The following is a 72,089-nucleotide window of genomic DNA, read 5'->3' as shown; positions in this document are numbered from 1 at the left end:
ATTAAAAAATGTTTTGTTATGTTTATTCGAGATGTTATGAAAACACTGTAGACTGTTTTCAGCAAGTTACAACATTGAAATGCAGAAATAAGCACTTTTCCATAAACAAGCTCTAAATCATGTTTGATGCACTCTGGATATCCAATTTTGCTGTGCTGTGTCTAGGCTTGAGATGAAATGAACGCCGTGGACAGTTTTCAGCAAGTTGCAACATTGAAATGCAGAAATAAGCACTTTTCCATAAACAAGCTCTAAATCATGTTGAATGCACTCTGGATATCCAATTTTTGCTGTGCTGTGTCTAGGTGAGATTTAAATGCACGCACGTGACAGTTTTCAGCAAGTTGCAACATTGAAATGCAGAAATAAGCACTTTTCCATAAACAAGCTCTAAATCATGTTTGAAGCACTCTGGATAAAAACTGTTTTTGTTATGTTTATCGAGATGTTATGAAATACACTGTTAGACTGTTTCAGCAAGTTACAACATTGAAATGCAGAAATAAGCACTTTTCCATAAACAAGCTCTAAATCATGTTTGATGCACTCTGGATATCCAATTTTTGCTGTGCTGTGTCTAGGTTGAGATGAAATGAACGCCGTGGACAGTTTTCAGCAAGTTGCAACATTGAAATGCAGAAATAGCACTTTTCCATAAACAAGCTCTAAATCATGTTTGAAGCACTCTGGATAAAAAATGTTTTTGTTATGTTTATTCGAGATGTTATGAAAACACTGTAGACTGTTTTCAGCAAGTTACAACATTGAAATGCAGAAATAAGCACTTTTCCATAAACAAGCTCTAAATCATGTTTGATGCACTCTGGATATCCAATTTTTGCTGTGCTGTGTCTAGGTTGAGATGAAATGAACGCCGTGGACAGTTTTCAGCAAGTTGCAACATTGAAATGCAGAAATAAGCACTTTTCCATAAACAAGCTCTAAATCATGTTTGATGCACTCTGGATATCCAATTTTTGCTGTGCTGTGTCTAGGTTGAGATGAAATGAACGCCGTGGACAGTTTTCAGCAAGTTGCAACATTGAAATGCAGAAATAAGCACTTTTCCATAAACAAGCTCTAAATCATGTTTGAAGCACTCTGGATAAAAAATGTTTTTGTTATGTTTATTCGAGATGTTATGAAAACACTGTAGACTGTTTTCAGCAAGTTACAACATTGAAATGCAGAAATAAGCACTTTTCCATAAACAAGCTCTAAATCATGTTTGATGCACTCTGGATATCCAATTTTTGCTGTGCTGTGTCTAGGTTGAGATGAAATGAACGCCGTGGACAGTTTTCAGCAAGTTGCAACATTGAAATGCAAGAAATAAGCACTTTTCCATAAACAAGCTCTAAATCATGTTTGAAGCACTCTGGATAAAAAATGTTTTGTTATGTTTATTCGAGATGTTATGAAAACACTGTAGACTGTTTTCAGCAAGTTACAACATTGAAATGCAGAAATAAGCACTTTTCCATAAACAAGCTCTAAATCATGTTTGATGCACTCTGGATATCCAATTTTTGCTGTGCTGTGTCTAGGTTGAGATGAAATGAACGCCGTGGACAGTTTTCAGCACGTTGCAACATTGAATGCAGAACTAAGCACTTTTCATAAACAAGCTCTAAATCATGTTTGAAGCACTCTGGATAAAAAAATGTTTTTTGTTATGTTTATTCGAGATGTTATGAAACACTGTAGACTGTTTTCAGCAAGTTACAACATTGAAATGCAGAAAGAATAAGCACTTTTCCATAAACAAGCTCTAAATCATGTTTGATGCACTCTGGATATCCAATTTTTGCTGTGCTGTGTCTAGGTTGAGATGAAATGAACGCCGTGGACAGTTTTCAGCAAGTTGCAACATTGAAATGCAAAATAAGCAACTTTTCCATCAACAAGCTCTAAATCATGTTTGATGCACTCTGGATATCCAATTTTTGCTGTGCTGCTGTGTCTAGGTTGAGATGAAATGAACGCCGTGGACAGTTTTCAGCAAGTTGCAACATGAAATGCAGAAATAAGCACTTTTCCATAAACAAGCTCTAAATCATGTTTGAAGCACTCTGGATAAAAAATGTTTTTGTTATGTTTATTCGAGATGTTATGAAACACTGTAGACTGTTTTCAGCAAGTTACAACATTGAAATGCAGAAATAAGCACTTTTCCATAAACAAGCTCTAAATCACGTTTTGATGCACTCTGGATATCCAATTTTTGCTGTGCTGTGTCTAGGCTTGAGATGAAATGAACGCCGTGGACAGTTTTCAGCAAGTTGCAACATTGAAATGCAGAAATAAGCACTTTTCCATAAACAAGCTCTAAATCATGTTTGAAGCACTCTGGATAAAAAAATGTTTTTGTTATGTTTATTCGAGATGTTATGAAAACACTGTTAGACTGTTTTCAGCAAGTTACAACATTGAAATGCAGAAATAAGCACTTTCCATAAACAAGCTCTAAATCATGTTTTGATGCACTCTGGATATCCAATTTTTGCTGTGCTGTGTCTAGCTTGAGATGAAATGAACGCCGTGGACAGTTTTCAGCAAGTTGCAACATTGAAATGCAGAAATAAGCACTTTTACATAAACAAGCTCTAAATCATGTTTGAAGCACTCTGGATAAAAAATGTTTTTGTTATGTTTATTCGAGATGTTATGAAACACTGTAGACGTTTTCAGCAAGTTACAACATTGAAATGCAGAAATAAGCACTTTTCCATAAACAAGCTCTAAATCATGTTTTGATGCACTCTGGATATCCAATTTTTGCTGTGCTGTGTCTAGCTTGAGATGAAATGAACGCCGTGGACAGTTTTCAGCAAGTTGCAACATTGAAATGCAGAAATAAGCACTTTTACATAAACAAGCTCTAAATCATGTTTGAAGCACTCTGGATATCCAATTTTTGCTGTGCTGTGTCTAGGTTGAGATGAAATGAACACCGTGGACAGTTTTCAGCAAGTTGCAACATTGAAATGCAGAAATAAGCACTTTTCCATAAACAAGCTCTAAATCATGTTTGAAGCACTCTGGATAAAAAATGTTTTTGTTATGTTTATTCGAGATGTTATGAAAACACTGTAGACTGTTTTCAGCAAGTTACAACATTGAAATGCAGAAATAAGCACTTTTCCATAAACAAGCTCTAAATCATGTTTTGATGCACTCTGGATATCCAATTTTTGCTGTGGTGTGTCTAGCTTGAGATGAAATGAACGCCGTGGACAGTTTTCAGCAAGTTGCAACATTGAAATGCAGAAATAAGCACTTTTACATAAACAAGCTCTAAATCATGTTTTGATGCACTCTGGATATCCAATTTTGCTGTGCTGTGTCTAGCTTGAGATGAAATGAACACCGTGGACAGTTTTCAGCAAGTTGCAACATTGAAATGCAGAAATAAGCACTTTTCCATAAACAAGCTCTAAATCATGTTTGAAGCACTCTGGATAAAAAATGTTTTTGTTATGTTTATTCGAGATGTTATGAAAACACTGTAGACTGTTTTTCAGCAAGTTACAACATTGAAATGCAGAAATAAGCACTTTTCCATAAACAAGCTCTAAATCACGTTTTGATGCACTCTGGATATCCAATTTTTGCTGTGCTGTGTCTAGCTTGAGATGAAATGAACGCCGTGGACAGTTTTCAGCAAGTTGCAACATTGAAATGCAGAATAAGCACTTTTCCATAACAAGCTCTAAATCATGTTTGAAGCACTCTGGATAAAAAAATGTTTTTGTTATGTTTATTCGAGATGTTATGAAAACACTGTTAGACTGTTTTCAGCAAGTTACAACATTGAAATGCAGAAATAAGCACTTTTCCATAAACAAGCTCTAAATCATGTTTTGATGCACTCTGGATATCCAATTTTTGCGTGCTGTGTGGATGCTTGAGATGAAATGAACGCGTGGAAAGTTTTCAGCAAGTTATGCAACATTGAAAAAGTGCAAGAAATAAGCACTTTTCCATAAACAAGCTCTAAATCATGTTTGAAGCACTCTGGATAAAAAAATGTTTTTGTTATGTTTATTCGAGATGTTATGTGAAAACACTGCTAGACTGTTTTCAGCAAGTTACAACATTGAAATGCAGAAATAAGCACTTTTCCATAAACAAGCTCTAAATCATGTTTTGATGCACTCTGGATATCCAATTTGTGCTGTGCTGTGTCTAGCGTGAGATGAAAGAAGCATCCGTGTGACAGTTTCAGCAAGTTGCAACATGAAATTGCCGAAATAAGAGCACTTTTCCATAAACAAGCTCAAAAAAGTCTCCTCACAATGTGGGCAGTGGTGAGACCTCTTAGCTCTGTGATCTTCCTGCTGTTGCTCTCTGGATGTAGAGAATGTCTCAACATGGTCTCCTGTGTGAACAACATCAGAAGAACCAGTCAGTTGGTGTGATATACATGTCAATCAAATGTATATTATGAAGCCCTTTTTACATCATCAGTTGTCACAAAGTGCTTTATAGAAACCCAGACTAAAACCCCTAAAGAGCAAGCAATGCAGATGTAGCAGATAAGATGCACAGTGGTCCCTAGAAAGCAGGAACCTTGGAAAGAAACAGGCCCAAAGGGCGTGGCCAGTCCTCTCTGTTGTACCCGGGTAACATATGTTATTCATATCAGTAGGCTGTACAACACAGGGGAATTAAAACTATTCTAAAAGTGGGTAAGAGATTAAAGATAAAAAGGGGTCGTGTCATCCTCTACTCACTATACAAGGGTTAGTAACGACACAGACTCATTTCATAAAACTTTAAAACACTGGCAGCTTGTCAACCTCCCTTATTCAGTCTCCTCTCTGAACACTCCAGACAGCCCGGTGAATAAAACAAATGCTGGAAATACTGGTGTCAAACCATGCAAGTGTCAGTAGCATGAAATAACATCTACCTTCTCATTGAAACAGTTCTACTGCAACTTTTCATACACAGTGGAAAGTTGGAACCAACAACAAACTTAGTTAGATAGAACCTGCTCTTACCATGAGAAACAGATTTCCCAATCTTCTCCTCCTCTTCTTCATCTTTAATGTTGACATTCAGCTCCAGTGTTTGACTGCAGTCTTCCAGCTTCACTGATGCCATCTCTGGATCCTGCAGTGCAAACTGGGCTCCACTGTCACAATCAGGACCCAGTGACTGTAGGTTCTGACTCAGTGTGGAAGGAGAGAGGCAGGCTGGGTTTGTCCTCACTGTTGATGTTACCGGCTTCAGACTTAATTCTAGTCGTCCTGTAGTAACAACGAGTAACAGACAAAAAAGGTTTGTCTATATTATTATTTCTTCTTGATCAATGATCTATTTCAGTGCTTAACTTGGACTGAAATAGGTGCCGGTACTGTTTATACTTAGATGCAGGAGCTCCACAATACTGTTGAGGTAATATTCTATAAGAGGAACATGAGCTCAAGCAGTAGAAATTTGAGGTGACGGTAATCAGCTCCTGTCCATCTAATTTCAATAGATGAGGTAGGTAAGCAGTGACAACAAAACATGAATTCATTCAAATTAGACAAAGTACACGCTTTAAAATTAGCTACGCTACACAACGTAAGTGAACTTAATCAAAAGTAGATTTCCCAAATGCATAAATGACAAAAACATTTAGGACAAGGTTAGTTTGTTTTAACCTTGTTTTCACTTCACACCATAGTAACATTTACAGATAAATCTGTTGACGCAGACAGAGTGGGCCCAGCCATGTTAACAGCTTGTGAAAATCACACAAAACCAATAACATGCCAAAAAAACTAAATGTCAAATAAATAGGTTTTTATTAAAATGACCTTGAAGAAAATGATGTACATCCATTCAGACAAACCCAAATATTCTAGCTGTGACTTTTAAAATAGTTTATCACGTTCACTTGGATTGACACAAAAAATAACAAACCTTTACCAAAAGTGAAAATCCTTTAATGGATGTTACCTAACATGGTATGACATGTTCTTTTGATATTAGATAGCACGTTTAAACTATTAAATACCTTTAGTAACAAATAGAAACAGACACAAGGTTATCTTTTTAACATCACATTTCTGGCGCTTTCTTTACTCTGAATATTCAGGATCATTGCTACTCGAACTTCCGCGATGCATTCAAAGCCCTGCCTTCGGCAAATCTGACCATGAATCAATGTTGTTGTTCCCAGCCTATAGACAGAAACTAAAACAGGAAACGTCCATGCTCAGGTCAATACAACGCTGGTCTGGCCAATCAGATTGCTTCTATCATGTGGACTGGGATATGTTCCGGATAGCCTCAGACAACATTGATGTATACGCTGACTCAGTGAGCGAGTTTATTAGCAAGTGCATCGGAGATGTCGTACCCGCTGTGACGATTAAAACCTTCCCAAACCAGAAACCGTGGATTAATGGCAGCATTGGCGTAAAACTGAAAGCGCGAACCACCGCTTTTAATCATGGCAAGGCAACCGGGAACATGACCGAATACAAACAGTGCAGCTATTCCCTCCACAAGGAAATCAAAACAACAAAAGCGTCAGTATAGAGAAAAAGTTGAGTCACAATTCAAACACGAGACGTATGTGGCAGGGTCTACAGTCAATCACGGATTACGAAAAGAAAACCAGCCCTGTCGCAGACGTCTTGCTCCCAGACAAACTAAACAACCTCTTTGTTCGATTTGAGGACAATACAGTGCAACTGACACGGCCCGTTACCAAACCTGTGGGCTCTCCTCCGTGGCCAACGTGAGTAAAACATTTAAACGTGTTAACCCTCGCAAGGCTGCCGGTCCAGTCGGCATCCATCAGAGCATGCGCAGACCAGCTGGCTGGTGTGTTTACAGACATATTCAACCAATCCCTATCCCAGTCTGTTGTCCCCACGTGCTTCAAGATGTTCACCATTGTTCCTGTTCCCAAGAAAGCCTAGGTAACTGAACTAAATGACTATTGCCCCATTGCACTCACTTCTGTCATCATGAAGTGCTTTGAGAGACGAGTCAAGGATCCTATCACCTCCACCCTACCTGATACCCTAGACCCACTCCAATTTGCTTACCTCCCCAATAGGTCCACAGACGATGCAATCGCCATCACACTACACACTGACTGTCCTAACCCATCCGGACAAGAGGAATAGCTATGTAAGAATGCTGTTCATTGACTACAGCTCAGCATTTAACATCATAGTACCCTCCAAACTCATTATTAAGCTCGAAACCCTGGATCTCAACCCCGCCCTGTGCAACTGGGTCCTGGGCTTTCTGACGGGCCGCCCCCAGGTGGTGAAGGTAGGGTAGGAAACAACAGCTCCACCCCGCTGATCCTCAACACTGGAGCCCCACAAGGGTGCGTTCTCAGCCCTCTCCTGTACTCCCTGCTCCCTGACTGCGTGGCCATGCATGCTTCCAACTCAATCATCAAGTTTGCAGACGACACTACAGTGGTAGGCCTGATTATCAAAAATGATGAGACGGCCTATAGGGAGGAGGTGAAGGCCCTCGGAGTGTGGTGTCAGGAAAACAACCTCTCACTCAAAGTCAACAAAACAAAAGGAGATGATCGTGAACTACAGGAAACAGCTGTTATGAACAGAGTGGACCAAGTTTTGTAGACTTTACCCTTTGCAAAAAAATATACACTGCTCAAAAAAATAAAGGGAACACTTAAACAACACAATGTAACTCCAAGCCAATCACACTTCTGTGAAATCAAACTGTCCACTTAGGAAGCAACACTGATTAACAATACATTTCACATGCTGTTGTGCAAATGGAATAGACAACAGGTGGAAATTATAGGCAATTAGCAAGACACCCCCAATAAAGGAGTGGTTCTGCAGGTGGGGACCACAGACCACTTCTCAGTTCCTATGCTTCCTGGCTGATGTTTTGGTCACTTTTGAATGCTGGCGGTGCTTTCACTCTAGTGGTAGCATGAGACGGAGTCTACAACCCACACAAGTGGCTCAGGTAGTGCAGCTCATCCAGGATGGCACATCAATGTGAGCTGTGGCAAGAAGGTTTGCTGTGTCTGTCAGCGTAGTGTCCAGAGCATGGAGGCGCTACCAGGAGACAGGCCAGTACATCAGGAGACGTGGAGGAGGCCATAGGAGGGCAATAACCCAGCAGCAGGACCGCTACCTCCGCCTTTGTGCAAGGAGGAGCAGGAGGAGCACTGCCAGAGCCCTGCAAAATGACCTCCAGCAGGCCACAAATGTGCATGTGTCTGCTCAAACGGTCAGAAACAGACTCCATGAGGGTGGTATGAGGGCCCGACGTCCACAGCCCAACACCGTGCAGAACGTTTAACATTTGCCATGGATTACCAAGATTGGCTAATTCTGTGCTCTTCACAGCAGGTTCGCACTGAGCACATGTGACAGACGTGACAGTCTAGAGACGCCGTGGAGAATGTTATGCTGCCTGCAACATCCTCCAGCATGACCGGTTTGGCGGTGGGTCAGTCATGGTGTGGGGTGGCATTTCTTTGGGGGGCCGCACAGCCCTCCATGTGCTCGCCAGAGGTAGCCTGACTGCCATTAGGTACCGAGATGAGATCCTCAGACCCCTTGTGAGATCATATGCTGGTGCGGTTGGCCCTGGGTTCCTCCTAATGCAAGACAATGCTAGACCTCATGTGGCTGGAGTGTGTCAGCAGTTCCTGCAAGAGGAAGGCATTGATGCTATGGACTGTCCCGCCCATTCCCCAGACCTGGATCCAATTGAGCACATCTGGGACATCATGTCTCGCTCCATCCACCAGACTGTCCAGGAGTTGGCGGATGCTTTAGTCCAGGTCTGGGAGGAGATCCCTCAGGAGACCATCCGCCACCTCATCAGGAGCATGCCCAGGCATTGTAGGGAGGTCATACAGGCATGTGGAGGCCACACACACTACTGAGCCTAATTTTGACTTGTTTTAAGGACATTACATCAAAGTTGGATCAGCCTGTAGTGTGGTTTTCCACTTTAATTTTGAGTGTGACTCCAAACCCAGACCTCCACACATCAGGAAATGAGTTTATAGTTAAATGTACCTTGGTCACTTATATGTATGTATGTATATATATATTGTTGTTTTATATATGTTGTCGGCACATTCAACTATGTAAAGAAAAAAGTATTTAATAAGAATATTTCATTCATTCAGATCTAGGATGTGTTATTTTTGTGTTCCCTTTATTTTTTTGAGCAGTGTATATAATTGCGTTATTTATAAGGAACGTAAAGGTGAATTGAGTTATTGCACACAAGCGCTTCACAGAGGAGGCGTTCCCGAACAGAAATATGCAGATGTGTTGTAGAACACACCAATAGGTTCTTGCTGACTCGTGCTTGGCTCTGCCCAGGATGACTCATCTGTTCCCATTGGAAACGACCAGCTGGTGGTCTGTCTTGGTTTAGTTATAAAAAGTGCAATCGTCCGTGCATTCAGGGATCCTTGGGATAGACCTACCTCATTATATGAGAAGGGCGGTGCTTAATTTGAGCCAGATCCTCCGGCACCTCTCAGTTTTGTAGTCTTTCGTTCCGAAACCCATTCACAAAGATCAGGTAGCCTACCTTGCGACGCAAAAAAATATTTCCACTGTTTGCAATGCAAAAAATCCTCATAAAAGCAAATCAGAGTAATCACATTTGGATTCCTCTGTAATTATCAGCCCCATAAAAAACACAATGTGAAAACGTGCCTGATATTCTAAGAATGTATTAATGTTGGGCCGTACTAGGTTTATGGTTTATGCAACATTGTAGCCTATTTAGACCAAGGCGTGGCCATTGCTGTGGTGAGAGAGAAGTATGCCTGTATCTCTCACAGAACTAAAATGAGATTCACTCTCTATGATCCCTCTCCCTCTCTGTGTTGTTATAGACATGAGCCTGCAACTCTCATCTCTCCTAACAGGCCTTTCACAATATTTTTAATACAAATTGCAGGAAAACAGGTTGTAAAGCAAATGGATCCTGCTGAAAAGAAATTACCAATCTGTCTTTGTTACCAAGTTATCTTTCAAATAGGCCCATTGAGCGAACAGCATTGTTTTACAAAGTAAAGCAAGAGAGAGAAGCGTTTGTCTGGTGAGTGAGCTGCACATCATTGTCTGGTGAGTGAGCTGCACATCATTGTCTGGTGAGTGAGCTGCACATCATTGTCTGGTGAGTGAGCTGAACATCATTGGGTGAGTCAGTGAAACTGGAAAGCTTTGTTTAGGACTATAACTTCCTATAACTTCCTATAACTTCCATATTGTACAATGTGTTTCTCCTCACACCTGGCCTAGGCTATTGATGGATTAGAGACAAGGTTGTTTTTATTGATCTCAGATTCTCAGTTTGTCAGTGTCAAAGTAGCCTGTCAATTGTGAGGTATTTAAAAAACATTGTGCGAAAGTCTCCAGTCATCTAAAATGATGTATAATTGCATGAAATCTGTCTATAAAAGGCCAACTTCTGCAGGTGTCTCCACAGCACTGCCAGTACCCAAACTTGGATAGACAGAACCTGCTCTTACCATGACTAACAGATTCCCCAATCTTCTCCTCCTCTTCTTCATCTTTAATGTTGGCATTCAGCTCCAGTGTTGGACTGCAGTCTTCCAGCTTCACTGATGCCATCTCTGGATCCTGCAGTGCAAACTGGGCTCACTGTCACAATCAGGACCCAGTGACTGTAGGTTTTGACTCAGTGTGGAAGGAGAGAGGCAGGCTGGGTTTGTCCTCACTGTTGATGTTACCGGCCTCAGACTTAATCGGAGTCAGCCTGTAGTAATAAAGAGAAACGGACACTTAAATTAGTCTTGACAGTTCTGGCACTTTATTCTCTAAAAATATGGTTTATATTTAGGTTCACTGATCTCATTTCAATAGATCTGGTAGCTAAGCATTGACAACAAAACATGAATAAGTTCACATTAGACAAAGTTAACACTTTATATTAGGCTACACAACTTAAATGCACTTAATCTATAGTAGATTTCCTGAATTCACATGAATGCATAAATTACTCAAAAACATTTAGTACATGTAGTATGTTTCAGGCAGCACTATGTACTATTTTCCTGAATAACCTTGTCTCCACTGTATTATTCCAATCAAAAAACAATAGCATTTTCCTTCACACCATAGTAACATGTATAGATAGACAGAAACAACAGAATGTCTCTGAATATTAGTACACATGTAGAAAACTGATTACATTAATAATTTAGCGCAACCGTAAAATGGTCTCTCTCTGCTGTAACCTCACTGCCTGCACTGAAGTGCGTTGATGCAGACCGAGTGGGATCCGCCATTTTACCAGCTCGTGAATTTTGTACAAAACCAAAAACGACATGTAAAACGAACCCAGAAAGCTACAACAAATTGATCGTTAATGAAATGACCTTAACGAAATGATATACATCCACTCAGACTAACCCACAGTCTCGAACTGTGACTTGTAAAAACGTCATCACGTTCACTCACGCGGTTGGACACAAAAATAACACATAAAACCTTTATCAAACGTGATAATACCTTGACGTATTTGTTACCTAGCATGTTATGACATGTTCTTTCGATATTATAACGTGCTATTACATACCAGTAATCATACATTTGAAACGGACACAGAAATAGTCGTCTCGACTGCACAATTCTGACGTTTCCTTTATTGTGAAGAATGATGTGCGCCTGCGCGGAACTTCCTGTTCCCCCACTACCAGTTTCTAAACCCAGAGACGTAACAACGCGAGACTTCAGAGAAGGCTTGCGAAGCAGACCAAGCCGGGGTTTGAGAAGTCAATGAGAGAAGTGTACAATTCTGATACTTTTGCAGCGGCTAATGGGGATCCTAATAAATACCAAAAAGATTCTGTCGTCACACAGGTGATACATGGCCATTCTTTTATCAATTTCATAACTGCAGTGGCTTATTCACAACAGCTCTCACTGCATATGAAATATCCTAGCATCACAGGTAGCCTAGTGGTTATTGCGTTGGGTTGCTGGATCGAAACCCCGAGCTGACAAGATAAAAATCTGTCGTTCTGCTCCTGAACAAGTCAGTTAATCCACTGTTCCTTTAGTAGGCCGTCATTGTAAATAAATGTTTTTTAACTGACTTGCCTAGTTTCAATAAAGTTTTTTTTTATCACATGTGTTGGTTTTATATTCAGACATTCATTCGCAAAAAACCCATTTAAATTGCAAAAATCAATAACTAATTCATTAATTGTCACAGAAACAAAAATATTCTATAAAAGTCTAGCATAAAATCTATCAAATATCATTTAAAACTGTTTAAATCAAGAACTAATTCACCGTTTGTCACAGAAACATCAAAATGTGTATGATTCATTCTATTAATGTCTAGTATACTTTTACAACCTTTGCTTTGAGTAGAAATTCCAGTTTTGATTTGATAGAAATACATAAAATATCAAGTATTGCATTTAAAGACGAAGAAATCAATAACTCATTCAGTGATTGTCTCAGAAAAAAGTGAGAATATGCATATAAAATAACTTTAAATAAATGTTAATTTCAAGTGCAATTTGTTCTATATGAAGTTAGACAATGTTTACCATCTTAAACTGTATGTCAAATCAATGTTTACCATCTTAAATTGTATGTCAAATCGATGTTTACCATCTTAAATTGTATGTCAAATCGATGTTTACCATCTTAAACTGTATGTCAAATCAATGTTTACCATCTTAAATTGTATATCAAATCAATGTTTACCATCTTAAACTATATGTCAAATCAATGTTTACAATCTTAAACTATATGTCAAATCAATATTTTCATTTTTAATGCAACAGTTCCACATGTTAAAGTAGTTACAAAGCACAACAGTCATTTATTTATACGTCTCTAATTTAACAGCAAAGCTGATATGGAGTGGGAGGATGAGGGCCTAGTATGTGAATGGTCTGTAGTGGAAAGACATAGGAAGAACAGAGATAATGATACTGGAAGCAGTGGCGCATGTGGTATAGAAACTCTAAAGAGGCCCCTGGTAGGGAGCTAGAGTAATAACATGTCACAGTGGAAAGTTGGGATGGTGTTTGAGGAGACCACAGGGCCTCATTTACACTCTGATGTAAGGTTAACCAAGGCCATAAAAAGAGAGGTGAAGTTAAACTGGGCTTCACCCGTGTAAATGAGAACTTGTTCTCAACTAGCCTACCTGGTTTAAAGGTGAAATAAAAAATTGGAAATGGTAGATTGTTAATATATTGTGCTGGTCAGTTTCAGCAAGGGAAGATTCTTCAAATAGAAAATCATAATGGAATGAAGCTCAGAAGCCATGACCCTGGAGCTGATGCTAAATTGAAAGGAGTAATAATCTCTGAGGTCCCAATATCTATGTCCATGGATGATATTGTTAAAGAACATGTGAAGGGAGACAGTGGTTGAAGCCTAAAGGTTGATCAGTAGGAAAGAGGGTTAAAGAAGTGAAAGCTTATCAGTGATGTTGAGGTGTTAGAAGGTTTTGATGGAGTTTACATGGTTGGTCCCGTAGTAAGAGGACCTACTGACAGACTGATGGAGCTTACATGGTTGGTCCCGTAGTAAGAGGATCTACTGTCAGACTGATGGAGCTTCCATGGCTGGTCCCGTAGTAAGAGGACCTACTGTCAGACTGATGGAGCTTCCATGGCTGGTCCTGTAGTAAGAGGACCTACTGTCAGACTGATGGAGCTTCCATTGCTGGTCCCGTAGTAAGAGGACCTACTGTCAGACTGATGGAGCTTCCATGGCTGGTCCCATAGTAAGAGGACCTACTGTCAGACTGATGGAGCTTCCATGGCTGGTCCTGTAGTAAGAGGACCTACTGTCAGACTGATGGAGCTTCCATGGCTGGTCCCGTAGTAAGAGGACCTACTGTCAGAATTGTCTTTCTACTAGTCCTGACATGGTTTCGAGGCCTGTTCAGAAATCTTGCGTCCATAAATGCACTGTGACAAAGGATACTTTAATAGTGAATTAAATGTACTTCATAGCTTTCATTGGTAAGGTTATCAACAACTTGGATTGTATAAAGCAGAAATACCAGGTTTAAAGTATCTTGTAAACTGCAGCAGAGTTTTTGGGGGTAACAGATGTTACTGTCGGTATGGTTTTTGATCATCTGGATAACCTAAGGGTGGATTGTCTCAGCATCATATAGACCCCAATGTTTGCAAACGCAGAAAGGGATCTATTGATATAGTTTATTGGGGGGTGTGGGAGGGGTTTTGGGGAAGGGGAGGGTGTGGTAGAAGTTAATAGGGATTTCTTGGTTTATTTTCTTAGTACAGAGTTAGACAGACATGGACCTTAAATGTTTGTTTGTGGACCTCCATGATACCATAGGAGTTCTGCATCAACAGACTTCAGTGCAGGTAGTGCCTCAGAGAGAGAACATTTCAGTTGCTCTACAGTTTTGAAGCTGAATGTAATGATTATCAGTTCTTTACATGTGTACTAATATTCAGACACATTCAGTTGTTTCTATATTTATCTATAATTCAGGGTTTTCACATGGGGCTTAAAGTAAATAAATATAAGTGCTTGAAAAAGTACTTAAGTCCTTGAATTTGACTTGCCACTGTACGAACCCTGTGAGGTTTTCTGTCTATGCTCTATAATCCACTACTGTATCACGCAAGATTGAATTGTTTGAACAGCAGTTGTGTGTGTGTGTGTGTGTGTGTGTGTGTGTGTGTGTGTGTGTGTGTCAAGGACCGAGCAACATGCTGAGACTGCTGCATGTTGCAAAACTGTAGATAACAGCCCAGCAGATGCTTTGTCCTTGTGTTTGTATGTGACAATATTGAGCACATGGTGTGACTTGCTGTATCTTACAAAGTTGTGGTTAATCAGGTATAGGGAGGAGTGGTCATCACGCGGAGGTATAACTGAGATGGAAAAATACTGAACAACACAATAGCAGGAACTGAGCAACTGTTATAACTAGGGTGTGATACCAGAACATTAAGAATCTATACATCAACGGAGGGTGGACTCCAAGAAGCGCCAAGAGATTAGGACTAGTCTGAGCGCCTGCGATAGGCTGAGCAAGTCTAAAACCACGCTCAGCCTCTACTGTGATAGGCCAACAGACGGGTTGGAACTGTGTCTATCACAGTATAAGAACAACTGTTTACGTACATCCTGTCAGTTCTCTGTTTGCCCTGCGAGGTGGGACAGAGAGCCCGTATATGCGAAAATTGCATTTAGCATGTATTGCTTGAATTTAATTAAAGATAATTAACGACAGATTCTGACTTTTATTCTTCCTGTTACCGGAACTCTAACAAGGTGACCCCGACATGATCCGGTTAAAGGCCCCCACTGGACATTGGTGTGCCAGCCGATTGGCCAATACTGTCGTCGGACGGTGTTTCTCACAAAAAGACCAGTCTACTAAAAAGGTAAGCAGATACCTATTGTAATAACTGAAATTCTGCATATTGGCATTTTAAGTAAGTAACCAAATTATAACAAATTTACATTGATAAAAACAAGTCACTGGAGATACGCAGTGGTAAATGCAATGTTGACTGGCCAGATATTCTATGACATAACGAACGAATGTAATGTACTAGGTGAGATGCCAAGTGTGAATGTTTAAAGGGCGAGATGCCCTATTTTTAAGGTATGACTGAGGGTGGGAATTGATGTAACAGTGAATGAAGTGTATTAAGTTTATATGGTGTAAGTTGAAGTTTACTGGCGTGAATGAAGATTTGTGAGACTCAAATCGTGTGCATGAAATACGCTTGATATTCAGTCGGGGACTAATATCGGTATGAATGAGGTCGGGGACCTTCAGATGAGATGTCTGAGTTGTATTAATTTGAGCCTGCCAAGCTAGTGTGGTACATTAGGTATTTCAGTTGGAGCTGGTACCGGTGAGAATGTTGAAAAAGTTGCGGACTTGCAGATGAGATGTTTGCACAGAGTTATATCATAGAATATTGAGGGGGTGTGCATGACTATTGGAAAAAGTGTTAAACTCTATTAACGTAAAATTCTGTGTGTAGATTTATATTATGAGGTTTGAACCATACTAATATTGTAGAATTACATAATCAACATCTGAACATACGTTAAACATTAATTGAGCCACTGAGTAATAGATAAGACATACACTAGGTACGGAGACGAGGCGACGGGTGTGGTCGACGTAAGACGGGAGGGGTGTTCTAACCAAGTCAAGCGAATAAACGTATAGCAAATAACAAACCGACAACACCCCACCATGGAATGCTTAACTATTGAAAAAGTATCGAAAACATTGAAATCCACCTTGAAAGTGAATGGTGGTAAAGAAGGCAAGGAATGGAAGCAGCGGGGTGAAACGATGTATAAAGAATGGATTGAGGAAGGCCATATCATCTCCCCCACCGGGCTCCCTGCAGAGGGCGAGCCGGGGCGCATCCTAGACTCGCTCAAACGGAAAGTGCATAAGACAAGCACCGAATGGAAGCAGGGGGGGAACCAAATAAAGGGAAGATAAGAGATGCAATGGAAATGCAATGGAAAAGGCCAAACTGAAGGAGAAAATTGGGTTGGCAATGCTGGAGAAGCTGCGGGAAATGTGCAGCGAGTCTACACCATCCACACCCAAGCCCAGCTCCACGGGGAGATTATATCCCCAACTACCCACAGCCCCTGAGCCCCCATCTTATGAAGTGTCGGAGTTGATGGCCCCAGTACTGGATGTAGCAGCAACTGTCAATTATAACAAGAGACCAGAAGGGCATCACGACCAAGCTTGGGTCCCTTTGGCTCAAGACCGAGGGCCGGAAATTGATGCGCTACTAACAGCATCCCGCTCCCTGAGAGATGGGATAAGGGAGCTGAGCAGAATACAGAGAGAGGAAAAAGGGAGGGAGTGCACAAGCGAACAACACAGTATGGAGGGCAGCCATGGGAATGGATGCTCGGGAAGCGCAGAGATGGACAGAGAAAGTGTAAACGACAGGGGTCAGGTATGGACAGAAGACAGCCTGACCCAGAGAAAGAGAGAGAACGAAGGAGAGTATGGGAGGAGCTACAGCTGAGGCGCATGAAGCAAACTCTAGATAGAATGGAAGAGGAACATAGACTGAATGAGGAAGTGAGAAAGCAGCAAGGAGGAACAGGTGACAATGGGGACACTTCATACAACATTATATTATTATTATGATGTGTGTCAGATATGGAGGAAATGGCCACTATGCCAGGAACTGTGGACCACCCCCGCATATCAACAAGGCCTAACAAGGGGCAGGGGATATTCTGGGCCCCCACGGGGACGCAGTAACTGGACACCACGTGGGCGGGGAAATTGGGGCGGATATGGAGGTGGTCACCAGCCTCAACAGCCATACTACCAGCAGCAGCCATCTGGTCCCGGTATGCCTGCTGGGGCAACAACTTCCTAATCCAAGCTTGATCCCAAGTATGGCCTGGCTAGGCCAAGAAACCGGACCTCACCAATGAAGCTGCCCAGAGACCCCAGTTAACGTAAATAACACCACCAACTACACATTTCCGCCTAGTGAGGAACCAGTAGTTAAAATTGCATGATTGGGGGTAAACAGCAGAGTATGTTGATTGACACAGGATGCACGTGGTCTTCTGTGCAAGCATCATACCGAGACATGACCGAGAGACGACCTATTGTACATAGCAGTCACTTATATGTGCTCAGAGGGCGTGGCAACAAGCTGCATTACTACAGTGCACAACTGGACAACATTGAAGACGCAAGCTTTCTCAGGGGTCTTGGGAAATATTATGAGAAAGCCATTTACCGTGCCACTGGATGTCTACTGGGATGACCTGAAAGTCACTCATCAATTCCTATATCAAATCAAATCAAATTTATTTATATAGCCCTTCGTACATCAGCTGATATCTCAAAGTGCTGTACAGAAACCCGGCCTAAAACCCCAAACAGCAAGCAATGCAGGTGGAGAAGCACGGTGGCTAGGAAAAACTCCCTAGAAAGGCCAATACCTAGGAAGAAACCTAGAGAGGAACCAGGCTATGTGGGGTGGCCAGTCCTCTTCTGGCTGTGCCGGGTGGAGATTATAACAGAACATGGTCAAGATGTTCAATGTTCATAAATGACCAGCATGGTCGAATAATAATAAGGCAGAACAGTTGAAACTAGAGCAGCAGCACAGTCAGGTGGAAGTTGAAACTGGAGCAGCAGCATGGCCAGGTAGACTGGGGACAGCAAGGAGTCATCATGTCAGGTAGTCCTGGGGCATGGTCCTAGGGCTCAGGTCAGTTGAAACTGGAACAGCAGCATGGCCAGGTGGACTGGGGACAGCAAGGAGTCATCATGTCAGGTAGTCCTGGGGCATGGTCCTAGGGCTCAGGTCCTCCGAGAGAGAGAAAGAAAGAGAGAAGGAGAGAATTAGAGAACGCACACTTAGATTCACACAGGACACCGAATAGGACAGGAGAAGTACTCCAGATATAACAAACTGACCCCAGCCCCCCGACACATAAACTACTGCAGCATAAATACTGGAGGCTGAGACAGGAGGGGTCAGGAGACACTGTGGCCCCATCCGAGGACACCCCCGGACAGGGCCAAACAGGAAGGATATAACCCCACCCACTTTGCCAAAGCACAGCCCCCACACCACTAGAGGGATATCTTCAACCACCAACTTACCATCCTGAGACAAGGCTGAGTATAGCCCACAAAGATCTCCGCCACGGCACAACCCAAGGGGGGGGGGGGGCGCCAACCCAGACAAGATGACCACAACAGTGAATCAACCCACTCAGGTGACGCACCCCCTCCAGGGACGGCATGAGAGAGCCCCAGCAAGCCAGTGACTCAGCCCCTGTAATAGGGTTAGAGGCAGAGAATCCCAGTGGAAAGAGGGGAACCGGCCAGGCAGAGACAGCAAGGGCGGTTCGTTGCTCCAGAGCCTTTCCGTTCACCTTCCCACTCCTGGGCCAGACTACACTCAATCATATGACCCACTGAAGAGATGAGTCTTCAGTAAAGACTTAAAGGTTGAGACCGAGTTTGCGTCTCTGACATGGGTAGGCAGACCGTTCCATAAAAATGGAGCTCTATAGGAGAAAGCCCTGCCTCCAGCTGTTTGCTTAGAAATTCTAGGGACAATTAGGAGGCCTGCGTCTTGTGACCGTAGCGTACGTGTAGGTATGTACGGCAGGACCAAATCAGAGAGATAGGCAGGAGCAAGCCCATGTAATGCTTTGTAGGTTAGCAGTAAAACCTTGAAATCAGCCCTTGCTTTGACAGGAAGCCAGTGTAGAGAGGCTAGCACTGGAGTAATATGATCAAATTTTTTGGTTCTAGTCAGGATTCTAGCAGCCGTATTTAGCACTAACTGAAGTTTATTTAGTGCTTTATCCGGGTAGCCGGAAAATAGAGCATTGCAGTAGTCTAACCTAGAAGTGACAAAAGCATGGATTAATTTTTCTGCATCATTTTTGGACAGAAAGTTTCTGATTTTTGCAATGTTACGTAGATGGAAAAAAGCTGTCCTCGAAATAGTCTTGATATGTTCTTCAAAAGAGAGATCAGGGTCCAGAGTAACGCCGAGGTCCTTCACAGTTTTATTTGAGACGACTGTACAACCATTAAGATTAATTGTCAGATTCAACAGAAGATCTCTTTGTTTCTTGGGACCTAGAACAAGCATCTCTGTTTTGTCCGAGTTTAATAGTAGAACGTTTGCAGCCATCCACTTCCTTATGTCTGAAACACATGCTTCTAGCGAGGGCAATTTTGGGGCTTCACCATGTTTCATTGAAATGTACAGCTGTGTGTCATCCGCATAGCAGTGAAAGTTTACATTATGTTTTCGAATAACATCCCCAAGAGGTAAAATATATAGTGAAAACAATAGTGGTCCTAAAACGGAACCTTGAGGAACACCGAAATTTACAGTTGATTTGTCAGAGGACAAACCATTCACAGAGACAAACTGATATCTTTCCGACAGATAAGATCTAAACCAGGCCAGAACATGTCCGTGTAGACCAATTTGGGTTTCCAATCTCTCCAAAAGAATGTGGTGATCGATGGTATCAAAAGCAGCACTAAGGTCTAGGAGCACGAGGACAGATGCAGAGCCTCGGTCCGATGCCATTAAAATGTCATTTACCACCTTCACAAGTGCCGTCTCAGTGCTATGATGGGGTCTAAAACCAGACTGAAGCATTTCGTATACATTGTTTGTCTTCAGGAAGGCAGTGAGTTGCTGCGCAACAGCCTTCTCTAAAATTTTTGAGAGGAATGGAAGATTCGATATAGGCCGATAGTTTTTTATATTTTCTGGGTCAAGGTTTGGCTTTTTCAAGAGAGGCTTTATTACTGCCACTTTTAGTGAGTTTGGTACACATCCAGTGGATAGAGAGCCGTTTATTATGTTCAACATAGGAGGGCCAAGCACAGGAAGCAGCTCTTTCAGTAGTTTAGTTGGAATAGGGTCCAGTATGAAGCTTGAAGGTTTACAGGCCATGCTTATTTTCATCATTGTGTCAAGAGTACTAAAACACTTGAGCGTCTCTCTTGATCCTAGGTCCTGGCAGAGTTGTGCAGACTCAGGACAACTGAGGTTTGGAGGAATACGCAGGTTTAAAGAGGAGTCCGTAATTTGCTTTCTAATAATCATAATCTTTTCCTCAAAGAAGTTCATGAATTTATCACTGCTAAAGTGAAAGTCATCCTCTCTTGGGGAATGCTGCTTTTTAGTTAGCTTTGCGACAGTATTAAAAAGGAATTTCGGATTGTTCTTATTTTCCTCAATTAAGTTAGAAAAATAAGATGATCGAGCAGCAGTAAGGGCTCTACGGTACTGCACGGTACCGTCCTTCCAAGCTAGTCGGAAGACTTCCAGTTTGGTGTGGCGCCATTTCCGTTCCAATTTTCTGGAAGCTTGCTTCAGAGCTCGGGTATTTTCTGTGTACCAGGGAGCTAGTTTCTTATGAGACATTTTTTTTGTTTTTAGGGGTGCAACTGCATCTAGGGTATTGCGCAGGGTTAGATTGAGATCCTCAGTTAGGTGGTTAACTGATTTTTGTCCTCTGGCGTCCTTGGGTAGGCAGAGGGAGTCTGGAAGGGCATCAAGGAATCTTTGTGTTGTCTGTGAATTTATAGCACGACTTTTGATGTTCCTTGGTTGGGGTCTAAGCAGATTATTTGTTGCAATTGCAAACGTAATAAAATGGTGGTCCGATAGTCCAGGATTATGAGGAAAAACATTAAGATCCACCACATTTATTCCATGGGACAAAACTAGGTCCAGCGTATGACTGTGACAGTGAGTGGGTCCAGAGACATGTTGGACAAAACCCACTGAGTCGATGATGGCTCTGAAAGCCTTTTGGAGTGGGTCTGTGGACTTTTCCATGTGAATATTAAAGTCACCAAAGATTAGAATATTATCTGCTATGACTACAAGGTCCGATAGGAATTCAGGGAACTCAGTGAGAAACGCTGTATATGGCCCAGGAGGCCTGTAAACAGTAGCTATAAAAAGTGATTGAGTAGGCTGCATAGATTTCATGACTAGAAGCTCAAAAGACGAAAATGTCATATTTTTTTTTGTAAATTGAAATTTGCTATCGTAAATGTTAGCAACACCTCCGCCTTTGCGGGATGCACGGGGGATATGGTCACTAGTGTAGCCAGGAGGTGAGGCCTCATTTAAAACAGTAAATTCATCAGGCTTAAGCCATGTTTCAGTCAGGCCAATCACATCAAGATTATGATCAGTGATTAGTTCATTGACTATAATTGCCTTTGAAGTAAGGGATCTAACATTAAGTAGCCCTATTTTGAGATGTGAGGTATCATGATCTCTTTCAGTAATGACAGGAATGGAGGTGGTCTTTATCCTAGTGAGATTGCTAAGGCGAACACCGCCATGTTTAGTTTTGCCCAACCTAGGTCGAGGCACAGACACGGTCTCAATGGTGATAGCTGAGCTGACTACACTGACTGTGCTAATGGCAGACTCCACTATGCTGGCAGGCTGGCTAACAGCCTGCTGCCTGGCCTGCACCCTATTTCATTGTGGAGCTAGAGCCCTGTCTATGTTGGTAGATAAGATGAGAGCACCCCTCCAGCTAGGATGGAGTCCGTCACTCCTCAGCAGGTCAGGCTTGGTCCTGTTTGTGGGTGAGTCCCAGAAAGAGGGCCAATTATCTACAAATTCTAACTTTTGGGAGGGGCAGAAAACAGTTTTCAACCAGCGATTGAGTTGTGAGACTCTGCTGTAGAGCTCATCACTCCCCCTAACTGGGAGGGGGCCAGAGACAATTACTCGATGCCGACATCTTTCTAGCTGATATGCACGCAGAAGCTATGTTGCGCTTAGTGATTTCTGACTGTTTCATCCTAACATCGTTGGTGCCGACGTGGATAACAATATCTCTATACTCTCTACACTCGCCAGTTTTAGCTTTAGCCAGCACCATCTTCAGATTAGCCTTAACGTCGGTAGCCCTGCCCCCGGGTAAACAGTGTATGATCGCTGGATGATTCGCTTTAAGTCTAATACTGCGGGTAATGGAGTCGCCAATGACTAGAGTTTTCAATTTGTCAGAGCTAATGGTGGGAAGCTTCGGCGTCTCAGACCCCGTAACGGGAGGAGTAGAGACCAGAGAAGAATCGGCCTCTGACTCCGACCCGCTGCTTAATGGGGAAAACCGGTTGAAAGTTTCTGTCGGCTGAATGAGCGACACCGGTTGAGCGTTCCTACAGCATTTCCTTCCAGAAACCGTGAGAAAGTTGTCCGGCTGCGGGGACTGTGCCAGGGGATTTACACTACTATCTGTACTTACTGGTGCCACAGACGCTATTTCATCCTTTCCTACACTGAAATTACCCTTGCCTAACGATTGCGTCTGAAGCTGGGCTTGCAGCACAGCTATCCTCGCCGTAAGCCGAGTACAGCGGCTGCAATTAGAAGTCATCATGTTAATGTTACTACTTAGCTTCGGCTGTTGGAGGTCCTGACGAATCGTGTCCAGATAAAGCGTCCGGAGTGAAAAAGTTGAGGAAAAAATAAATAAATATATGAACGGTAATTAAAAAGTGAAAACCGTAAAGTTGTCAGGTAGCAAAACAGGTTAGCAACAAAACGCACAGCAACTCGAAAACAAGCCTGCAAATTGTGACAAGCCTATACAACTCGGAATGTTCCATCGGTTTGATGGGAAGGGACCTACTCTCTAAACTTGGCTGTAGCATATACGGCAATGGACAGGGTATGCATGTAACAAACATTCCTCCAGCCGAACTAATGCCAATGCTGATGACCGAAAAGCTTGACCCTCCCCAAATGTTGTATTTGGGGGATACAGAAGAACCGGAAGAGAAATCACATGTATACTGGCTCAGGCTCCTGGATTGTGACCCAGACACTCCACGTGTCTGTCGTACTTTCCAGAGGTGGAAACCATGGATACAAACACTGAATGCTTACTACCCACCGGACGACCCACCACATGTTACAATGAACTACTCCAAGGAAAAGGACGAGATATATGAAGAAGCATGGTATGAAGACATGACAGAGAGACAACCTATTGTACATAGCAGTCCCTTATATGTGCTCAGAGGGCGTGGCAACAAGCTGCATTACTACAGTGCACAACTGGACAACATTGAATGTGGCCAAACTGATTGCGCGAGACACATTGCTGCCCTGTCTAAGGCAATAGGGAAAACAGCTCATATCGTTATGAGACATCCTCTGGAAATCAACACAGATCGCGGGGTGACCGCCTTTATTGGCTCCAAACTGTTCACCCTATGGAGCAAGAGGAAGTCGAACATCACAAAAAACGATCACGGCCAAACACATCACCTATGTGACAGAAGTAACCAACATGACGGATGGGATGGGAAACGGAGAACCGCACATTTGTGAAGACAGGGCAGCAAAACAAGTAAAGGTCAGGATGGACCTCGAATGTCCCGTTGGAAGGAACAGCAGAGACTCTGTTTACGGACGGTTGTTGTTACAGGTCACAGGCACCAGGAGAAGGTAACATAGCATCCTATGCAGTGGTGAAGCAAGGAGGAGGGACAGGAACACACGAGGTGGTAGAAGCAAAGAGATTGGACCCATCTGAGGCCTCAGCCCAGCAGGCTGAACTCCGAGCACGAAGAAGAGCTCTGGAACTGAGCAAAGGGAAAAGAGTGAACATCTACACAGATTCTGCATAAGCACATGGCATTGCACATATAGATGGTCCACAATGGATGAGGAGGGGCTACCTGACCAGCTCAAACGAACCCATAAAACACAAACAGGAAGTGCATCGACTAATTGAAGCGATACAGCTGCCAAGAAATGTGGACATCATGAAATGTAAAGGGCACAGTAAAGAGGGCACCAGTGTGAGACGAGGCAACGACAGGGCAGACCAAGAAGCTGGAGGTTACACGGCACAACAGATGGTGCAGAGAACTGGAGAAACGCAAGATGAACTAACTATGGACACAGTCAGGCAGCTGCAAGAGGCCCCGGATGTATATGAGCAGACTGTTTGGAACAGGCATGGAGCCAGAAGAGACCATCAAGGGAGTTTATAGCTCTTGGACATAATTATAGTTTGGAGAAAGTGGAATTGAGGCAGGACAGATTATGGGGAGCGGGGGAACAAACTCGAGTGAGGAAGAAGGTCAGGTTCAGGATTCCGCTTTAAATATTGGCTGTGAAAGTTTCGAATTGGCTACTTTTGATTGAGATGTCCTTATATAGGTTAATTAAGGTTTTTAGAAATTGCCACCATAGACATGTTACCCGTTACAACCATCAAATATGTTAACCCTGCTTTCCCGCATTACTATCTAGCTAGCAAATAAGTTAGTGTTAACGTTAGCTAGCTAGCATGCAGGTATCCAACCAGAGTTTCGCATGTTAGCCTAGAGAAAATAATAGTTTGCGACATTAATGGAAACTGATCATTAATATAACAACCTTATCAAATTAGAAATGTTGATGCTTACAATTATCATTGTGTCGTTGTGTTACCGTCTTGAGGAACAAATGTCGGGTGAATGACATGCTCTTTCTGCTTCTCCCAGTTTTGAGACATGACGGTTATAAATTGTAATCAATTCCATTGTGATATTGTAAACTAATGATTTGAAATTACAGGTCATTTTCAGTCATTCTGTCTATATCAGAACATCTAACAAGATATTAGATTTTTTAAATGTATTTTAAATCAATATATTTCATGATATTGTGTATATAAAAAAGATCATCAAACTTATACTATATGCAATATTGTATAGTTGTATTCGTGTATCTAATGCATTTCAATGAGTACAAGCTGATCAGCCTGACCTTCAGATATATTTGGATCAAAACAGACGGACAATTTTGGGCTAAATAAAGTCAATGATGGATGGACCTGATAGAGCCGAAATTCGCTGTCCATGGACGTCGCCACTGATGCTATGGCAAAGCCACGGTGAAATCCCCCTTTAACCTGAAGTTTTGGGCTTTTTTCAATGCAGGATTCAATGCGGGGTGTGTCTGGTTTTGGGGAGGGAAATATGGCGAAGCGGAAGTGCTGTTCAAGTCTGATATCTCCCATTTGAGTAAAATTGGTCAGAAGGAATGGAAGACGGAGACAACGAAAAATGGAGCAAACAGACCAAAAGTTGTAAACGAACATTGGTTTCTTTTGGAGTGCGATTCATCAACAATTATGTATTTTGGGGTGATCATTTGATGTCAGGAAGATGGTAAAGGAGGCATGAGGAAAGGTAGAGTCAGTCAGAGTGACCAGTAATGGTTTTGTTTTGATTATCATGCGTCTCAGAAGAGTAGGAGAGAGCATTGTTTTTCGGAGCAGGGCACCGATAAAATGTGTTATATCTGGAGTTTCGTTGAAAGAGTGAAGAATGTTTGCCTACTCATGTGACGCTGCAATATGTAAGATACGCGAATAAACCACTGCAGTTATGAAATTGATAAAAGAATGGTCATATTTCAAGTGTGTCGACTGAATATTTTTGGTATTTATTAGGATCCCCATTAGCCGCTGCAAATGTATCAGAATTGTTCACTTCTCTCATTGACTTGTCAAACCCAGGCTTGGTCTACGACAAGCCTTCTCTGAAGTCTCGCGTTGTTACGTCTCTGGGTTTAGAAACTGGTAGTGGGGGGAACAGGAAGTTCCGCGCAGGCGCACATCATTCTTCAGAATAAAGGATACGTCAGAATTGTGCCGCCGAGACGACAACTTCTGTGTCGCTTTCAAATGTATTACTACTGGTATGTAATAGCACGTTATAATATCGAAAGAACATGTAATAACATGCTAGGTAACAAATACGTCAAGGTATTATCACGTTTGATAAAGGTTTTATGTGCTATTTTTATGTCAAAACGCGTGAGTGAACGTGATCACTTTTTTTTACAAATCACATAGTGACTTTGGGTTAGTCTGAGTGGATGTATATCATTTTGTCAAGGTAAATTCATTAAGGATCAATTTATTTGAGATTTCGGGGTTCGTTTTACATGTCGTTTTTGGTTTTGTGTAAAATTCACGAAATGGTAAAATGGCGGTTCCCCCTCGGTCTGCATCAACGCACTTCGGTGCAGCAGAGATGGACCATTTTACGGTTGCACTACTGTTTTGGAGCTGAATGTAATGATTATCAGTTTTCTACATGTGTACTAATATTCAGAGACATTCAGTTGTTTCTGTCTATCTGTAAATGTTACTATGGTGTGAATGGAAATACTATTGGTTTTTGATATGAATAATACAGTGAAGACCAGGTTATTCAGGAAAATAGTACATAGTGCTGCCTAAAACATACTGCAACCTTGTACTAAATGGTTTTTGAGGCATTTATGTGAATTCAGGAAAACTACTATAGATTAAGTGAATTTAAGTTGTGTAGCCTAATTTAAAGTGTATACTTTGTCTAATGTGAATTAATTAATGTTTTGTTGCCAATGCTTAGTTACCAGATCTATTGAAATGAGATCAGTGCTAGACTTGGACTGGAGCTGAGGACCAGCACCTCAAATTTCTACTGTTTGAGCTCATGTTCCTCTTATAGAATATTAGCTCAACAGTATTGTGTAGCTCCTGCACCTAAAATAAACCATATTTTTTGAGAATAAAGTAAGTCTTGACAGTTCTGGCCCTAACTTTTGTGTCCGTTTCTCTTTATTACTACTGGCCGCCTCAGATTAAGTCTGAGGCCGGTAACATCAACAGTGAGGACAAACCCAACCTGCCTCTTTCCTTCCACACTGAGTCCAAACCTACAGTCACTTGGTCCTGATTGTGACAGTGGAGCCCAGTTTGCACTGCAGGATCCAGAGATGGCATCAGTGAAGCTGGAAGACTGCAGTCAAACACTGGAGCTGAATGTCAACATTAAAGATGAAGAAGAGGAGGAGAAGATTGGGACATCTGTTTCTCATGGTAAGAGCAGGTTCTGTCTAACTAAGTTGGTGTTTTTCATTCCAACTTCCCACTGTGCATTAAAAGTTGCTGTAGAACTGTTTAATTTTATTTCACCTTTATTTAACCAGGTAGTCCAGATGAGAACAAGTTCTCATTTACAACTGTGACCTGGCCAAGATAAAGCAAAGTAGTGCGACACAAACACAGAGTTACACATGCGATAAACAAACGTACAGTCAATAACACAATAGAAACATATATATGCGGTGTGTGAAAATGTAGTAAGATTAGGGAGGTAAGGAAATAAATAGGCCGTAGTGGTGAAATATTTACAATTTAGTATTAACACTGGAGTGATAGATGTGCAAGTAGAGATACTGGGGTGCAAAAGAGCCAAAATAAATAACAATATGGGGATGAGGTAGTTGGGTGGGCTATTTACAGATGGGCTGTGTCGGGTGCAGTGATCGGGAAGCTGCTCTGACAGCTGATGCTTAAAGTTAGTGAGGGAGATATGTCTCCAGCTAAAGCGATTTTTGCCATTTGTTCCAGTCATTTGCAGCAGAGAACTGGAAGAACATGTGGCCAAATGAGGACTTGGCTTTGGGGATGACCAGTGAAATATACCTGCTGGATCGCTTGCTACGGGTGGGTGTTGCTATGGTGACCAGTGAGCTGAGATAAGGCGGGGCTTTACCTAGCAAAGACGTATTGATGACCTGGAGCCAGTGGGTTTTGTGACCAATATGAAGCAAGGGCCCAGCCAACAAGAGCGTACAGGTGGCAGTGGTGGGTAGTATATGGGTCTTTGGTGACAAAACAGACGAGACTGTGATAGACTACATCCAATTTGCTGAGTAGAGTGTTGGAGGCTATTTTGTAAATTACGTCGCCAAAGTCAAGGATCGGTAGGATAGTCAGTTTTACAACGGTATGTTCGGCAGCATGAATGAAGGAGGCTTTGTTGCGAAATAGGAAGCCGATTCTAGATTTAATTTTGGTTTGGAGATGCTTAATGTGAGTCTGGAAGGAGAGTTTACAGTCTAACCAGACACCTAGGTATTTGTAGGTATAGAGTAGTGATGCTAGTCGGGCGGGCGGGTGCGGTCAGCGATTGGTTGTAGAGCATGGATCTAGTTTTACTAGCATTTAAGAGCAGTTGGAGGCCTTGGAAGGAGTGTTGTATGGCATTGAAGCTTGTCTGGAGGTTTGTTAACACAGTGTCCAAAGTATACAGAATGGTGTCGTCTTGCGTAGAGGTGGATTAGAGAATCACCAGCAGCAAGAGCTACATCATTGATATATACAGAGAAAAGAGTCGGCCCGAGAATTGAACCCTGTGGCACCCTCATAGAGACTGCCAGAGGTCCAGACAACAGGCCCTCCAATTTGACACACTGAACTCTATCTGAGAAGTAGTTGGTGAACCAGGCAAGGCAGTCATTTGAGAAACCAAGGCTGTTGAGTCTGCCGATAAGAATACGGTGATTGACAGTCGAAAGCCTTGGCCAGATCGATGAAGATGGCTGCACAGTACTGTCTGTTATCGATGGCGGTTATGATATCGTTCAGGACTTTGAGTGTGGCTGAGGTGCACCCGTGACCAGCTCGGAAACCAGATTGCATCGCAGAGAAGGTACGGTGGGATTCGAAATGGTCGGTGATCTGTTTGTTAACTTGGCTTTTGAATACTTTAGAAAGGCAGGGCAGGATTTCATGATGAACTGTTTTAATGAGAAGGTAGATGTTATGTCATGCTACTGAGACTTGGTGGTTTGACACCAGTATTGCCAGCATTTGTTTTATTCACTGGGCTGTCTGGAGTGATCAGAGAGTAGACTAAAGAGGTGAAGTAGACAAACTGCCAGTGTTTTAAAGTTCTATGAAATGAGTCTGTGTAGTTACTAACCCTTGTGATAGTGAGTGGAGGATGATATAGCTCATCATTTTCATGACTTATGAGATAGTTTTAGAATAGTTTTATTCCCCTTTTGTATTGCACAGCCTACTGATATGAATACGTACAGTACCAGCCTACTCATATGTATGCATACAGTGCATTCGGAAAGTATTCAGACCCCTTGACTTTTTCCACATTTCTTTACATTACAGCTTTGTTCTAAAATGGATTAAATGAAAAATGTCCCTCATCAATCTACCCACAATACCCCATAATGACAAAGCAAACGCAGGGTTTTAGAAATGTTTAAACATTTATAAAAAAAAACGTAAAACAAATGCCTTATTTACATAAGTATTCAGACCCTTTGCTATGAGACTCGACATTGAGCATCTTGTTTCCATTGATCATCCTTGAGATATTTCTTCAACTTGATTGTTGTCAACCTGTGGTAAATTCAGTTGATTGGACATGATTTGGAAAGACACACACCTGGCTATATAAGGTCCCACAGTTTACAGTGCATGTCAGAGCAAAAACTAAGTCATGAGGTCGAAGGAATTGTCCGTAGAGCTCCATGAATGGAAAAATTCACAAGCTGGTTAAATGGCGGCGCCCAGTCAGTCTGCGTCAACTGACTTCAGTGCAGGCAGTGTGGATGCAGCAGAGAGTCCATTTTACGGTTGCACTACTGTTTTGAAACCAAATGTAGTGATTGTGTTTTCTACATGTGTAATAATATTGACACATTCAGTTTGTGTTCATCTATAAACGTTACTATGGTGTGAACAGGAAATACAATTGTTTTTTGAAGTAAAACAATGAATAAAGGCTATTAACGAAAATATTAAAGTGTCTAAGATGTCTAAAGATGTCTAAAACAAACAGTAACCTTGTACTAAATGGTTTTTGAGTCATTTATGCATTTATCTACTACAGGTTAAGTTTTAGCTCAAAAGTATTGTGGAGCTCCTGCACCTACAGTGAGGAGAACAAGTATTTGATACAATACATTACCAAACAAAGTCTTTAATCCCAGCCTTCAGCCACTCTCAGCCCATCCCACCGAACACCATAGACTGTCCTTGTTTGGTTTCCATGTGCCGTATATTTTTCAATTGTGTTGTGATGTTTTACAAACTGTTTGAATCTTTCTAATCGTATATTATCCACAGATTGCGAGCTAAAGATGAAAACCTTTCCTACGAGTATTATTGTATTATTGATTGATTGGCTATGGCTTTCCAGATCGCCCAACACTGCTATTTGTAATGTTCATTTTAAGTGCATGTTGTGATTTTTTTAACCATTCCTGAAGGGGCAATACATAGGGGCAATACAAGAATAAGTGATCTATTGATTCTGTCTCTTCGCAACAAAATCTACAGAGCTGAGATTGTTGTATGCCCCATATACAGTGGGGAGAACAAGTATTTGATACACTGCCGATTTTGCAGGCTTTCCTACTTACAAAGCATGTAGAGGTCTGTAATTTTTATCATAGGTACACTTCAACTGTGAGAGACGGAATCTGAAACAAAAATCCATTAAATCACACTATGATTTTTAAGTAATTATTTAGCATTTTATTGCATGACATAAGTATTTGATCACCTACCAACCAGTAAGAATTCCGGCTCTCACAACAGACCTGTTAGTTTTTCTTTAAGAAGCCCTCCTGTTCTCCACTCATTACCTGTATTAACTGCACCTGTTTGAACTCGTTACCTGTATAAAAGACACCTGTCCACATACTCAATCAAACAGACCCCAACCTCTCCACAATGGCCAAGACCAGAGAGCTGTGTAAGGACATCAGGGATCAAATTGTAGACCTGCACAGGGCTGGGATGGGCTACAGGACAATAGGCAAGCAGCTTGGTGAGAAGGCAACAACTGTTGGCGCAATTATTAGAAAATGGAAGAAGTTCAAGATGACGGTCAATCACCCTCGGTCTGGGGCTCCATGCAAGATCTCACCTCGTGGGGCATCAATGATCATGAGGAAGGTGAGGGATCAGCCCAGAACTACACGGCAGGACCTGGTCAATGACCTGAAGAGAGCTGGGACCACAGTCTCAAAGAAAACCATTAGTAACACACTACGCCGTCATGGATTAAAATCCTGCAGCGCACGCAAGGTCCCCCTGCTCAAGCCAGCGCATCTCCAGGCCCATCTGAAGTTTACCAATGACCATCTGGATGATCCAGAGGAGGAATGGGATAAGGTCATGTGGTGTGATGAGACAAAAATAGAGCTCTTTGGTCTAAACTCCACTCGCCGTGTTTGGAGGAAGAAGAAGGATGAGTACAACCCAAAGAACACCATCCCAACCGTGAAGCATGGAGGTGGAAACATCATTCTTTGGGGATACTTTTCTGCAAAGGGGACAGGACGACTGCACCGTATTGAGGGAAGGATGGATGGGGCCATGTATCGCAAGATCTTGGCCAACAACCTCCTTCCCTCAGTAAGAGCATTGAAGATGGGTCGTGGCTGGGTCTTCCAGCATGACAACGACCCGAAACACACAGCCAGGGCAACTAAGGAGTGGCTCCGTAAGAAGCATCTCAAGGTCCTGGAGTGGCCTAGCCAGTCTCCAGACCTGAACCCAATAGACAATCTTTGGAGGGAGCTGAAAGTCCGTATTGCCCAGTGACAGCCCCGAAACCTGAAGGATCTGGAGAAGGTCTGTATGGAGGAGTGGGCCAAAATCCCTGCTGCAGTGTGTGCAAACCTGGTCAAGAACTACAGGAAACGTATGATCTCTGTAATTGCAAACAAATGTTTCTGTACCAAATATTAAGTTCTGCTTTTCTGATGTATCAAATACTTATGTCATGCAATAAAATGCAAATGAATTACTTAAAAATCATACAATGTGATTTTCTGGATTTTTGTTTTAGATTCCGTCTCACAGTTGAAGTGTACCTATGATAAAAAAATTACAGACCTCTACATGCTTTGTAAGTAGGAAAACCTGCAAAATCGGCAGTGTATCAAATACTTGTTCTCCCCACTGTAAATATAAACTGTACCGGCACCCAAAATGAGTATCGGCAACTATTTCAGTCCAAGTGAATTGAATTAGATAATTGAACAAGAAAAAATATAATATATTTAATAGAGAATAAAGAAAGTGTCAGTTCTGTCAAGAAAATAACTTTTTTGTCTGCATCTCTTATACTACTTGCTGACTCAGGTATGAGGCCGGTAACATCAACACTGAAGACAAACCCAGCCTGCCTCTCTCCTTACAAACTGAGTCCAAACCTACAGTCACTGGGTCCTGATTGTGACAGTGGAGCCCAGTTTGCTCTGCAGGATCCAGAGATGGCATCAGTGAAGCTGGAAGACTGCAGTCAAACACTGGAGCTGAATGTCAACATTAAAGATGAAGAAGAGGAGGAGGAGATTGGGACATCTGTTAATCATGGTAAAAGCATGTTCTATCTAATATTTTTGTTCGTTACAACTTCCCACTGTGTATGAAAAGTTGCTGTAGAACTGTTTCATGATGAACTGTTTCAATGAGAAGGCGCCGACAGAGATGGCCGCCTCGCTTCGCGTTCCTAGGAAACTATGCAGTTTTTTGGTTTTTTACGTGTTATTTCTTACATTGGTACCCCAGGTCATTTTAGGTTTCATTACATACAGTCGAGAAGAACTACTGAATATAAGATCAGCGTCAACTCACCATCAGTACATCCAAGAATATGATTTTCACAAAGCGGATCCTGTGTTCTGCCTTTCAACCAGGACAACGGAGTGGATCCTCTGCGGCGACCCAAAAAGGAGACGGTCTCCTGGTCAGACTCCGGAGACGGGCACATCGTGCACCACTCCCTAGCATTCTTCTCGCCAATGTCCAGTCTCTTGACAACAAGGTTGATGAAATCCGAGCAAGGGTAGCATTCCAGAGGGACATCAGAGACTGTAACGTTCTTTGCTTCACGGAAACATGGCTCACTGGAGAGACGCTATCGGAGGCGTTGCAGCCAGCGGGTTTCTCCACGCATCGCGCCGACAGAAACAAACATCTTTCTGGTAAGAAGAGGGGCAGGGGCGTATGCCTTATGGCTAACGAGACATGGTGTGATGAAAGAAACATACAGGAACTCAAATCCTTCTGTTCACCTGATTTTAGAATTCCTCACAATCAAATGTCGACCACATTATCTACCAAGAGAATTCTCTTCGATTATAATCACAGCCGTATATATCCCCCCCCCCCCAAACAGACACATCTATGGCTCTGAACGAACTTTATTTGACTCTTTGCAAACTGGAATCCATTTATCCGGAGGCTGCATTCATTGTAGCTGGGGATTTTAACAAGGCTAATCTGAAAACAAGACTCCCTAAATTTTATCAGCATATCGATTGCGCAACCAGGGGTGGAAAAACCTTGGATCATTGTTACTCTAACTTCCGCGACGCATATAAGGCCCTGCCCCGCCCTCCTTTCGGAAAAGCTGACCACGACTCCATTTTGTTGATCCCTGCCTACAGACAGAAACTAAAAAAAGAAGCTCCCACGCTGAGATCTGGTCTGACCAAGCTGACTCCACACTCCAAGACTGCTTCCATCACGTGGACTGGGAGATGTTTTGTATTGCGTCAGATAACAACATTGACGAATACGCTGATTCGGTGTGCGAGTTCATTAGAACGTGCGTTGAAGATGTCGTTCCCATAGCAACGATTAAAATATTCCCTAACCAGAAACCGTGGATTGATGGCAGCATTCGCGTGAAACTGAAAGCGCGAACCACTGCTTTTAATCAGGGCAAGGTGACTGGTAACATGACCGAATACAAACAGTGCAGCTATTCCCTCCGCAAGGCTATCAAACAAGCTAAGCGCCAGTACAGAGACAAAGTAGAATCTCAATTCAACGGCTCAGACACAAGAGGTATGTGGCAGGGTCTACAGTCAATCACGGACTACAAGAAGGAAACCAGCCCAGTCACGGACCAGGATGTCTTCCTCCCAGGCAGACTAAATAACTTTTTTGCCCGCTTTGAGGACAATACAGTGCCACTGACACGGCCTGCAACGAAAACATGCGAACTCTCCTTCACTGCAGCCGAGGTGAGTAAGACATTTAAACGTGTTAACCCTCGCAAGGCTGCAGGCCCAGATGGCATCCCCAGCCGCGCCATTAGAGCATGCGCAGACCAGCTGGCCGGTGTGTTTACGGACATATTCAATCAATCCCTATACCAGTCTGCTGTTCCCACATGCTTCAAGAGGGCCACCATTGTTCCTGTTCCCAAGAAAGCTAAGGTAACTGAGCTAAACGACTACCGCCCCGTAGCACTCACTTTCGGCATCATGAAGTGCTTTGAGAGACTAGTCAAGGACCATATAACCTCCACCCTACCTGACACCCTAGACCCACTCCAATTTGCTTACCGCCCAAATAGGTCCACAGACGATGCAATCTCAACCACACTGCACACTGCCCTAACCCATCTGGACAAGAGGAATACCTATGTGAGAATGCTGTTCATCGACTACAGCTCGGCATTCAACACCATAGTACCCTCCAAGCTCATCATCAAGCTCGAGACCCTGGGTCTCGACCCCGCCCTGTGCAACTGGGTACTGGACTTCCTGACGGGCCGCCCCCAGGTGGTGAGGGTAGGCAACAACATCTCCACCCCACTGTTCCTCAACACTGGGGCCCCACAAGGGTGCGTTCTGAGCCCTCTCCTGTACTCCCTGTTCACCCACGACTGCGTGGCCACGCACGCCTCCAACTCAATCATCAAGTTTGCGGACGACACAACAGTGGTAGGCTTGATTACCAACAACGACGAGACGGCCTACAGGGAGGAGGTGAGGGCCCTCGGAGTGTGGTGTCAGGAAAATAACCTCACACTCAACGTCAACAAAACTAAGGAGATGATTGTGGACTTCAGGAAACAGCAGAGGGAACACCCCCCTATCCACATCGATGGAACAGTAGTGGAGAGGGTAGCAAGTTTTAAGTTCCTTGGCATACACATCACAGACAAACTGAATTGGTCCACTCACACAGACAGCATCGTGAAGAAGGCGCAGCAGCGCCTCTTTAACCTCAGGAGGCTGAAGAAATTCGGCTTGTCACCAAAAGCACTCACAAACTTCTACAGATGCACAATCGAGAGCATCCTGGCGGGCTGCATCACCGCCTGGTACGGCAACTGCTTCTATCTCAAGGCCATCAGACTGTTAAACAGCCACCACTAACATTGAGTGGCTGCTGCCAACACACTGACACTGACACTGACTCAACTCCAGCCACTTTAATAATGGGAATTGATGGGAAATGATGTAAAATATATCACTAGCCACTTTAAACAATGCTACCTAATATAATGTTACATACCCTACATTATTCATCTCATATGCATACGTATATACTGTACTCTATATCATCTACTGCATCCTTATGTAATACATGTATCACTAGCCACTTTAACTATGCCACTTTGTTTACATACTCATCTCATATGTATATACTGTACTCGATACCATCTACTGTATCTTGCCTATGCTGCTCTGTACCATCACTCATTCATATATCTTTATGTACATATTCTTTATCCCCTTACACTGTGTATAAGACGTTAGTTTTGAAATTGTTAGTTAGATTACTTGTTGGTTATTACTGCATTGTCGGAACTAGAAGCACAAGCATTTCGCTACACTCACATTAACATCTGCTAACCATGTGTATGTGACAAATAAAATTTGATTTGAAGAAGAAAAATATATATATTTTTTAGATGTTATTTCATGGTACTCAGACTTGCATGGTTTGACACCAGTATTGTCAGCATTTGTTTTATTCACTGAGCTATCTGGAGTGATCAGAGAGTAGACTAAAGAAGTGAAGTAGACAAACTGCCAGTTTTAAAGTTCTATGAAATGAGTCTGTGTAGTTACTAACCCTTGTGATAGTGAGTAGAGGATGACACGCCCCTTTTAAGCTTTCATCTCTTACCCACTTTTAGAATAGTTTTATTCCCCTTTTGTATTGTACAGCCTACTGATATAAATACATACACTACCAGCCTACTGATATGAATACATACACTACCAGCCTACTGATATGAATACATACACTACCAGCCTACTGATATGAATACATACACTACCAGCCTACTGATATGAATACATACACTACCAGCCTACTGATATAAATACATACACTACCAGCCTACTGATATGAATACATACACTACCAGCCTACTGATATGAATACATACACTACCAGCCTACTGATATAAATACATACACTACCAGCCTACTGATATGAATACATACACTACCAGCCTACTGATATGAATACATACACTACCAGCCTACTGATATGAATACATACACTACCAGCCTACTGATATGAATACATACACTACCAGCCTACTGATATGGATACATACACTACCAGCCTACTGATATGAATACATACACTACCAGCCTACTGATATGAATACATACACTACCAGCCTACTGATATGAATACATACACTACCAGCCTACTGATATGAATACATACACTACCAGCCTACGTTAATGAATACATACACTACCAGCCTACTGATATGAATACATACACTACCAGCCTACTGATATGAATACATACACTACCAGCCTACTGATATGAATACATACACTACCAGCCTACTGATATGAATACATACAGTACCAGCCAACAGTTTGGACACACCCACTCATTCAAGGGTTTTTCTTTATTTTTACTATTTTCTACATTGTAGAATAATAGTGTTGTCATCAAAACATATGAAATACACATACGCAATAATGTATTAACCAAAAAAAGTGTTAAACAAATAAAAATATATTTTATATTTGAGATTCTTCAAAGTAGCCACCCTTTGCCTTGATGACAGCTTTGCACACTCTTGGCATTCTCTCAACCAGCTTCAAGAGGTAGTCAGTCACCTGTAATGCATTTCAATTAACGTGTGTGAATTAGTGGAATTTCTTTCCCTCTTAATGTGTTTGAGCCAATCAGTTGTGTTGTGACAAGGTAGGGCTGGTATAGAGAATATAGGCCTATTTGGTAAAATACCAAGTCCATAATGTGACAAGAACAGCTCAAATAAACCATTTGTTACAGAATTTTAGTTAGTCCAGCATAATGTTAGAGCTAATTAAGTTTGTTCATTCCAACTTCCCACTGTGCATGAAAAGTTGCAGTAGAACTGTTTCAATGAGAAGGTAGATGTTATGTCATGCTACTGAGACTTGGTGGTTTGACACTGGTATTGCCAGCCATTGTTTTATTCACTGGACTATCTGGAGTGATCAGAGAGTAGACTAAAGAGGTGAAGTAGACAAACTGACAGTGTTTTAAAGTTCTATGAAATGAGTCTGTGTAGTTACTAACCCTTGTGATAGTGAGTGGAGGATGATATGAAATGAGTCTGTGTAGTTACTAACCCTTGTGATAGTGAGTGGAGGATGATATGAAATGAGTCTGTGTAGTTACTAACCCTTGTGATAGTGAGTGGAGGATGATATGAAATGAGTCTGTGTAGTTACTAACCCTTGTGATAGTGAGAGGAGGATGATATGAAATGAGTCTGTAGTTACTAACCCTTGTGATAGTGAGTGGAGGATGATATGAAATGAGTCTGTAGTTACTAACCCTTGTGATAGTGAGTGGAGGATGATATGAAATGAGTCTGTAGTTACTAACCCTTGTGATAGTGAGTGGAGGATGATATGAAATGAGTCTGTAGTTACTAACTCTTGTGATAGTGAGTGGAGGATGATATGAAATGAGTCTGTAGTTACTAACCCTTGTGATAGTGAGTGGAGGATGATATGAAATGAGTCTGTAGTTACTAACCCTTGTGATAGTGAGTGGAGGATGATATGAAATGAGTCTGTAGTTACTAACCCTTGTGATAGTGAGTGGAGGATGATATGAAATGAGTCTGTGTAGTTACTAACCCTTGTGATAGTGAGAGGAGGATGATATGAAATGAGTCTGTGTAGTTACTAACCCTTGTGATAGTGAGAGGAGGATGATATGAAATGAGTCTGTGTAGTTACTAACCCTTGTGATAGTGAGTGGAGGATGATATGAAATGAGTCTGTGTAGTTACTAACTCTTGTGATAGTGAGTGGAGGATGATATGAAATGAGTCTGTGTAGTTACTAACCCTTGTGATAGTGAGTGGAGGATGATATGGCTGAGATAGTTTTAGATTAGTTTTATTCCCCTTTTGTATTGCGCAGCCTACTGATATGAATTACGTACAGGTAGCCTAGTGGTTGGAGAGATGGGCCAGTAATCGAAAGGTTGCTGGATCGAATCCCTGAGCTGACATGGTAAAAATAAACTCGGCAAAAAAATAGACGTCCTCTTACTGTCAACTGCGTTTATTTTCAGCAAACTTCATGTGTAAATATTTGTATGTAAAATAACAAGATTCAACAACTGAGACAAAAACTTAAGAAGTTCCACAGACATGTGACAAACAGAAATGGAATAATGTGTCCCTGAACAAAGGGGGGTCAAAATCAAAAGTAACAGTCAGTATCTGTTATGGCCACCAGCTGCATTAAGTACTACAGTGCATCTCCTCCTCATGGACTGTATCAGATTTGCCAGTTCTTGCTGTGAGATGTTACCCCGCTCTTCGACCAAGGCACCTGCAAGATCCCGGACATTTCCTGGGGGAATGGTCCTATCCCTCACCCTCCGATCCTACAGGTCCCAGACCTGCTCAATGGGATTGAGATCCGGGCTCTTCGCTGGCCATGGCAAAACACTGACATTCCTGTCTAGCAGGTGTGATGTTCGGATGTATCGATCCTGTTCAGGTGTTGTGGTCTATTCCAAAGGCCAAAATCAACATCCTCACGAATTCTACCGATTTCATGCAGTTCTACATCATTTTAGATGACTGGAGACGTTCGCAGAATCACTTTTAATACCTCACAGATGACCAAAATGACAGACTACTTTGACACGGATAAACTGAGAATCTGAGATCAATAGAAACAACCTTGTCTATAATCCATCAATTTATTTGTTTAATTTTTATTTCAACTTTATTTAACCAGGTCGGCTAGTTGAGAACAAGTTCTCATTTACAACTGCGACCTGGCCAAGATAAAGCATAGCAGTGCAACAGAAACAACACAGTCAATAACACAATAGAAAACAAAGTCTATATACAGTGTGTGCAAATGGCATGAGGAGGTATGGCAATAAATAGGCCATAGTAGCAAAGTGATTACAATTTAGCAGATGAACACTGGGGTGATAGATGAGTAGATGATGAGCAGATGAGGACAAACCCAGCCTGCTTCTCTCCTTCCACAGTGAGTCCAAACCTACAGTCACTGGGTCCTGATTGTGACAGTGAAGCCCAGTTTGCACTGCAGGATCCAGAGATGGCATCAGTGAAGCTGGAAGACTGCAGTCAAACACGGGAGTTGAATGTCAATATTAAAGATGAAGAGGAGGAGGAGGAGATTGGGAAATCTTTTTCTCATGGTAAGACCAGGTTCTATCTAAATTTGTTGTTCCTTTCAACTTCCCACTGTGTATGAAAAGTTGTAGTAGAACTGTTTCATGATGAACTGTTTCAATGAGAAGGTAGATGTTATTTCATGCTACTCAGACTTGCATACCAGTATTGCCAGCATGTGTTTAATTCACTGGGCTGATCCTGAGTGATCAGAGAGTAGACTAAAGAAGTGAAGTAGACAAACTGCCCGTGTTTTAAAGTTCTACAAAATTAGTATTTAAAAAACAAAATAAAAATATTTTACCTTTTATCTAGGCAAGTCAGTTAAGAACAAATTATTATTTACATTGACGGCCTACCTCCCGGGCCAAACCCGGACGATGCTGGTCCAATTGATCGCCACCCTATGGGACTCCTAATCACGGTCGGATGTGATACAGCCTGGTTACTAACCCTTAGATAGTGAGTGGAGGATGATATGGCTTTTACCCACTTTTAGAATAGTTTTATTCCCCTTTTCTATTTTACAGCCTACTGATATGAATACATATGTTACCAGCCTACTGATATGAATACATATGTTACCAGCCTACTGATATGAATACATATGTTACCAGCCTACTGATATGAATACATATGTTACCAGCCTACTGATATGAATACATATGTTACCAGCCTACTGATATGAATACATATGTTACCAGCCTACTGATATGAATACATATGTTACCAGCCTACTGATATGAATACATATGTTACCAGCCTACTGATATGAATACATATGTCACCCGGTACGGCCAGAAGAGGACTGGCCACCCATTTGAGCCTGGTTCCTCTTTACGTTTCTTCCTTGGTTCCTTCTTGCTGTGGAGTTTTTCGTGGCCACTGTGCTGCTACATCTACATTGCTTGCTCTTAGGGGATTTTAGGCCGGGTTTCAATAAAGCACTTTGACAACTGCTGATGTAAAAAGGGCTTCATAATATACATTTGATTGACATGTATATCACACCAACTGACTGGTTCTTCTGATGTTGTTCACACAGGAGACCACGTTGAGACATTCTCTACATCCAGAGAGCAACAGCAGAAAGATCACAGAGCTAAGAGGTCTCACCCCTGCCCACATTGTGAGGAAATATTCCCATTTCTATCAAAGCTAAAAGTACACCTAAAAATACACAGAGGAGAGAATCAATATTCCTATACTGACGGTGAGATGAATTTCACAACATCCAAGACTGTGACAGTTCATCAGAGAGTGCATACAGGAGAGAAGCTGTTCTCCTGCTCTGACTGTGTAAAATGCTTCACAACATCAGCTAGGCTAAAAGTTCATCAGAGAACACACACAGGAGAGAAGCCTTACTCCTGCTCTGACTGTGCGGCGAGTTTCTCTCTACTGTGCAACTTAAAACGTCATGAACGTATACACACAGGAGAGAAGCTTTACTCCTGCTCTGACTGTGCATCAAGTTTCTCTCTACTGTGCAACTTAAAACGACATGAACGTATACACACAGGAGAGAAGCCTTACTCCTGCTCTGATTGTGGAAACAGTTATTCTCTACTGGGCCACTTAAAAAGACACCAACATATACATACAGGAGAGAAGCCTTACTCCTGCTCTGACTGTGGAAAGAGTTTCTCTCGACTGGGCCACTTAAAAACACATAAACATATACATACAGGAGAGAAGCCTTACTCCTGCTCTGACTGTGTAAAATGCTTCATAACATCAACTGAGCTAAAAGTTCATAAGAGAACACACACAGGAGAGAAGCCTTACTCCTGCTCTTATTGTGTAAAATGCTTCACAACATCAACTAGGCTAAAAGTTCATAAGAGAACACACACAGGAGAGAAGCCTTACATCTGCTCTAACTGTGCGGCAAGTTTCTCTCTACTGTGCCACTTAAAACGACATGAAAGTATACACACAGGGGTGAAGCCTTACTCCTGCTCTGACTGTGCGGCGTGTTTCTCTCTACTGTGCAACTTAAAACGACATGAACGAATACACACAGGAGAGAAGCCTTATCACTGCACTGACTGTGAGAAGAGATTCTACAGATTGGGCCATTTAAAAAGACACCAATGTGTACATAAAGGAGAGAAGCCTCATCAGCTCTCTCAGACCAGCTAAGATTAGACACTCCACTTAATTCTCATCTCATAAAATAATTGGCAACGTTGAATTGGATCAAATACATCCTGTGGTGGAAAAAGTACCTAACTGTCAGACTGAGTGAAAGTAATGAAACCTTAATAGAAAATTACTCAATTAAAAGTGAGTCACCCAGTAAAATACTACTTGAGTAAAAGTATTTGGTTGTAAATATACTTAAGTATTAAAAGTAAAAGTATTAATAATTTCAAATTCCTTAAAATTAAGCAAACCAGATGGAACAATTGTCTTGTTTTAAAAAAATATTACAGACAGCCAGGGGCAGACTCCAACACTCAGACATAATTTACAAACGAAGCATTTGTGTTTAGTGAGTCTGCCAGATCAGAGGCAGTAGGGAGGACCAGGGATGTTTTCTTGATAAGTGTGTGAATTGGACCATTTTCTGTCATGCTAATCATAAAAATGTAAGGGGTACTTTTGGGTGTCAGGGAAAATGTATGGAGTAAAAATAAAATGATTTTCTTTAGGAATGTAGTGAAGTAAAAGTTGTCAACAATATAAATAGTAAAGTACAGATACCCCCAAAAACTTCTAAATTATTTTAAATAATTTTTACTTAAGTACTTTACACCCCTTCATGCCTCCATGCTGTGTGTCAGCATTGCAGGCTGGTGGTGTGATGGTTGGGGTGTGTTTTCAGGGCACACATTGGGCCACTTGATAAAAGATGAACAACATTTGAATGCCACAGGATATCTAAATAATTACTGCCAATCAGGTGCCTCCCTTCATGGCAGCAGTGTATCCATCTGCAAATAGATTTCTTCAGCAGGATTATGCCCCAAGACTTGTCTTGGAAGGAAGGAGCTATTCGGAGTAGAGATCCACTCCCAGCCAACTTGACACAATTGTGGGAAGCATTGGAGTCAACATGGGCCAGCATCCCTGTAGAACACCTTCAACACCTTGGACAGTCAATGCCCTGATGAACTGAGGCTGTTCTGAGGACAAAGGGGGGTGCAACTCAATATTAGGAATGTGTTCCTAATGTTTGTGCACTCAGTGTATATCAGATAAAGATGGTGTGATCAGTTCTCAGCATTATTTTCGGTGTATTATTTTATTACTAAGCTTTTGTTTAATGATAAACAGGGAATCAACTGTTTATTAAATTGTATCTTAATACTAGATTCATTATTTTAGTCATTGATGATGAATGTATTTGAATAACTGTGTTGAAGTTGATTGATCTGGTGGCAGGTAGCCTAGCGGTTAAGAGTGTTGGACCAGTAACTGAAAGGTCGCTGGTTTGAATCCCGAGCCGACTAGGTGTAAAAATCTGTCAAGGCAATTAACCCTTATTTGTCCTGTACGTCGCTCTGGATAAGAACATCTGATAAATGACAAGAATGTAATGAAAAATTATATTTGCACATACATGTTTTCTCTCTTCTGTATAATTCAATGAAATAAACTCTTTAAAAACAGCCGGAAGAGTTTGTGCATATATTATGACGACATTTTGTGAAGTTTTTGTTTTCCTTTTGGACTTTGTGTAAGGGTTTTTTCACACATTTTTTCTTGGAGGCAAGTCGGTAGCCGAAGTTTAAGCCCGTTAATTTGTGATTGGTCAACAGCACTCAACATTAATGACAGGTTTTAGTTATCTATTTTGAGGAAGTGGCGATAGACCCTTTTTCAGTACTCAATACACTGACGTCACTCACAGATGTGTGCGACTCTTGGCAGCAGTCGTCTAGATGTACGTTTTTATTACTTCCAAACAAAATATCTTTGAGTTTATATACGCTTACAATGTTTTGATTCTTGCTTGAACAGTCGCTAAGATTACAGAACGCTTTCGTTCATTGATATAGGCTATAGCGAAAGCCATTTTACTGGTTAAAGTGTTGTTGTTTTTTTAAGTATAATGCAGTTGATTTGTGATGATGACACACACATATGAAGTAGGACATTCATACAAGCCTTAAAATACCATTTTAATTTGTAAACAGAGAAAGGGTTCTATGGCGTGTCAAAATGGACAAACAGTGCTACTGACACTTTTTTTCTCGTTTTTCAAGCAAAGGTCTTTTAAGGGAGTATGAGAGCACAATCGTTAGGTTCGCCTAGCCTTTTTAAGAGATGACAAAAGCAGTTTTCTTTATTAAATAAATTAATATTTATAACACATGCTGAGAGCAAATGCCCCTCTAACTAAATGTAGCTCCAAAGGAACTCTAATTAAAGGAATAGTTCAATCAAATTACAAATGTCCACCTTGGTTTCATCACCCTGTAAACAATCCAAATAATGTGCACTTCAGCAGTGAAGTTCTCAAGATGGAGGACTTTCAGTACAGCAGTGTTCCCCAATCCTGGTCCCAAAGGGGTGTACATGTGTGTTTTTGCCCTCACACTCACATACCTTATTCAATTCAAAGGCTTGAGTTGTTTAGTTGAATCCAGTGTGTGAGTGTTAGGGGCAAAAACAAACAAGCTCACCTCTATGGATCCCCAGGACCAGGATTGGAAAACAATGTAGCACATACCAAAAGCTGTGATAATGCAAATGATATGCAATTATCATTTTGCTCATTTGTTTGCATATAATTTGCATAAGCATCCCACTTTTTTCTCTGTACTGAAAGTGCTTTATCTTGAAAACTTGACTGCTAACATGCAACATGCAACCTTTTTGGCATTGTATTAACAGTGGACTAATGAACAAAACACGACGAGGACGTTTGTTGTTGTTGTTAAAACATCCCTTTCATAAAGCTCCATTAAAGGAGTAGTTCACTATTTTACAACTTGAAGTCCTGTATGTAAGATTACTTGGTTTGTATTCAGGGGACTAGGTGTGTACTCAATATTTGTGGTGTTTACTCAGGAGATTAATCTCTGATTTTAGCAGCGCCATTCTTACACCTTCGCAGCATTGCACTGTGGTTCTTCAGTGTTTTCCTGCCGCTGTTCGAACAGATCAAACATTTGTTGATCTTTACAAAATGTCTCCTGTTTCTGTCGTTTCCATCCACGTTGCAATGATTGTTTTGCTAAATGTTTTTGTTGTAGACTTGGCCCAATGGAGACCTGTCCAGTGATGCCATCTCTAGATCCTGCAGTGCAACAAGTCTTCACTGTCAATCAGGACCCAGTGACTGTAGGTTTAGAATCTGTTTTGAAGGCAGTGTGAAAGGAGAGAGGCAGGCTGGGTTTGTCCTCACTGTTAATCTGTCAACTCTGTCTGAGATCAACCTCCTGGTCCTCCTCTGTGCAGGCCACACCCCCTCCCATTGTTACTGTGTGTATGAACACATTTTGAATGGCTTCCTAAAATTCTGTGGTGCTTACTAACCCAATAGGAAAGGTTCTGGTAGATGTGGGACATTACATGTGAGGTCACAGCTCTTTCACTCTGAACATTCATATCAATGACTCACCCTGAAATGGGCCATCAATACCAGAGCTCTACAATACTATTTACATAATCAACTAGGCATTTTAACAGTCTGACCCTCTATATAGTCTTGGGTATATATTGAGCTCTAACAATGGGGCGTGGAAAAGTTCTGTTGAAATGAATACTGTAGTGATGTGAGAAAGGTAACACAAGCTTCCTCTCTGGTTCCATTCCCCCAATACTAACTGGGTCATTACATTACGATATAATGCTAACATATGGAATTGTTTTAAGAAGGTCATACCATGGATTGTTTAGATAATTTATTTAGAATTTTAAATATATATATTGAATTTGGCCTTTACTACTATATCCCATAGAAACACATTGAATGACACCTTCATTAAAAAATGAATGGTGAAAACTGATCAACACATCATCAATATCTGATACATTTAGTATTTTATTAGGATCCCCAGCGGCTACTCTTCCTGGGGTCAAACAGGAAACACAAAAAATACACAGTGGGACAAAAAAGTATTTAGTCAGCCACCAATTGTGCAAGTTCTCCCACTTAAAAAGATGAGGCCTGTAATTTTCATCATAGGTAAACTTCAACTATGACAGACAAAATGAGAGAAAAAAAAATCCAGAAAATCACATTGTAGGATTTTTATTTAAAACTATACACAAGAGAAGATGTTGCCCAGAACAAATGAATGTACAAACATATCAATTAACATCAACAGTTATTAAAATATATTCATCAATGACTAAAACAATGAATCTAGCATTAAAAGGCCATTTAATAAACACTAGTCAATTCATAGCCTGTTTATCATTGGTAATATAAAAAAAGAATCCACCGAAACTAATGCAGAAAACTGATCATCGGTATCTGATACAGTAAATTCATAAAGTATTCAAACTGCTTGACTTTTTCCACCTTTTTTTGTTACATTACAGCATTATTATAAAATGCATCAATCTACACACAACACTCCAAAATTACAACAAAAATCAGGTTTTTCAAAATCTTCGCAAACATTGTCTTAGCTGTGTGCTTAGGGTCATTGTGTGAGGCCCTGAGCACTCTGGAGCAGGTTTTCATCAAACCTGACTACCAAAGTCCATTTGATGTCACAAAGCTGGCCAGTACTTTAAAAAGATATCCTGTTGTCCTGGTTACCAGTAGTTTGTAGAAGAGGATGTCTTCCTTAATTGACCCTCCAAAAACAACGGACATATACCAGGAGCTGTGCCAGGCCACGTCTGTTGACTCATCCAGCTGTAACGGACATATACCAGGAGCTGTGCCAGGCCACGTCTGTTGACTCATCCAGCTGTAACGGACATATACCAGGAGCTGTGCCAGGCCCGCCACGTCTGTTGACTCATCCAGCTGTAACGGACATATACCAGGAGCTGTGCCAGGCCCGCCACGTCTGTTGACTCATCCAGCTGTAACGGACATATACCAGGAGCTGTGCCAGGCCACGTCTGTTGACTCATCCAACTGTAACGGACATATACCAGGAGCTGTGCCAGGCCACGTCTGTTGACTCATCCAGCTGTAACGGACATATACCAGGAGCTGTGCCAGGCCCGCCATGTCTGTTGACTCATCCAGCTGTAACGGACATATACCAGGAGCTGTGCCAGGCCCGCCACGTCTGTTGACTCATCCAGCTGTAACGGACATATACCAGGAGCTGTGCCAGGCCCGCCACGTCTGTTGACTCATCCAGCTGTAACGGACATATACCAGGAGCTGTGCCAGGCCCGCCACGTCTGTTGACTCATCCAGCTGTAACGGACATATACCAGGAGCTGTGCCAGGCCCGCCACGTCTGTTGACTCATCCAGCTGTAACGGACATATACCAGGAGCTGTGCCAGGCCCGCCACGTCTGTTGACTCATCCAGCTGTAACGGACATATACCAGGAGCTGTGCCAGGCCCGCCACGTCTGTTGACTCATCCAGCTGTAACGGACATATACCAGGAGCTGTGCCAGGCCCGCCACGTCTGTTGCTTTTATACATGTCTTAGTACTCGAAAGTAGTCTCAACTCTCGCTGAAAAAACTCCTGTGGCTTATTTTTCAAATTGGCATGTTTTGTTTCTAAATGTCTGCGCAAGAGTGAAGGTTTCATCGAGTTGTGAGATAAACACTGTGGCTGAGGAAAGGCACATCCCTGTCTGTTGTTTGGTGTTTTGCCGGATAAGGAGGCAGTAGCTCTGACAGTTGTGATTCTGATGCAGCCCAGTGTCCATGCTAGCTGGGCTAACAACAAATGGAGAATTACTGATGCTAGCATTGGATGTGCTTATGGAAGCAGAACAACTTGTGTCGTTGACAGGTGCAGTACTGCTGGTAGTACCAGTACTACCAGTAGAGCTGGGATGTGTCTATGGACGGAAGCAAAAAAAAAAAAAAACACAGCAACAAACTGACAAGATGCACAATGATCAGTAAAGAGAGACTAACATTCTATGATGCTCCCTTTCCTCTTCATTGTTCTCTCACAGTGAGAAACAATAGGATTACAATAGTGTTCTACACTTTCTTCATTTGATCCAATTCAACGTTGCCATTTATTTTATGAGATGAGAATTAAGAGGAGTGTCTAATCTTAGCTGGTCTGAGAGAACTGATAAGGTTTCTCGCAAGTGTGTAGCCGTTGGTGTGTTTTACATTGCCCAAATCGGGAGAAACTGTTGCCACAGTAAGAGCAGAAGAAAGGCTTCTCTCCTGTGTGTGATCTCTGATGACTGTTTAGCTCAGCTGATGATTTAAATCATTTTCCACAGTCAGAGCAAGAGTAAGGCTACTCTCCATGATGTATACCTTGGTGTCTTTTTAACTGGCCCATTTGAGAGAAACTCTTCTTACAGTCAGAGCAGGACTAAGGATTCTCTCCTCTATGTATACCTTGGTGACTTTTTAAGTGGCTCGATTGAGATAAATTAGCCCCACAGTCAGAGCAAGAGTAAGGCTTTTCTCCTGTGTGTATACGTTCATGTTTTTTTAGGTGGCTCAGTTGAGAGAAACTCACCCTACAGTCAGAGCAGAGGGCTTTTCTCCAGTGTGTGTTCTCCGGTGAACTTTTAGAATAGTGGCTGTTGAGAAGCATTTTCCACAATCAGAGCAAGAGTAAGGCTTTTCTCCTGTGTGTATACGTTCATGTTGTTTTAGGTGGCTCCGTTGAGAGAAACTCGCGCTACAGTCAGAGCAGAAGTATTGCTTTTCTCCAGTGTGTGTTCTCTGGTGAACTTTTAGAATAGCTGATGTTCTGAAGCATTTTCCACAGTCAGAGCAGAAGTAAGGCTTCTCTCCTGTGTGTATACGTTCATGTTGTTTTTGGTGGCTCGATTGAGAGAAACTCGCCCCACAGTCAGAGCAGGAGTAAGGCTTCTCTCCTGTGTGTATACGTTCATGCGTTTTAAAGTTGCTCCGTCGAGAGAAACTATTTCCACAGTCAGAGCAGGAGTAAGGCTTCTCTCCAGTGTGTGTTCTTTGATGAACTTTTAGCTCAGATGATTGTTTGAAGCATTTTCCACAGTCCGAGCAGGAGAAAGGCTTCTCTCCTGTGTGTATACGTTCATGCGTTTTAAAGTTGCTCCGTCGAGAGAAACTATTTCCACAGTCAGAGCAGGAGTAAGGCTTCTCTCCGGTGTGTGTTCTTTGATGAAGTTTTAGCTCAGATGATTGTGTGAAACATTTTCCACAGTCAGAGCAGGAGTAAGGCTTCTCTCCTGTGTGTATACGTTCATGTTGTTTTAGGTGGCTCAGTTGAGAGAAACTCTTTCCACAGTCAGAGCAGAAGTAAGGCCTTTCTCCAGTGTGTGTTCTCCAGTGAACTTTTAGAACAGCTGATGTTATGAAGCATTTTCCACAGTCAGAGCAAAAGTAAGGCTTCTCTCCTTTGTGTATACGTTCATGTTGTTTTAGATAGCTCGATTGAGAGAAACTCTTTTCACAATCAGAACAGGAGTAAGGCTTCTCTCCTGTGTGTATACGTTCATGTGTTTTAAAGTTGCTCAGTCGAGAGAAACCATTTCCACAGTCAGAGCAGGAGTAAGGCTTCTCTCCTGTGTGTGTTCTCTGGTGAACTTTTAGCTGAGCTGATGTTGTAAATCTCTTCCCACAGTCAGTGCAGGAATACAGATTCTCTCCTGTGTATATTTTTAGGTGTATTTTTTAGCTTTGATAGAACTGGGAAAATCTTCTCACAATGTGGGCAGTGGTGAGACCTCTTAGCTCTGTGATCTTCCTGCTGTTGCTCTCTGGATGTAGAGAATGTCTCAACATGATCTCCTGTGTGAACATCAGAAGAACCAGTCAGTTGGTGTAATATACAGTACCAGTCAAAAGTGTGGACACACCTACTCATTCAAGGGTTTTTCTTCATTTTTACTATTTTCTACATTAAATAATAAAAGTGAAACATCAAAACCATGGTATTACACATTGGGAATCATGTAGTAACCCCCCTCCCAAACAAGTGTTAAATCAAAATAGCTTGTATTTTAGATTGTTCAAAGTAGCCACCCCTTGCCTTGACAGCTTGGCACAGTCTTGGCACTCTATCAACCAGCTTCACCAGGAATGCTTTTCCAACAGTCTTGGCACTCTATCACTTATAAAAATGTCCTCGTTTTGAAAGAAAAACATTTTTTTTGTCAAATAAAATATCAAATTGATCAATAGTGTAGACATTGTTAATGTTGTAAATGACTATCGTGGCTGGAAACGGTTGATTTTTGTATAGAATATCTACATAGGCATACAGAGGCCCATTATCAGCAACCATCACTCCTGTGTTCCAATGGCACGTTGTGTTAGCTAATCCAAGTTTATCATTTTAAAAAGGCTAATTGATCATTACAAAACACTTTTTTTAAATGATACACTTGGATTAGCTAACACAACATTACATTGGAACACAGGAGTGATGATAATGGGCCTCTGTACACCTATGTAGATATTAAATATTTAAAAAAAATGATTTTTTAAAAGCAGTTTCCAGCCACAATAGTCATTTGCAACATTAACAATGTCTACACTGTTTTTATGATCAATTTTATATTTTATTGGACAAAAAAGTGCTTTTCTTTCAAAACAAGGACATTTCTAAGTGACCACAAACTTTTGAACGGTAGTGTATGTATTCATCTTAGTAGGCTGGTAGTGTATGTATTCATGTCAGTAGGCTGGTAGTGTATGTATTCATGTCAGTAGGCTGTACAATACAAAAGGGGAATAAAACAGTCTTGAAGGAGTTCCCACATATGCTGAGCACTTGTTGGCTGCTTTTCCCTCACTCATAGAACTTTTAAAAACACAAGCAGTTTGTCTACTTCACTTCTTTAAATCTGCTACCACTTGGCAACCCCTACCCCGGTCAACAGCCCTGCACCCCCCCACAGCAACTTTCCCAAGCCTCCCCCATTTCTCCTTCACGCAAATCCAGATAGCTGATGTTCTGAAAGAGGTGTAAAAATCTGGACCCCTACAATTCAGCTGTGCTAGACAATCTAGACCATTTCTTTCTAAAATTATCCACCGCAATTGTTGCAACCTCTATTACTAGCCGGTTCAACCTCTTTCATATCGTCTGAGATCCCCAAAGATTGGAAAGCTGCCGCAGTCATCCCCCTCTTCAAAGGGGGAGACACTCTATACCCAAACTGTTACAGACCTATATCTATCCTACCCTGCCTTTCTAAGTTCTTCGAAAGCCAAGTTAACAAACAGATCACCGACCATTTCGAATCCCACCGTACCTTCTCCACAATGCAATCTGGTTTCCGAGCTGGTCATGGGTGCACCTCAGCCCCGCTGAGGGGGGGTGCCACAGGGTTCAATTCTCGGGATGACTCTTCTCTGTATACATAAATGATGTTGCTCTTGCTGCTGTTGATTCTCTGATCCACCTCTATGCAGACAACACCATTCTGTATACCTCTGGCCCTTCTTTGGACACTGTTAACTAACCTCCAGACGAGCTTCAATGCCATACAACTCTCCTACCGTGGCCACCAACTGGTCTTAAATGCAAGTAAAACTAAGTGCATGCTCTTCAACTGATCGCTGCCTGCACCTGGCTGCCCATCCAGCATCACTACTCTGGACGGTTCTGACTGCACATATATCACTCCAGTGTTTAATTGCTCAATTGTAATTACTTCCCCACTACGGCCTATTTATTGCCTTACCTCATTTGCACCCAGTGTATATAGACTTTTCTATTGTGTTATTGACTATACGTTTGTTTATCCCATGTGTAACTGTGTTGTTGTTTGTGTCGCACTGCTTTGCTTTATCTTGGCCAGGTCGCAGTTGTAAATGGCCTACCTGGTTAAATAAAGGTGAAATAAAAAATAAATAAAATACAGATAGCCCAGCACTCCAGATAGCCCAGGGAATGAAACAAATGCTGACAATACTTGTGTCAAACCATACAAGCCTCCGTAGCATGAAATAACATCTACTTTCTCATTGAAACAGTTCTACACCAACTTTTCATACACAGTGGGAAGTTGGAATGAACAACACACTTAGATAGAACCTGATCTTACCATGAGAAACAGATTTCCCAATCTTCTGCTCCTCTTCTTCATCTTTCATGTTGACATTCAGCTCCAGTGTTTGACTGCAGTCTTCCAGCTTCACTGATGCCATCTCTGGATCCTGCAGTGCAAACTGGGCTCCACTCTCACAATCAGCACCCAGTGACTGTGGGTTTGGACTCAGGGTGGAAGGAGAGAGGCAGGCTGGGTTTGTCCTCACTGTTGACGTTACCGGCCTCAGACTTAATCTGAGTCGGCAAGTAGTAATAAAGAGAAAAAGACAGAAGTTAGTCTTGACAGTTCAGGCACTTTATTCCCTAAAAATATATTATATTTCTTGTTCAATTATCTAATTCAGTGCTTGACTTGGACTGAAATAGGTGCCTGTGCTCATTTTGGGTGCCTGTACTGTTTATATTTAGGGGCAGGAACTACACAATACTGTTGAGCTAATATTCTATAAGAGGAACATAGAGCAGTAGAAATGTAAGTACTCTGCTCCGGTAAGCTCCTGTCCAAATCAAGCACGGATCTAATTTCAGTAGATCAGGTAGCTAAGCATTGGCAACAAATACAGGACTAACATCAGGACAAAGATCGAATCGTACTACACCGGCTCCAACGCTCATCCGATGTGGCAGGGTGTGCAAACTATTACAGACTACAAAGGGAAGCACAGCCGAGAGCTGCCCAGTAACACGAGCCTACCAGACGAGCTAAATAACTTCTATGATCACGTTGAGGCAAGGAACACTGAAACATGCATGAGGGCATCAGCTGTTCCAGACGACTTTGTGATCATGCTCTCCGCAGCTGATGTGAGTAAGACCTTTAAACAGGTCATCATTCACAAGGCCGCTGGGCCAGACGGATTACCAGAACGTGTACTCCAAGCATGCGCTGACCAACTGGCAAGTGTCTTCACTGATATTTTCAACCTCTCCCTGTCTGAGTCTGTAATACCAACATGTTTCAAGCAGACCACCATGGTCCCTGTGCCCAAGAACACTAAGGCAACCTGCCTAAATGACTACCGACCCGTAGCACTCATGAACTGTAACAGTGAAATGCTTCGAAAGGCTGGTCATGGCTCACAACAGCATTATCCCAGAAACCCTAGACCCACTCCAATTTGTATACTGCACCAACAGATGATGCAATCTCTATTCCACTCCACACTGCCCTTTCTCACCTGGACAAAAGGAACACCTACGTGAGAATGCTATTCATTGACTACAGCTCAGCGTTCAACACCATAGTGCGCATCACTAAGCTAAGGACCCTGGGACTAAACACCTTCATCTGCAAATGGATCCTGGACTTCCTGACAGGCCACCCCCAGGTGGCAAGGGTAGGTAACAACACATCCACCATACTGATCCTCAACGCGGGAGCCCCTCAGGGGTGTGTACTCAGTCCCCTCCTGTACTCCCTGTTCACTCATGACTGTACGGCCAGGCACGACTCCAATACCACCATTAAGTTTGCTGATGACACAACAGTGGTGGGCCTAATCACCGACAATGATGAGAAAGCTTATAGGGAAGAGATCAGAGACCTGACTGTGTGGTGCAAGGACAACAACCTCTCCCGCAATGTGATCAAGACAAAAGGAGATGATTGTGGACTACAGGAAAAGGAAGACTGAGAATGGGAGTGTGCTCATTGACGGGGCTGTAGTGGAGCAGGTTGAGAGCTTCAAGTTTCTTGGAGTCCACATCACCAACAAACTAACATGGTCCAAGCACACCAAGACAGTAGTGAAGAGGACACAACAAAACCTATTCCCCTCAGGAGACTGAAAAGATTTGGCATGGGTCCTCAGATCCTCAAAATGTTATTCAGCTGTACCATCGAGAGCATGGGACTAAACTGGTTGCATCACTGCTTGGCCTTGGCAACTGCTTGGCCTTGGCAACTGCTTGGCCTTGGCAACTGCTTGGCCTTGCCAACTGCTTGGCCTTGCCAACTGCTTGGCCTTGGCAACTGCTTGGCCTTGGCAACTGCTTGGCCTTGGCAACTGCTTGGCCTTGGCAACTGCTTGGCCTTGGCAACTGCTTGGCCTTGGCAACTGCTTGGCCTTGGCAACTGCTTGGCCTTGGCAACTGCTTGGCCTTGGCAACTGCTTGGCCTTGGCAACTGCTTGGCCTTGGCAACTGCTTGGCCTTGGCAACTGCTTGGCCTTGGCAACTGCTTGGCCTTGGCAACTGCAAGGCACTACAGAGTAGAGGTCGACCGATTATGATTTTTCAACGCCGATACCAATACCGATTATTGGAGGACCAAAAAAACCGGTACCGATTAATTTGCCGATTAAAAAATATATATATTTGTAATAATGACAATTACAACAATACTGAATTAACACTTATTTTAACTTAATATAATACACCAATAAAATCAATTTAGCCTCAAGTAGATAATGAAGCATGTTCAATTTGGTTTAAATAATGCAAAAACAACGTGTTGGAGAAGAACGTAAAAGTGCAATATGTGCCATGTAAGAAAGCTAACGTTTCAGTTCCTTGCTCAGAACATATGAAAGCTGGTGGTTCCTTTTAACATGAGTCTTCAATATTCCCAGGTAAGAAGTTTTAGGTTGTAGTTATTATAGGACTATTTCCCTCTATACCATTTGTATTGCATTAACCTTTGACTATTGGACGTTCTTATAGGCACTTTAGTATTGCCAGTGTAACAGTATAGCTTCCGTCCCTCTCCTCGCTCCTCCCTGGGCTCGAACCAGCAACACAACGACAACAGCCACCACATCGAAGCAGCGTTACCCATGCAGAGCAAGGGAAACAACCATCCCAAGGCTCAGAGCGAGTGAAGTTCCCAGGTAAGAAGTTTTAGGTTGTAGTTATTATAGGACTATTTCCCTCTATACCATTTGTATTTCATTAACCTTTGACTATTGGACGTTCTTATAGGCACTTTAGTATTGCCAGTGTAACAGTATAGCTTCCGTCCCTCTCCTCGCTCCTCCCTGGGCTCGAACCAGCAACACAACGACAACAGCCACCACATCGAAGCAGCGTTACCCATGCAGAGCAAGGGAAACAACCATCCCAAGGCTCAGAGCGAGTGAAGTTTGAAACGCTATTAGCGCGCGCTAACTAGCCAGACATTTCACTTCGGTAACACCAGCCTCATCTCGGGAATTGATAGGCTTGAAGTCATAAACAGCGCAATGCTTGACGCACAACGAAGAGCTGCTGACAAAACGCACAAAAGTGCTGTTTGAATGAATGTTTACGTGCCTGCTTCTGCCTACCACCGCTCAGTCAGATACTTAGATACTTGTATGCTTGTCTGCTCAGTCAGATTATACGCAACACAGGACACGCTAGATAATATCTAGTAATATCCTCAACCATGTGTAGTTATAACTAGTGATTATGATTGATTGTTTTTTATAAGATAAGTTTAATGCTAGCTAGCAATTTACCTTGGTTTACTGCATTTGCGTAACAGGCAATCAGTCTCCTTGTGGAGTGCAACGAGAGAGAGGTAGGTCGTTATTGCGTTGGACTCATTAACTGTGAGGTTGCAAGATTGCAAGATTCCCCGAGCTGACAAGGTGAAAATCTGTCTTTCTGCCCCTGAACGAGGCAGTTACCCACCGTTCCTAGGCCGTCATTGAAAATAAGAATGTGTTTTTAACTGACTCGCCTAGTTAAATAAAGATTAAATAAAAGGTGTAAAAATAATAATAATATTAAAATTAAAATCGGCGCCCAAAAATTCCGATTTCTGATTGTTATGAAAACTTGAAATTGGCCCTAATTAATCGGCCATTCCGATTAATCGGTCGACCTCTACTACTATGTACGGCCAAGTACATCACCAGGGCCAAGCTTCCTGCCATCCAGGACCTCTATACCAGGTGGTGTCGGAGGAAGGCCCTAAAATTGTCCAAGACTCCAGCCACCCCAGTCATAGACTGTCATCCGGTAGCAGAGAGAACAAACGGTACCAGAGCGCAAAAGTCTTGGTCCAAGAGGCTTCTAAACAGCTTCTACCCCCAAGCCATAAGACTCCTGAACAGCTAATCAAATGGCTACCCAGACTATTTGCATCCCCCCCCCCACCGGCGCTACTACTTTTATCTATGCATAACCACTTTAATAACTTACAAATACATAATTATCTCGACACCGGTGCCCCCCGCACATTGACTCTGTACAGGTACCCCCTGTACATTGCCCACTCTTGTTATTTAGTGCCTGCTCTTTAATTATCCTTCTCTTACTTTAAGGTATTTTCTTAAAACTGCACTGTTGGTTAAGGGCTTGTAGTAAGTAAGCATTTCACTTTAAAATGTGATTTGAAAACATGAACTCATTCACATTAGACACAAAGGACAACGTAAGAGCACTTTATAGTAGATTTCCTAAATTCACATAAAATGACTCAAAACCATGTAGTACATTGCAAGGTTACGGTTTGTTTTAGGCAGCACTGTTACTATTTTCCTGAACAACCGCGTCTTCGTTGTATTATTTCAATCAAAAAACAATTGTATTACCGGTTCAGTAACAGACCGAGTGGGGGCCGCCATTTTACCAGCTCGTCAATTTGACAGAAAACCAATAACATGCTACAAAGAAATCTCAAAGAAATGGATTCTTTATGAAATTACCTTGAGAAAAATATGTACATCCGCTCAGACAAACCCAAAGTCTCTAACTATGTGACTTGAAAAATAGTTTACCACGTTCTTCACTCGGTTGACACAGAAATTACACATCAAACTTTACCAAACGTGATAATACCCTAATGGATTTGTTACCTAGCATAGAATGACATGTTCTTTCGACATTGTAAAGTTTAAACGCGCTATTACATACCTGTAGTAGTAAATTGAAACGGACACAATGGTTATCTTCTTGACTGCACCGCTCTGGCGCTATCTTTATTCTGAAGAATGGTGTCCGCGTGCCGGGAACTTCCTGTTCCCCACTACCACAGTGCAACCTTCCGTGCATTCCGGGATCCTTGGGATGGCCCTATCCCATGCCACAAGAAGGCGGTAGATGCTACTACTGCTGCCGCCGCCGCCTCCTCAGTGGCGTAAACTAAAGTACAAAGGTAAACAACATTTAAGAGATGACAAAAGCCGTTTCTTTATAAAATAATGTTAATTTATAACACATGCTGAGAGCAAATGCCCCTCTAACTAAATGTAGCTCCAAAGGATCTCTAATTAAAGGAATAGTTCAATCAAATTACAAATGTCCACCTTGGTTTCATCACCCTGTAAACAATCCAAATAATGTGCACTTCAGCAGTGAAGTTCTGAAGATGGAGGACTTTCAGTACAGCAGTGTTCCCCAATCCTGGTCCCAAAGGGGTGTACATGTGTGTTTTTGCCCTCACACTCACATACCTTATTCAGTTCAAAGGCTTGAGTTGCTTAGTTGAATCCAGTGTGTGAGTGTTAGGGCAAAACAAAAAAGCACACCTCTATGGATCCCCAGGACCAGGATTAGGGTACACTGCAGTACACAACAAAAAAGCACACCTCTATGGATCCCCAGGACCAGGATTAGGGTACACTGCAGTACACAACAAAAAAGCACACCTCTATGGATCCCCAGGACTAGGATTAGGGTACACAACAAAAAAGTGTGATGATGCAAATTACAGGCAATTGTCATTTTCATATCATTATTATCATCATCACACTTTTAAATTTGTACTGAAAGTTCTTGAAAACGTGATTGCAGTGTACTAATGAACAAAATACTACAATAACGTTTTTTGGGTGAAACATCCCTTTAACATGCACACTCCATTAAAGGAGTAGTTCACTATTTTACAACTTGAAGTCCTGTATGTAAGATCAAATCAAATGTATTTATAAAGCCCTTCTTACATCAGCTGATGCCAAAGTACTGTACAGAAACCCAGCCTAAAACCCCAAACAGCACGCAATGCAGGTGTAGAAGCACGGTGGCTAGGAAAAACTCCCTAGAAAGGCCTAAACCTAGGAAGAAACCTAGAGAGGAACCAGGCTATGAGAGCTAGCCAGTCCTCTTCTGACTGTGCCGGGTGGAGATTATAACAGAACATGGCCAAGATGTTCAAATAAATGACCAACATGGTCAAGTAATAATAATCACAGTAGTTGTCAAGGGTGCAACAGGTCAGCACCTCAGGAGTAAATGTCAGAAGGCTTTTCATAGCCGATCATTGAGAGTATCTCTACCGCTCCTGCTGTTTCTAGAGAGCTGAAAACAGCAGGTCTGGGACAGGTAGCATGTCCGGTGAACAGGTCAGTGTTCCAAAGGCACAGGCAGAACAGTTGAAACTGGAGCAGCAGCACGGCCAGGTGGATTGGAAACAGCAAGGAGTCATCATGCCAGGAAGTCCAGAGGCATGGTCCTATGGCTCAGGTCCTAAGAGAGAGAAAGAAAGAAAGAGATAATTAAAGAGAGCATCCTTATATTCACACAGGACACTGGATAAGACAGGATAAATACTCCAGATATAACAGACTGACCCTAGCCCCCCCGACACATAAACTACTGCAGCATAAATACTGGAGGCTGAGGCAGGAGGGGTCAGGAGACACTGTGGCCCCATCTGATGATACCCACGGACAGGGCCAAACAGGCAGGATATAACCCCACCCACTTTGCCAAAGCACAGCCCCCACACCACTAGAGGGGTATATTCAACCACCAACTTACCATCCTGAGACGAGGCAGAGTATAGCCCACAAAGATTTCCGCCACAGCACAACCCAAGGGGGGGGGGGGCGCCAACCCAGACAGGAAGACCACGTCAGTGACTCAACCCACTCAAGTGACGCACCCCTCCTAGGGACGGCATGGAAGAGCACCAGTAAGCCAGTGACTCAGCCTCTGTAATAGGGTTAGAGAATGTAATAGAGAATCCCAGTGGAGAGAGGGGAACCGGCCAGGCAGAGACAGCAAGGGCGGTTCGTTGCTCCAGTGCCTTTCCGTTCACCCTCACACTCCTGGGCCAGACTACACTCAATCATAAGACCTACTGAGGAGATGAGTCTTCAATAAAGACTTAAAGGTTTAAAGGTTGAGACCGAGTCTGCATCTCTCACATGGGTAGGCAGACCATTTCATAAAAATGGAGCTCTATAGGAGAAAGCCCTGCCTCCAGCTGTTTGCTTAGAAATTCTAGGGACAATTAGGAGGCCTGCGTCTTGTGACCGTATAGTATGTGTAGGTATGTACGGCAGGACCAAGTTGGAAAGATAGGTAGGAGCAAGCCCATGTAATGCTTTGTAGGTTAGCAGTAAAACCTTGAAATCAGCCCTTGCCTTAATAACAGGAAGCCAGTGTAGGGAGGCTAGCACTGGAGTAATATGATCAAATCCTTTAGTTCCAGTCAGGACTCTAGCAGTCCTATTTAGCACTAACTGAAGTTTATTTAGTGCTTTATCCGGGTAGCCGGAAAGTAGAGAATTGCAGTAGTCTAACCTAGAAGTGGCAAAAGCATGGATACATTTTTCTGCATCATTTTTGATTTTTGCAATGTTACGTAGAAGGAAAAAAGCTGTCATTGAAACAGTCTTGATATGTTCGTCAAAAGAGAGATCAGAGTCCAGAGTAACGCCGAGGTCCTTCACAGTTTTATTTTAGACGACTGTACAACCATCAACATTAATTGTCAGATTCAACAGAAGATATCTTTGTTTCTTGGGACCTAGAACAAGCATCTCTGTTTTGTCCGAGTTTAAAAGTAGAAAGTTTGCAGCCATCCACTTCCTTATGTCTGAAACACAGGCTTCCAGTGAGGGAAATTTTGGGGCTTCACCATGTGTCATCAAAATGTACAGCCGTGTGTCATTCGCATAGCAGTGAAAGTTAACATTATGTTTTCGAATGACATCCCCAAGAGGTAAAATATATAGTGAAAACAATAGTAGTCCTAAAACGGAACCTTGAGGAACACCGAAATTTACTGTTGATTTGTCAGAGGACAAACCATCCACAGAGACAAACTGATATCTTTCCGACAGATAAGATCTAAACCAGGCCAGAACTTGTCCGTGTAGACCAATTTGGGTTTCCAATCTCTCCAAAAGAATGTGGTGATCGATGGTATCAAAGGCAGCAAGCACTAAGTTCTAGGAGCACGAGGACAGATGCAGAGCCTCGGTCTGACGCCATTAAAAGGTAATTTACCACCTTTACAAGTGCAGTCTCAGTGCTATGATGGGGTCTAAAACCAGACTGAAGCATTTTGTATACATTGTTTGTCTTCAGGAAGGCAGTGAGTTGCTGCGCAGCAGCTTTTTAAATTTTCTTTGAGAGGAATGGGAGATTCGATATAGGCCGATAGTTTTTCATATTTTCTGGGTCAAGGTTTGGCTTTTTCAAGAGAGGATTTATTACTGTCACTTTTAGTGAGTTTGGTACACATCCCGTGGATAGAGAGCCGTTTATTATGTTCAACATAGCAGGGCCAAGCACAGGAAGCAGCTCTTTCAGTAGTTTAGTTGGAATAGGGTCCAGTATGAAGCTTGAAGGTTTACAGGCCATGCTTATTTTCATCATTGTGTCAAGAGATATAGTACTAAAACACTTGAGTGTCTCCCTTGATCCTAGGTCCTGGCAGAGTTGTGCAGACTCTGGACAACTGAGCTTTGGAGGAATACATAGATTTAAAGAGGATTCCGTAATTTGCTTTTTAATGATCATGATCTTTTCCTCAAAGAAGTTCATGAATTTATTACTGCTGAAGTGAAAGCAATCCTCTCTTGGGGAATGTTGTTTTTCAGTTAGCTTTGCGACAGTATCAAAAATAAATGTTGGATTGTTCTTATTTTCCTCAATTAAGTTGGAAAAATAGGATGATCGAGCAGCAGTGAGGGCTCTTCGATACTGCACGGTACTGTCTTTCCAAGCTTGTCGGAAGACTTCCAGTTTGGTGTGGCACCACTTCCGTTACAATTTTCTGGAAGCTTGCTTCAGAGCTTGGGTATTTTCTGTATACCAGGGAGCTAGTTTCTTGTGACAAATAAATTGTAGTTTTTAGGGGTGCGACTGCATCTAGGGTATTGCTCAAGGTTAAATTGAGATCCTCAGTTAGGTGGTTAACTGATTTCTTTCCTCTGACGTCCTTGGGTAGACAGAGGGAGTCTGAAAGGGCATCAAGCAATCTTTGGGTTGTCTGAGAATTTATAGCACGACTTTTGATGATTCTTGGTTGGAGTCTGAGCAGATTATTTGTTGCGATTGCAAACGTAATAAAATGGTGGTCCAATAGTCCAGGATTATGAGGAAAAACATAAATTAAGATCCACAACATTTATATCATGGGACAAAACTAGGTCCAGAGTATCACTGTGGCAGTGAGTAGGTCCGGAGACATGTTGGACAAAACCCACTGAGTCCGTGAGGAACGCTGTATATGGCCCAGGAGGCCTGTAAACAGTAGCTATAAAAAGTGATTGAGTAGGCTGCATAGATTTCATGACTAGAAGCTCAAAAGACGAAAACGTTGTTTTTGTAAATTGAAATTTGCTATCGTAGATGTTAGCAACACCTCCGCCTTTGCGGGATGCGCAGGGGATATGGTCACTAGTGTAACCAGGAGGTGAGGCCTCATTTACCATAGTAAATTCATCAGGCTTAAGCCATGTTTCAGTCAGGCCAATCACATCAAGATTATGATCAGTGATTAGTTAATTGACTATAACTGCCTTGGAAGTGAGGGATCTAACATTAAGTAGCCCTATTTTGAGATGTGTGGTATCACAATCTCTTTCAATAATGACAGGAATGGAGGAGGTCTTTATTCCAGGGAGATTGCTAAGGCAAACACCGCCATGTTTAGCTTTGCCCAACCTAGGTCGAGGCACAGACACGGTCTCAATGGGGATAGCTGAGCTGACTACACTGACTGTGCTAGTGGCAGTTTTAGCTTTAGCCAGCACCTTCTTCAGATTAGCCTTAACGTCGGTAGCCCTGCCCCCTGGTAAACAGTGTATGATCGCTGAATGATTTTAAGTCTAATACTGCGGGTAATGGAGTCGCCAATGACTAGGGTTTTCAATTTGTCAGAGCTAATGGTGGGAGGCTTCGGCGTCTCAGACCCCGTAACGGGAGGAGTAGAGACCAGAGAATGCTCGACCTCTGGCTCCGACTTGCTGCTTAATGGGGAGAACCGGTTGAAAGTTTCTGTCGGCTGAATGAGTGACACCGGTTGAGCATTCCTACATCATTTCCCTCTAGAAGCCATGAGAAAATTGTCCGGCTGCCGGGACTGTGCGAGGGGATTTATACTACAATCTGTACATACTGGTGACACAGATGCTGTTTCATCCTTTCCTACACTGAAATGACCCTTGCCTAACGATTGCGTCTGAAGCTGGGCTTGCAGCACAGCTATCCTCGTACTCCTGTATATTATGAGTACAGCGACTGCAATTAGAAGGCATCATGTTAATGTTACTACTTAGCTTCGGCTGGTGGAGGTCCTGACGAACCACGTCCAAGGGAAAAAACTGAGGGAAAAACTAAAAATATAAACGATAATTTGATTTGATTTGATTTGATTTAATTAGAAGTCAGATTACTTGGTTGGTATTCAGGGGACGAGGTACAGTATGTACTCAGGAGATAAATCTCTGATCTTAGCAGCGCCATTCTTACGCCTCCACGTAATGTCACTGTGGTTCTTCAATGTTTCTCGATTTTTTTTCTGTGGGATATTTTGTCTAATAAACCTGGGTCAATGGAAACCTGCCTACTGATGTCATCTCTGGATCCTGCAGTGCAAACTAGACTCCACTGTCACAATCAGGACCCAGTGACTGTAGATTTACAGTGTGGAAAGAGAGAGGCAGGCTGGATTTGTCTCCACTGTCAATCTGTCAACTCTGAATAGAATCTGAGATCAACCTCCTGGTCCTCCCCCGTGCATCCTACACCCCCTCCCGTTGTTACTGTGTGTATGAACACATTTTGAACAATAGCTTCCTAAAATGCTGTGGTGCTTACTAACACAATAGGAAAGGTTGTGGTAGCCGTGGGCCATCACAGGAGAGTTCACAGCTCTTTCACTCTGAACATTCATATCAATGACTCACCCTCAAATGGACCATCAATACTAGAGTTCTACAAGACTATTTACATAATCAACTGCATTTCAACAGCCTGATCCTCTATGTAGTCCCAGTAGTACAGTATATAAAGCTCTAACAATGGGGTGTTGAAAGGATTTGCAAGTTGGAAGGCCACCTCAATTCAAGAATGAATGTTCCATGTAGTGTCACTATTGTTTGGTCACCTCACCAGACCTCCATTTTGGTTGCTCCCTGTTTGACTATTCTATCTTCTATCCTTATTGAACCACATTGAAATAACACTGTGTAGTTAAACCAAGTGTATTCGTAATTTTGTTAAATTAAAAGTACTTAAAATGTTTTAATTGTGTTCACTCACTGAGTGCACTTTCATTGAGGGCGTTTTATTACACTGGCCAGGGTTGAACCGGGCAATGGCCCGTCATGTCAACGGAAAAAGCGGGGAGGGAGGAGCTCCCATCTCAAATCAAACAATAATCTTTGCCGCGCTGTCAAATTTTCCACACTCACAAAAAGATCATTTCTCTCAAATGTTGTGCAACATCCTTGTTAGTGAGCATTTCTCCTTTGCCAAGATGATTGTATCAAGTGCAGTTAGTTTGCTTTCCGAATGCACTGTACATAGCTTATATGCTCGGTCTAACTGTGCATCTCTGCTCTAAGGTTAACTAATTTAGTGCTAAGACAGATTGTAAAATATGAGCTCCTTGTTCCTCAGCCTCTTAATAATTGCAGAACGGTAAACCTAGACACTTGCATCTTATAGTATTCTGAGTGGTGACAAAAGGTTTGCAACCTTGGCTATACCCACTGGATACGATTATAGGTCTGTAGCATTCACATAGTAATGGAGTCAGATTGATGAGTGTAGTTTATTATTGTTATATTCAATATAATGTCTGGATCATTTCCATCCACCTACATAATAGTGACTCATCCAGTTGATGGGATTTTCTATTTTTTCCAGCTACAATATTAGTTATTGTTAAATCTTGGTTCCAGTAGTTTTTCTAAGAGATTGTCAGTTGTATAGGTTTTCTGCAAAGTTTTCTATAGCTTACCTATCATATTAATATCATTTTCTGACTCAAATAGAATTCCCTCAAGATTGCTGTGATGTCCAAAAGATTCCAAATCAACATTGTGATATAAAACCTTTAAGTTGAGTGTATTTGAAAATATCTACATTGGTCCTTCCAAAGTGTCTTTTTAGAGCTGTCACTGAGATACATGTATTTCCTATTACCACGTCTTTTACAGTTTATTTTATTTGTCCATATACAGTGTTATGACAGTATACTTTTTAAAGAATGTGGGGTAAATGGTATTATGGAAAATAAATACTAAAACTTTGGGAGCCATGCCATTCTTTAGAGGTTTATTCTACCTGCCAGATTGGGAGGATTATTCCATTTAAATACATCTGCTGTCATATTGTTAAGTAATGGAATACAGTTATCTTTATATAGTGTTTTGTTATTTGTTGTCACTTATTAAGCATCCAAAGTATTTCATATTTTGTGGTGCACAAAAGCAGGCGGGCCTACCGGGTTTAAATCGCCCAAAACAAAACCCAAACAAGAAACAGGTGAAGCTAATCAGACAAAACTAACTGAAACAGAAAAGGGTGGCAGCTAGTTGGCCGGCGACGACGACCGCCGAGCGCCGGTCGAACAGGAAGAGGCACCATCTTCGGCGGGATTCGTGACACTTGTGCTCCTTAATAAAACTATTTCATCAGGTAATATATTTTTGTATATTTTAGCTTTCTGACATTTATACAATATTTTTTATAAATATATATTTTTTCTGCTCAAATTTTAAGTTTCTAAAGTTTTGAATAGAAAAGGCCCTTCAAGACAGTCGAAAGCCTTTTCGGCATCAACCACCATTTTTGATAAATCTATATGGTTTTTTTGCGTATTGTTTTAAACTGAAATGTGTTTTTGTTTGTCTATTTTTAATAAACTCTGTTTGTTTGATGTTAAGTCTGGTAATACTTTTGCCATTCTTATAAGCTTTATAATTTGATAGTCACAGTTTGTTAAACTTGTGGGTCTATAATCAGTAGGGGACTCTCCAGATGTTCCTGAATTTAATATAACTGAAATTGTGTTGTCATTTGAGTAAATTGGGCAGCTACTTTGATCCAGAATGTCAAATAAAATTATATGGGAAAGCTGGTGCTTTCCATACCTGGTGCTTTCCATACCTGGTGCTTTCCATACCTGGTGCTTTCCATACCTGGTGCTTTCCATACCTGGTGCTTTCCATACCTGGTGCTTTCCATACCTGGTGCTTTCCATACCTGGTGCTTTCCATACCTGGTGCTTTTCTTCACTCGAATGTTTAACAGTTTCTAATATTTACTTTTAGGTGATGTCTTTGATCCTTGTTTTGCTGATAGTTGAGTCTAATGAGGCTGTAGATCAGTCCAACTGTTATTTCATTCTGATTGATATTGATTTTCATAGAAGCTTTTTAAGTTGATATTAATAGCTTTATTTGTTTTATAATTAGAACTGGTTTGACATGTTTTAGTTTTGTGAGGGCTGTGATTGGCTATTGAGATTGACTGTAGGCCTAGGTTGGACTTGAGACACCCCATTAGAAAATCTGGATTTAGAGTTTTTTATAGAAGGGTCTGCTCAGCGTAATTATAAATAAGACCCCATACAGTCACTGGTGTCTCTCCACACGAGGTGCTGTCTGGCCATCCTATGCAAATGACAAACGCACATTTTGCCCAGAACAGGTTGTCCCTGCAAGGGATAGAGGAAGACATGGTTGAGTATTGTGTCACCCTTAACAGTATTCTTAAGGCTCTTTTCCCCCCCGGGCAAAGGCTTCCTTGCCAGATCTAGCAGGTGGAACTGAATACTGTTTTAACCCAGGTGATTTTGTGGTGGTGAAGGACTTCAGGAGAAAGAGTTGAAAGGACCCCCATTGGAGAGGCCAGTACCAAGTTCTTCTGACCACCCCCACCATGGTGAAGGTTACTGAGAGAGATACCTGGATCCACGTGTAGCACCTCAGACGAGTTCCTGATCCAGAAGACGATGGGCCCTCGCCAGTTCCAGTGGTGCAGTGTGGCCCTCCTCTGCATTAGCACAGGAGTGCTAATGAGAACAGTAGGTTGTCCCCTTGTGGGAACCTGACAGAGGGTAGAAGGAGCCCTGAGTGAAAGGGACCGACGCTGGTCCGGAGCAGTAACCCAGAAGCAGATGGTCATCGTGGAAAGATTAATGTAATTCTACATCTGGACAAAAGAGTGTTGGGTTTGTGGTTTGGGGCCAGTTAAGGTAGGAGCAGGTTTACAGCTGGTGGGAGTTCCCATAGAGGTAAATCTGTCTATGCAAATGGCCTTACCATTCTTAGTGGCAATGCCACTTAACCCTGACCACATGACATTCTCTGCATTGTACAACCACAGAGGTCGACACTGGGGAACCTGATAATGTTACTTATGGTATTTCAGTCTATAATGTTATTATCCCTTTCAGAGGAGCTCCGAATGGAACCTATTGGTTGTGTGGAAAAATGGCTTACTACAACATTCCATGGAACTGGGGAGGGACATGTACTGTAGGGTTTGTGGTGACTGGGGAGGGACATGTACTGTAGGGTTTGTGTTGACAGCTGTAAGAACCGTTCAGAATAATGAGAGGGATCTGAAGGCTTCGTTCACAGACTACAGACCTCCTGGAATGAGGAGAGATAAGAGATCTCTATCTGGCGTCACTCACACTCAGGCGCCGGCCTCCAGGTTCTTTGCAGTGTTTTTTCCTGGGTATGGAGTTGCATGTGCGTTAGATGAAATTCCAGACATCTCTAGACACAGAAAGAAAATTGGCAATGCTACTCGAAATGCCCTGGAAGAATTAAATGGGGACATGAAAGAATTGCGTAAGTTAGCCCTGCAAAACAAACTATATTTTGGCAGGTCAAGGGGGTACTTGTGCAGTCATTGGTGATGAATGTGGTACTTTTGTCCCAGATCACTCTTCTAATGTGACTGATCTTGCTGAATACAGTGTCACTGTTGCTAAGCGGTATGGAAACAATGGATAACATTGAGAGATTTATTCACCTCTGAATCTACAGGTCCTTTCTCTGTATTATTTCTTATATAGTCACTCCAGTTGATTATAACTTTTTGATTGTCGATTTTAGCTTTATTGCGATTTATTATATAATTTAGAGATTAAATCTGTTTTACAAGTTTCTTACACTTTGAAAATGTCTTGTAGGTACTGTAGGTCGGTAGAAAAAAAGAAAGATTTCACCCCTATTAAGATTTAAGCAGGCAAAATTTAAAGGTGTGTGTAGACTTTCACTGCGACTCTATACACATGGATTTGTGCTATAAATGCTACAAAGTTGTTTTTTTTAAACAGTAGCCAGAGTAACAATATATACCCAGGACTATAATGAGGGTCACGCTGTTGTAATGCCCAGTTGATTATGTAAATAGTCTTGTAGAGCTCTGGTATTGATGGTCCATTTCAGGGTGAGTCATTGATATGAATGTTCAGAGTGAAAGAGCTGTGAACTCTCCTGTGATGGCCCACATCTACCAGAACCTTTCCTATTGTGTTAGTAAGCGCCACAGCATTTTAGGAAGCCGCTGTTCAAAATGTGTTCATACATACAGTACAATTGGAGTGGGTGTGGCCTGCACAGGGGAGAACCAGGAGGTTGATCTCAGACTTCTATTTTCGGACTGGGATCTTTCTGTAGGCCGGGCTTTTCAGAATATCTCTCGATTCTCTTTTAAAACATACTAGAAACCTGAGGGACAGTCTAGTAGGAGCAGATAAACCTGCTAGAAACCTGAGGGGCAGTCTGGTAGGAGCAGATAAACCTGCTAGAAACCTGAGGGACAGTCTGGTAGGAGCAGACAAACATAGTAGAAACCTGAGGGACAGTCTGGTAGGAGCAGATAAACCTGCTAGAAACCTGAGGGACAGTCTGGTAGGAACAGATAAACATGCTAGAAACCTGAGGGACAGTCTGGTAGGAACAGATAAACCTGCTAGAAACCTGAGGGACAGTCTGGTAGGAGCAGATAAACATAGTAGAAACCTGAGGGACAGTCTGGTAGGAACAGATAAACATAGTAGAAACCTGAGGGACAGTCTGGTAGGAACAGATGAATATGTTCCCTGTCAGCATTTCCTATCCATTTCCTGTGTGGGATATTTCCTGATGTGCCCATGTGGCTATTATGATGTTGGGAAGTTTAAAATAGAGTGGAAAGTTCTTATTACAGAGAACAAGAGCAACATCAGAACTGGTGACGAGAAATCCCCTGTAGCCAGAAACTAATGTGGTCGGACATGAAACTAGCCAACTGAGGTTCCAGGGCGTAGATGTTGGAAAACCACTTAAGAGAGGGGATGGAGAAGAATTGTTATTGCAGAGAGAGACATATTATATCCATGACTTACAAACAGAGAGACATATTATATCCATGACTAACAAACAGAGAGATATATTATATCCATGACTAACAAACAGAGAGATATATTATATCCATGACTTACAAACAGACAGTGACATATTATATTGAGTTGAGGTGCTGGCTAGCGGAATAGAACACCTGTTGAGTTGAGGTGCTGGCTGGCGGAGTAGAACACCTGTTGAGTTGAGGTGCTGGCTGGCGGAGTAGAACACCTGTTGAGTTGAGGTGCTGGCTAGCGGAGTAGAACACTTGGTAAAGGAAAGGAGAGACCCACACTTTAGAAGCTCTGATGCAATAATGTAATAACCTAATATGCAAAGTTTCGACAGACGAGCTGTCTTCATCAGGGTATAATGACAAATACTGTGGGTCACTAGTTTATATAGTGTTAAAGGACACACAGGTGTCTGTAATCATGGCAGGGTGTGCCCTGATATCATTGGTTAATTCTCAGATAAAAATAACATATCAAAAACATGAATGAGAGCATACGATCATAGATACAATTTTCCTACAATAGGCCAACAAACATTTACAATGAATAGCAACACCACAACAATCACAAGAATGGCTTCAGATCAAGATCTTCAGGTGGTAAATGACATTTTAATGGCATCGGACCGAGGCTCTGCATCTGTCCTCGTGCTCCTAGACCTTAGTGCTGCTTTTGATACCATCGATCACCACATTCTTTTGGAGAGATTGGAAACCCAAATTGGTCTACACGGACATGTTCTGGCCTGGTTTAGATCTTATCTGTCGGAAAGATATCAGTTTGTCTCTGTGAATGGTTTGTCCTCTGACAAATCAACTGTAAATTTCGGTGTTCCTCAAGGTTCCGTTTTAGGACCACTATTGTTTTCACTATATATTTTACCTCTTGGGGATGTTATTCGAAAACATAATGTAAACTTTCACTGCTATGCGGATGACACACAGCTGTACATTTCAATGAAACATGGTGAAGCCTCAAAATTGCCCTCGCTAGAAGCATGTGTTTCAGACATAAGGAAGTGGATGGCTGCAAACTTTCTACTATTAAACTCGGACAAAACAGAGATGCTTGTTCTAGGTCCCAAGAAACAAAGAGATCTTCTGTTGAATCTGACAATTAATCTTAATGGTTGTACAGTCGTCTCAAATAAAACTGTGAAGGACCTCGGCGTTACTCTGGACCCTGATCTCTCTTTTGAAGAACATATCAAGACCATTTCGAGGACAGCTTTTTTCCATCTACGTAACATTGCAAAAATCAGAAACTTTCTGTCCAAAAATGATGCAGAAAAATTTATCCATGCTTTTGACACTTCTAGGTTAGACTACTGCAATGCTCTATTTTCCGGCTACCCGGATAAAGCACTAAATAAACTTCAGTTAGTGCTAAATACGGCTGCTAGAATCCTGACTAGAACCAAAAAATTTGATCATATTACTCCAGTGCTAGCCTCTCTACACTGGCTTCCTGTCAAAGCAAGGGCTGATTTCAAGGTTTTACTGCTAACCTACAAAGCATTACATGGGCTTGCTCCTACCTATCTCTCTGATTTGGTCCTGCCGTACATACCTACACGTACGCTACGGTCACAAGACGCAGGCCTAATTGTCCCTAGAATTTCTAAGCAAACAGCTGGAGGCAGGGCTTTCTCCTATAGAGCTCCATTTTTATGGAACGGTCTGCCTACCCATGTCAGAGACGCAAACTCGGTCTCAACCTTTAAGTCTTTACTGAAGACTCATCTCTTCAGTGGGTCATATGATTGAGTGTAGTCTGGCCCAGGAGTGGGAAGGTGAACGGAAAGGCTCTGGAGCAACGAACCGCCCTTGCTGTCTCTGCCTGGCCGGTTCCCCTCTTTCCACTGGGATTCTCTGCCTCTAACCCTATTACAGGGGCTGAGTCACTGGCTTGCTGGGGCTCTCTCATGCCGTCCCTGGAGGGGGTGCGTCACCTGAGTGGGTTGATTCACTGTTGTGGTCATCCTGTCTGGGTTGGCGCCCCCCCCCCTTGGGTTGTGCCGTGGCGGAGATCTTTGTGGGCTATACTCAGCCTTGTCTCAGGATGGTAAGTTGGTGGTTGAAGATATCCCTCTAGTGGTGTGGGGGCTGTGCTTTGGCAAAGTGGGTGGGGTTATATCCTTCCTGTTTGGCCCTGTCCGGGGGTGTCCTCGGATGGGGCCACAGTGTCTCCTGACCCCTCCTGTCTCAGCCTCCAGTATTTATGCTGCAGTAGTTTATGTGTCGGGGGGCTGGGGTCAGTTTGTTATATCTGGAGTACTTCTCCTGTCCTATTCGGTGTCCTGTGTGAATCTAAGTGTGCGTTCTCTAATTCTCTCCTTCTCTCTTTCTTTCTCTCTCTCGGAGGACCTGAGCCCTAGGACCATGCCCCAGGACTACCTGACATGATGACTCCTTGCTGTCCCCAGTCCACCTGGCCATGCTGCTGTTCCAGTTTCAACTGACCTGAGCCCTAGGACCATGCCCCAGGACTACCTGACATGATGACTCCTTGCTGTCCCCAGTCCACCTGGCCATGCTGCTGCTCCAGTTTCAACTTCCACCTGACTGTGCTGCTGCTCTAGTTTCAACTGTTCTGCCTTATTATTATTCAACCATGCTGGTGATCTCCTCAGACCAATTGGCAGCTGCATTAAGTACTGCAGTGCATCTCCTCCTCATGGACTGCACCAGATTTTCCAGTTCTTGCTGTGAGACGTTACCCCACTCTTCCACCAAGGCTCCTGCACGTTCCCGGACATTTCTGGGGGGGAAATGGCCCTAGCCCTCACCCTCCGATCCAACAGGTCCCAGACGTGCTTAATGGTATTGAGATCCGGGCTCTTCTCTGGCCATGGCAGAACACTGACATTCCTGTCTTGTAGGAAATCACACACAGAACGAGCAGTATAGCTGGTGGCATTGTCATGCTGGAGGGTCATGTCAGGATGAGCCTGCAGGAAGGGTACCACATGAGGGAGGAGGATGTCTTCCCTGTAATGCACAGCGTTGAGATTTCCTGCAATGACAACATGCTCAGTCCGATGATGCTGTGACACACTGCCCCAGACAATGACGGACCCTCCACCTCCAAATCGATCCTTCTCCAGAGTACAGGCCTCATAACGCTCATTCCTTCGACGGTAAAGCCGAATCTGACCATTGCCCCTGGTGAGACAAAAACGCGACTCGTCAGGGAAGAGCACTTTTTGCCAGTCCTGTCTGGTCCATCAATGGTGGGTTTGTGCCCATAGGCGACGTTGTTACTGGTGATGTCTGGTGAGGACCTGCCTTACAACAGGCCTACAAGCCCTCAGTCCAGCCTCTCTCAGCCTATTGCGGACAGTCTGAGGACTGATAAAGGGATTGTCCATTCCTGGTGTAACTCGGGCAGTTGTTGTTGCCATCCTGTACCTGTCCTGCAGGTGTGATGTTCGGATGTACCGATCCTGTACAGGTGTTGTTACACATGGTCTGCCACTGTGAGGATGATCAGCTGTCCGTCCTGTCTCCCTGTAGCACTGTCTTAGGCGTCTCACAGTACAGACATTGCAATGTATTTCCCTGGCCACATCTGCAGTCCTCATGCCTCCTTGTAGCATGCCTGAGGCACGTTCACGCAGATGGTATTTTTAAAG

General features: G+C 42.4%; 2 protein-coding genes across 2 annotated transcripts; one reads left to right on the top strand and one right to left on the bottom strand.

Moving 5' to 3' along the window:
* Positions 1-32,615: 32,615 nt before the first annotated feature.
* On the top strand, positions 32,616-43,425 carry LOC116363406 (zinc finger protein 501-like). Its single transcript, XM_031817059.1, has 3 exons — positions 32,616-32,741; positions 39,660-39,833; positions 40,853-43,425. Exons 1-3 carry the CDS (start codon positions 32,639-32,641, stop codon positions 41,950-41,952), a joined length of 1,377 nt encoding a protein of 458 aa, XP_031672919.1. The 5' UTR covers positions 32,616-32,638; the 3' UTR covers positions 41,953-43,425.
* A 4,892-nt stretch (positions 43,426-48,317) lies between these two features.
* On the bottom strand, positions 48,318-49,541 carry LOC109877509 (zinc finger protein 135-like; the record flags this gene model as incomplete). The annotated part of the gene is made up of 1 exon (XM_020469752.2): positions 48,318-49,541. A coding segment is annotated over one exon (1,146 nt), but the record flags the coding sequence as incomplete, so codon positions are not given.
* Between the last annotated feature and the right edge of the window lie 22,548 nt (positions 49,542-72,089).

The sequence above is a fragment of the Oncorhynchus kisutch genome, unplaced genomic scaffold, assembly GCF_002021735.2.
Source record: "Oncorhynchus kisutch isolate 150728-3 unplaced genomic scaffold, Okis_V2 scaffold926, whole genome shotgun sequence".
Lineage (NCBI taxonomy): Eukaryota > Metazoa > Chordata > Actinopteri > Salmoniformes > Salmonidae > Oncorhynchus > Oncorhynchus kisutch.
The sequence above is the reverse complement of the archived record's forward strand: the minus strand, read 5'-3'. Positions and strand labels throughout refer to the sequence as shown.

Excerpts from the sequence above, each read along its gene's own strand:
- LOC116363406 (XM_031817059.1), top strand. The coding sequence starts at position 32,639 with ATGGCATCAGTGAAGCTGGAAGACTGCAGTCAAACACTGGAGCTGAAT. Across the intron at positions 32,742-39,659 it reads TGGGACATCTGTTAATCATG|TGAGTCCAAACCTACAGTCA; the intron begins GTAAAAGCATGT and ends CTCCTTCCACAG. Across the intron at positions 39,834-40,852 it reads TGGGAAATCTTTTTCTCATG|GAGACCACGTTGAGACATTC; the intron begins GTAAGACCAGGT and ends TTGTTCACACAG.